At 40.7% G+C, this 72,089-nt stretch overlaps 2 protein-coding genes across 4 annotated transcripts; both read left to right on the top strand.

The window, feature by feature from the left end:
• Positions 1 to 3,725: 3,725 nt before the first annotated feature.
• si:ch73-206p6.1 (phospholipid scramblase 1) lies at positions 3,726 to 11,106 on the top strand. Of its 2 annotated transcripts, none has more exons than XM_053861049.1 (7): positions 3,726 to 4,203; positions 6,750 to 6,838; positions 7,460 to 7,502; positions 7,586 to 7,806; positions 7,918 to 8,079; positions 8,246 to 8,407; positions 9,336 to 11,106. In XM_053861049.1, exons 1-7 carry the CDS (start codon positions 4,119 to 4,121, stop codon positions 9,363 to 9,365), a joined length of 792 nt encoding a protein of 263 aa, XP_053717024.1. In that variant the 5' UTR covers positions 3,726 to 4,118; the 3' UTR covers positions 9,366 to 11,106. The 2 variants fall into 2 exon arrangements, with proteins under 2 accessions (XP_053717024.1, XP_053717025.1); XM_053861050.1 differs by lacking the exon at positions 3,726 to 4,203 and adding an exon at positions 6,146 to 6,222.
• A 10,848-nt stretch (positions 11,107 to 21,954) lies between these two features.
• Positions 21,955 to 51,324, top strand: plod2 (procollagen-lysine, 2-oxoglutarate 5-dioxygenase 2). Of its 2 annotated transcripts, XM_053860547.1 has the most exons (20): positions 21,955 to 22,255; positions 29,201 to 29,292; positions 29,695 to 29,831; positions 32,142 to 32,305; positions 33,805 to 33,917; positions 33,985 to 34,048; positions 34,723 to 34,820; positions 35,607 to 35,708; positions 38,323 to 38,448; positions 38,544 to 38,665; positions 42,023 to 42,127; positions 42,906 to 43,031; positions 44,504 to 44,645; positions 45,783 to 45,845; positions 46,926 to 47,039; positions 47,237 to 47,302; positions 47,416 to 47,520; positions 49,881 to 50,027; positions 50,305 to 50,430; positions 50,499 to 51,324. In XM_053860547.1, exons 1-20 carry the CDS (start codon positions 22,153 to 22,155, stop codon positions 50,652 to 50,654), a joined length of 2,271 nt encoding a protein of 756 aa, XP_053716522.1. In that variant the 5' UTR covers positions 21,955 to 22,152; the 3' UTR covers positions 50,655 to 51,324. The 2 variants fall into 2 exon arrangements, with proteins under 2 accessions (XP_053716522.1, XP_053716523.1); XM_053860548.1 differs by lacking the exon at positions 45,783 to 45,845.
• Positions 51,325 to 72,089: the final 20,765 nt, after the last annotated feature.

A 72,089-nucleotide genomic window follows, 5' to 3' on the forward strand; every position in this document is an offset into this window, starting at 1 on the left:
CATTTTGGCAATCTGAAGATGAAGAGTACGTTGGAGACTGTGGAGCCAAATGATTTTTATAATAGAATAGAATAGAATAGAATAGCCTTTATTATCTTTGTACAGTGTACAACGAGATTTGAGCGCATTTTTGACATCGATACCTCAATAAATTAACATCCAGGCTCTGAAATTCATTTAGTTTTTGAAAGACTGCATGCTGTCATCCTTCCAAATATGACTCAGATTTTTAAAAAAAGTTCTTTAACTGAGTCCAATTTAAGAATGAACGCAGAAATAAAATCATGAGTGAAAAGTATTACAGTTAAAGTTCACCTTGATTTCTTAATTCTTTGTGCCTACAAATGTCCTCCTCATATTTTTAAAGAGTTATATCCAGTAATAGCACGGTGAAACATCAACTTCCTGAAACAACGAAAGGGACCACACAATGTTCCTACATTATGGATTAATTTACTTTTAAATTAAGAATACTTTCTTTCATATTTGTTTGGCTACAGGTTTCCTGAGGTCAGGTCACACCAAGCATGATGGATCATGGGATTGATGATGCATGGGCCACTGGGTAAAAGCTGCAAAGACACAAGTGATGGGAGAGACTTCTGTCTGTTTATACTTCTTTACTTTTCAAGATGGCTGTGGCTGCCAGACTGTGACAAACCACAGTGTGGAGCAAACATTTGACATCGGACAGTTGCCCACCACATGACCCACTGCATTGCAGGCGGCAATGTAGTGGGTCACTTTTTATTAACCTCACTTTTTATCCTTTAATGGAACTTTGATATAATTGTCTGAAACTGTGAATCCACAGTGTCACTGAAGTCAGCACAATGATTTTGCCAAAATTGACATACAAAGCCACTTCATGAGATGCGCGATTCGATTGCAGTTGAAAAACAAACAAAAAAAAGCACAATGGGGTCCTCTTTTAAAAGCAGTATTTTGGGAACTCTCACTCTCCTACAGCATATAAACACACCACTGGGATGCAGGATTGCGCGGCTACACTGTTGTTATTGTTATCTGTATGTAAATAACATAAAATATTAATTTAAAAAATGTTGACAATATTAACTACAATGAAACAAACAAAAGGGGAAATGTTTCTATTGAAAAAAAATATATATACATATATAAAATTTAATGTATTATACATGGATTTTTTTTTCCAAAAAAATAAATGTACTTTTAAATGAGCTCGAATCTCAATGCTCATGGAGTCTGCGCCCCTTTTTGTGTTATTAACAGAAGATCTAGTGCAAAAGGAGTCGCAGCGTTGTGTACGTGAAGGGAGTGATCATGCAAAGCAACATGCTGTGTCCTAAGTGACATGTAAGTTCATGAGCGGCACATGGGGACTGCTGTAATGTATTGTAACCTTATGCTAACCTAATGAACAAGAAGACGAAAGTGGTGTAATGGAGGCGTTTCGACATCCATCTTCAGGCTCCTCATTACACAGGAGCGGCGGCAGCCTCGTTACGAGAGAGAACGAAAGATGACCCGAAGAGCAGCACCTTCACCAAACACGGCCGGGTGCTGTCGGGCAGGTATGGATGGTAGAGAGCGCGCACGTGCACAGAAACCCCAGGGCGGAGTAACTGGGCTCTTAGAGGGAGAAAGACAGTCTGACCCCTGTCGGCCCTGTGTTTATTCAGATGCCACAGAACCACTTCACCTCTCACTTCTGTTCTGATCTCAGTGATGAACATTAGGCCTGGGGGAAAAAAAACACAACACAGGTCAGAACGCTTCTAATTTTGAAAATATGACGTCGAAACAAGCCTCGTCTTTGACTGCCGTTGAGTCATTCCAAGCAATTGTTGCAACATGAATCAATTAAAAGCTGTTTTACTCAGTGGCTCTTGTCGCGTCAGCAGGTTTGTGCGAGTGTAATCGTTTGTTCTCATTAGCGTTTCTTTGGAGGGGAAATAAAATCACATCATTTATATTCGCCACTAGGAATTTCCGACCCAGCCACGTCATGCCATTTGTTACGGGCTAGAGTGTGCAGGGGTGAGTAAAATGCGTGTTTATGATATAGTTACAAAAAAAAAACAACTTCAAATTGGGATCAGTTATGAAAGAGCATCAATGGCTCAACACTGCTATCTAGTGGTGAAAGTCGCAAAACAATGTCCACCAATTATTGTTGACTTAAAATACATTTTGGCAGGATCATGTTTTTTTTTGTAGGGGCTTTATGTTTTTACCATCCACAACCAAAACAATAACAAACATTTACAGCTACAGTTTTTGTTTTATTTTATATTGATTTCTGGAGATTTTAGAAGCTTCCCAACGAAATCTTACTCCCTACAACAAGAGTAAGATTTTACTCTCTTTAATATCTGAATTATGACCCCTCTGTTTGAATGAACAAACTTCCACGCATTTCTCTGTAGAATATGTCTTCATTTCCTCCATGTTTTTTTTTCTATAGAATTATTATTTTTGATCATTTTACTTGGTGCATTTGATTTCAAGAAGACTCAAGCGAAGAGAGAATAATATTTGGTTGGTTGATGCTTAGTCTTTTATGTGAAAACACGCAAACATGTCTTCACATGCCTGTAATATGTAGCTTTTTGATGACAGAATTATGTTTGATTATTAATGGTATAAGTCATCAAAAACATGTAGCCGATGCTTTTCGAATGAATGACCTTTAACCTTCAGTTTTACAGTGCAGGACATTTGGTATTGAGAGGAATTAAACATGAACTATGACAATACATACGATTTCAGTAGATACTGTGGCAATGAATAATGCATACTTTAAATATCTGGAACAATTCCATGTGGCTACAAGTGATAATTCATATTTTACTTCAAGCCTTTCCAGAATTTCCTTCAAAAATCATTACTCAAGAGGCTATGATTGGAACGTGGCCTGAAAAACACACTCTCTCTCTGTTCTTTAAGTAGTTTGCAGGTAAGTGTGTGGGATGGAGATTAGCATGATACACCGAGGACTCTGAAGGCAGCATGCGGATGAAAGGGGTCATGCCTGCACTGAGGAACCATGAAGCCTGATGTGTTGCCAGCTTTGGCCATTTGATACACCCAGCTCAGTTATCAAACGCCTAACACCTCGCCTTGTTCCGCAACACATCAGGCTTGCCAGATATGCAAGCTAAAAGGAGATCGCATCAGGGTAAGTTTAGCTATACTTGACGATAAAAGTACAAAAACGAAACCCACAAAGTTGAGATCTTTGCTTTGTTTTGTCAGAAGAAAACATAGCTGCATTCATGCCTTTATTACCTTTATTCTGCACATCATATAGTGTGATATTGTGGTCCACGTCTACATGAATAATACACATGTGGTGCTGTTTTGGCCAGTAATAATGTACTAGTGTTATTTCTCTTCGCTCTTGTCCAATACAATGCATAATGCCCAAATCATGGCGTCATATATATATATATATATATATATATATAGGACCCTATGGCCCTTGGGTTGTGGATATCTGACATTATGTCAGTGATTGATATTTCTTATTACTTAAAACCATTACAGAGAGAATCAGCCATTATGATTATTGTGTTAACTGAATATATCAAATATTCAAAGTTTTATTTCGATAGAAAGCAACTCTACAAGTGTGCGAGATTCAATAAATGAATTGAAGCCATAGTATAAAATAAACACCACATGAAAAGCAAAGCACTGTGTGAATTCTTTTCAAACATTACTCATCCTTATTTCAAATGCAGTCAGCTTTAAATAACCCAAGGACACAAACGAAGGCTTTTAAACTCTGAAGTCTTAGGTGTCAACTCTGTATCAGTAGAGTGACTTTATTGTAGAAGCATCAAAGAATAAAGTTTGATTATAAACACCCTTAATGCATTCTTCATTGTACAGTGACACAAACATTTTTGATCCATGTTATCAGTTCGTGTTGGTCAACAGAGACTCAGCCAGCATTTGACTTAGAGACCTGATCATATTGACCCCTAGTGGTGCACGAGCATAAGCTCTTTGTTCCTGACTGAAAAAATGCCCCTTTTCATAAAGGTGAAAATTGGCTCTCTCATCAATTCATCAATGTATTTTGTTGTCTGATTTATACGAGTTGTGGTGAGAGTTGTTCCCTGACCTGCACCATGGCCAGTGGCCCCTTCCCGACGAACCGTGCAGAGCAGCGGCCAATGGCCCCGCCAGCCCAGCTCATCGGACAGCCATACCCAGGTAAACACATCATCCCAGTGATTCTATTGTGTAACCCTTCTTACCCTTTTGAAGTGGGAAACTCCTGCGTAATAAAGATAACGGACCAGATCAGAAAACTTCAGCTCGCTATAGCCAGTGGTTCACCTCAATAAAAGACACAACAATGTGTGTCAATCTTTTAGTAAACAATTTGGAAAGAAAACAAAGTTTCACAACGTTTCACAACGTTACAAAGTTTGTAACGTTGGGGCCCGTGTATGTACAAATGCACTTGGTCCTACCCCACCAGTGGGGATGTGGTCTTCTTCGCGAATGAATCTTCTTTTCTTTCTGTCCCTGTGGCTCACCACCCAGTGCACACTGGGAACTCCTCACACAGTGCAGTCCTGACACACTGCTGTCTCCGTAAGACTGACGATGGGATGTGGATCCAACCCAACGTATCAGAAATCCTTTGATCCGAACTGCAAAAAAAACCTGACCTAAGCAGGCCAGAAGACATGCAAAATTTCAATTAACTTGTTACATTCTTCTCAGAGTAAATTCCAAACAAGTCTATTGGTTTCAAACAACTCTCAATGTCAAATAGTTCAGTACAACAAAAGAAAATCCAAAAGTTAATTTACCGTGATGACACCATAAAATAGATTCAAATAGATTTCACACATACATCAAATGACAGAGTAAATCATTCCTTCTAATAACATGATGAAACACACAGTTACAAACAGTCCTCTCACTGCTCCGGATCAGCAAGAGAAACGTCAACAGGTATACTTACTAACAAATACTCATCAGTCATGCACGTCAACATATAACATAAGTTCACCAAACAACATTCGCAGCACTCACTAAATCACTCGGTTCACGCAGCGCACCTGATGGCAGACGATTTCCTCTCAACCAAGTTGTAACTTTGCCGCGATCCTAAGACTGGAGCGTGCTGTGTTGAACCGGAACATGAACCTGCAACCTCGCGATACTCTTATTTAGACGGGGTTGGCTGATCAACCTGTCAATCAAATGACTATCTTTAGTAACCTTTTTTCCTCAAATAAAATAAATGAGAAAAATAGTAAATGAAGAATTTAACAAAAAGCTCTCCAGAGTAGAATAGTAATAAAGAAAAATAAAATAATAAAATAATGACTTCAACTTCCAATAGAAATCATAACAATTCGGTTGTGTAATTGGTGCCGGGGCTACAATTGCATTATGTGTTTTATAACGTAAAATTAGAGAACTTTCTAAAATCCAAACAAACCGACCACAACAGCAACAACAATATTTTTGCGATAGCTGTCCTTCCATCTGGCTTGAGCCCCAGCCTCCCAAAATGTGCACATGCCTGATTGCACAAGAAAGTTGTGTTTACATTGTACAGAATTTAAAAACAGTGCATTCATTTCTTTAAAAAAAGAAAAAAAAATTCTCTTATTGCACATACTGTGTCCGCCTGAATTTAAATAAAAATTCAGCTCGACTTTTGCATGATTTTGTATATGATAAAATTATAATTATACTTTTATTTATATGATATTATATAAATAATAATGACAGTAATAGCAATAATAAGTTGTTATAGTATTATAATTATTATTATAATTTATTTTTCTGTCCTTGTTTCGCATCTGTCACAATTTAACACAATATATTTAATATATATATATATACTCCCTTTATTACTTTTTATTTTTATCTTTGTCACTTCCTTCCTAATATATGAAAATAATAATATTATTATGAATGAATACACACAGTTACAGATAATTCAGTTAATTTTACCTGTAAACACTGCCATCATTATTTGCAATGTTCTTTTCAGTGTAAGAGGCGAGTTCGCTGCGCCAGTGTTCTCTGCGCCTTATCTCTAGACTTTCAGGATCAGCTCTGGTTGTTTAAGCTCTCTACTTCTCCTCGCTCATTGGTCCATTAAAGGGGGAATTGCTGTGACGGTGCCCAATAGGATTATAGTTTCATTGTATGCCTCAGTTCCGGAGTGGCCTGTTATTTTATCAAGAGTCAGGTGGAATATTCGTGAGTATTGATCATTTTCAGCCCTCTCACTCGTGCTCGGTGGCTTTACATTGTAAATGCGTTTAAGAGAGTGGAGATCAGGCCATGAAATCATGTTGTTAGATGTGGTTACGGGGCGAGCGTGAATGTCCCTCACAGATTCACTTCAATTCACACTTTGATAGTATGGAGATCCCACTACGTTGCTGAGCCCCCTCCCCACATAAAAGAGTCTTTCCCGCTGTTTTACATTCCATATTCGGGGCTTTATCGCTGTGGGTTTGGCGACTATGTTGCCATTAATAGTCGCTAACGATGCCAAATAAACAGACTGAAGGGCGGAACGCTGTCCCTTTTACCCCGTATATCCGTGCTTGTAGTAAGTACACACGCAGCGGAAGTGAGCGATGTCTGCATATTGGTCGCATTGAGATCGCTCCTCGCTCACCGACCGTCTGCCCCAGTTTCCACCGTTTTCGTCTGACTGTCAAGCAAACGACCACTAGATGGTGGTGAAGCTCAACATTGGCTGTGTGCTTGATCAACAGGTTCGAAATCAGTTGTCAACATGAACATGTATCAAATGCCCAGTCCCGGCATCCCAGGCTGCCCTCCTGGACTGGAATATCTGACTCAGGTAGGCTCTTAGAATCATTTCCCAGCAAGGTTTTTTCCTTTCTTACCTGAGGGGTGAAGTGTTCCACGTCTGCTCCTGTTCATCCAGATTCACTTTTATGTGTAGTTTTTTTTGTGATTCCTCAGTAAAAAAGCATCTGTAAATAAATTGCTGTGTAAATAATATTAACATTTTTGTATTCCGTGCCTGATCAACAAGGTTATTTATTTCATAAAAGAGGCATATTTCTCTGACTCCTGACCGAATATGACTTTACTGCTCTTGTTCCTTCTGTTTCCTAAACATATACACCAAAAAAAGTAACAGTAGCAGTAGACAGTAACAGAATGCAGTATTTGTTCCTGGGTGCACTGGTTGACACATCTTTGGAGATGGAGCACCGTTTCTCCAAACGCAATCTTAAAATGTCACGCTTGAATTGTCTTCAGCAGAAGGCCAAGCAAGAGTGAAAGCAGGGTGTGAACGCGAGTGTGGTGGCCACCAGATGACTCACAAGGAACTAAAACTGTGGGCTGTCTCCTTCTATCAGAACCACCCTCTTGTTAGATGCTCACAAAGGCGTATGAGAAGTGTGCCGTTTGTAGTTTATATTCACATTGTCTTCACACGTACTTTCTGCAGGTGGATCAGCTGCTTGTCAAGCAGAAAGTCGAACTTGTCGAGGGTAGGTCTGCCATCTTGACATTTTTACTCATGATTCTTGGGCGGTTGTCAGCAATATATTTACAGTCTGCCCCGTCGTTGCAGCTCTCATGGGCTTTGAAAGCAACAACAAGTATGAAGTCCGCAATGTGATGGGCCAGAATGTGTTCTACGCCGTGGAGGAGAACGACTGTCTGAGTCGACAGTGTTGCGGACCCATGCGCTCCTTCATCATCCACGTCCTTGACAATTTTGGACAAGAGATCATCACTATCACCAGGCCGCTCAAGTGCATGTCATGCTTCTTCCCCTGCTGTCTTCAAGAGGTGACTCACTAACTAGCTAGTTGTTTTGACTGAGTTCCATTCTCAGCTCAATGAAGATGTGTGCAGTTTGTAATCCTGCGGAGATGAGTTCTCACAGCTGTTTCTGCCTAGCTTGAGGTGCAAGCCCCACCTGGAAACACCGTCGGTTACGTTCTACAACAGTGGCACCCGTTCTCACCAAAATTCATTGTCACAAATGAAAACAATGAGCCTGTGCTGAAGATCAACGGGCCTTTCTGTGGATGGAGCTGCCTTCCAGATGTGGACTTTGAGGTCTGTTCCACTTCCATGAGATTTTAAGCATCTAAACCTTTGGATGTGTGTGTGCTAAATCGATGTTCCCATCATGACAATGTTGAGACGTTTTCATCTCAAGTCAGTGAAACCAACAACATTCTGATGTTGCATTTGTCCACCGACTACTCAAAACTTTCTCCAGATTCTCTCAATGGATGAAGTCAGCAAAATCGGGAAGATCAGTAAGCAGTGGTCGGGACTTGCCCGAGAGGCGTTTACGGACTCAGACAACTTTGGCATCCAGTTTCCCATGGATTTGGACGTGAGGATGAAGGCTGTGATGATCGGTGCTTGTTTCCTGATTGTAAGTACCTTCCTTTTTGGTCCAAAAATACAGTTATCGGCGAGTCAAGACGAAACATAGCATACAATATTGTTGGTGGAACTAAAAGAAATACAACTTTGTGTTTCATTTTAGGTTTTATTGATTGATTCATTTCATGTTTGGGGACATCAATTGTGAGCTCCTGTGGTTATTATTTAAAATTGTGAAAAAAGTAGTATCAATGTATTTTGATTATTGTAAAGAAAAACAACACAATTTAAACAATTGATGCAACAACATATGGGACTGGAAAGGTTAAATACTAAATGTATTTAAAAGGTGAGCCAGAATGTAGTAAGAAAAAGAAAAAAATACTTAAAATTGCTGAACTGCAAACCTCATCAAAGCCACTCTTTAGATCCATAGAGTGAACATTTGCTTACTCAGTATTATTGCTGTACAGTTAAATTACTATGTGAATAGAAACCTCTTAAATATAATCATTTAATCCATCGAATGCCATGAGCTCAATGGGACACCAGGTGGCAGTGTCTTTCTGCAACTCACTCGCACAAGAAACACTAGTGGCAGTTGCTGTGTGTTGAATCCCTCAAAAAAAAAAGTTATGGATCCAGGTGTTTCTCATTTCATTATTGTCAGCTCCTGAAAAAATGCCTTTCGAATCAAATCATACGTTTTAGAGCTTGTTTGATAAACTGACACCAGCAATCACATGTTCTTCTTGCTGGACTACAGTAGATGAGGGAGGGAAACACAATGTTGCTCAGATCAAACCAAAGTCTCACTACGAGTCCCTATAGAAAGGAATCTAAAAAGAACTCTTAAATCTTTGGATCAAGAGCAAGACAATGAGACAGTTGGGTTCCCCACATGAAGCTGCAGCTCCTCTAAACATATATTTTATTCCAGCCTTTACATCACCCTTGAACCATTTCTGTCTAAACAGGATTTCATGTTCTTCGAGACGACCAACTAGGAGGTCAAGAGAGTATAGTCAAGTTGGAACAAGAGGACAACCAAGCCATGGAGTGTAGAAGGCATTAATCTGCTTGGACTTAATGGCAGCTCAAGTTTTCTGAAGAATTTGTTACTAAAACCACACTCTGGTGGAGATGAAGGACACTCTTGTGTGTCTTTGCCTTCATTGTTCACAAAGGGAAACTGGAGGAAAGGTATTGTGAAAATAGTGGTTTTGTAGCTTTGCTTGTTGCTCTAAGGTCTTCAATGATGCTCTATCCCCAATTGTAGTCAGAACTGAGGCACACAACAAACACAAGCTTTTACATGGTATCGGGTTGAGACAGGCCAAAAATGCTGGAAATGGAAGGGACAGATGTTTTTTTCTGTTTGCAGTCCCTACTATTGGAGTCTAAACCGTCACTGCTCGATGATCCATATTTACTGTTATCCACTGCCCATTTTAATTGTAACAAGAGTATCCATGGGATATTTATATTTGTGATTTCAAGTTTTGTTTTACTTTCTAAAAGTTCTGTTTACGCAAATATTTATTTTACTTTTTTCACTGACTGCCAACAAAGGTGATAAATGAGTCATTCATTTCACTAAACACCAAGTTTTTGTGGCCGTGTGTGTCTCTGTGCAAATCACGTTTTTGTATTTCCGAACTCTTCTGAATCATTTCAAATAAAGAATCAGTACTTGAGGACCTGGAACACGTATTAGTATATCTGTCTTAATGAACAGTAAGATATTATTTTCTATATCTGTAGCGATAAAGTGTGAACACTGACAAACGTTTGTACTGTAGTAGCCTGTATTTAAGACTTTATCTTTGTATTTATAGTCCGATCTATTCGACCACAGGTATGGAGACACTGCTTTGTGTGTGTGCTGCAAGTGAGCTCGTGTTTAAATTTGACAGTCCTATTTATTGGTGCGAATTGTCACATTTTTAATGCCATACTGAATATGCACTCTAACGTAGGCTGTAGTGTGTGACTAGTCCTCAAGAGGGAGCTATTTTTTCAGTTACTAAGCCGGCTCAAGTAGAAAAAGTCACTACCTGCTGATGCCATACACTTGTAATACATGTTTTGAAAATGCTCAGGTTAAATTGCATGCCTCTGTTATCGACGATTGCCATGCTCTTGTTCCAGGGCTTTACACACCTGAAAGTAATATTAAGAGATTTCTACTTTATTTCATGACCAGTACTTTTTTTTTTTTTGTATGACCGTTTCAAGTGTTTAGGCCTGTTTACTCTTGAATGACATGTATTGTAGCAATTTTGGTTGCTGTGAATTTGAAGTGCTTGTGCTTTATCAAGTCTTTTCTGACACAAAAATAAGATTGTTTTAGAATCTGTTTCACACTTTAATATTACTGGTTATTGCAGTATAGTTTGTTACATTGAAAGCGTTCATTTTGTCTTTTTTTTAAGATTAGAATGCACATGCATATTTCTGACTTAAGACACCTGAACATGCTGAAGTTTGTTGTGACATTCTCTCTTTTTTTTTTTTTGCATCTTTGTTGATGTTTCTGTGGCTGTTCTTTCGAAGGCTCTTTAATCGTGTCAGAGCAAAACGCAAACGTGAATGTGACTCCAAAAGGGAGAAAAGCTTTTCCCTCAAAGCAGTATATTTTCAAGAAAGTTATTCTTCTACTTTAACTGTGAACTAATGTGTCATTCAATCAGTGCATTCAAAGCAAACTGACTTTGTGACTTGAGCTTGAATTATTGAAATATTCCATGGCGCTACATTAAAGATATTGTGCTGCATTTGTGTCTCTCATTGATCTCTCTTCTTAATCAGATTGCTGCAAATATTTGCTTCAAATGCTTAAATATTGCACTGCTTTACTTTCTGCCTACTGACTAAAATTCAGACGATTCAGAAATACATGTTCAGGAATATGAGGATATTCCCTAATAAATGTGAGTTGATGAAATTAAATCTTATGTCAAGTTTAGGGTCATGAGGGTGAATTCCAATTCCTTCCTCAAATCCCTCCATAGTCCTTTACACTCAACCTCAGTCCTCAAAACCAAAGGGTTGAGGAAGATTTTGTTCCTTCCTTGTTCCCCGTTGAGAGCAGCATTCAGAAGAAGAATGGGGGGACATTGCACCTGTGCTTATGTCTTGTGTATCTCCATTAACAAAGAAAATACTTTTTATGTCCTGATCATATGCAAAGCATTCTGGGTATTCCTTAATACCGAGGAAGGTCGAGGAAGCTACGTTCCTCAGTCTCAGAACGGCCTGTAGAATCAGAGTGTAAACATTATTATCTTTAATACTGCACCCAGTTAGAGGCTTCCTCTACTGTTTACAGCATCCAATCTCTGAGAATATCTTCCACATTTAAGCCAAATGGGTATAAACTGACTGAAACATCCCAAACCAACTCAAAATAGGATGAAAATAAAATCGCAAATCGAATCCGGCCCACGTGGAAGGAATCAATTTGGAACATCTGAATTGCTATCCAGCTCTAGTGGTAACCGCCTCACCGCATGAGTCCCTGTGACTCCATGAAGGTGTTAGCGGATAAAATTATTGAATCCAGTTTGAAAAAAAAATGTAGTGCATGTAGGAAATGTAATGCAATACACAGTTGAACATTTTATAGAGTTAAATTGAAACAAACTTTTGAACAAATTGTTGAGAAAAAACAGTTTGTCTTTCTTGATCACATGGACACCTGTTCCTACCTGGTGTGTTGCATTTCTCCTTCACATTTTGTCTCGTCTGTTGTCTTTGACTCAACACCACCTCTGGACCATCCCATCCTCACTCACATGGCGCAATACATTGACGTTGGGAAAGTGGATTTGCATCCTAGGGCGGTTTCACACTGCAGGTTCTGTCTTGGATGGCCTGAGTCCGATTCGCTCCCTGCTGTGCAGCCTCGCACCTCTGTGCCTCAAACGATGCCCTTTTTTTCTCCTCAGCTGGCGGCGCTCTGCGCAAATTACAGTGGTGCCTCGGTTCTCGACCACAATCCGTTCCAGACGGCCGTTCAAGAAGCGATTTGTTCGAAATCTGAATCGATTTTTCCCATTACAATTAAAGGAAAAAGAAATAATGCGTTCCAAGCCTTAAAATAGTCTTTTGTAGGAGTGAATGTAGAGTGTCTGCTGCAGGTGCGCTGTTCGTCTATGTGTGTGGCCGCTGCATGTGGGAGGGGTTGCAGAGTGAGTGACGTCTCTCCAGAAGTGAAGAGGTGCCCGGTGCGTGTCCAGCTCTGAATGTGCGCTTCTGTGCAGTTTGGCTGTGACAAAGTCATAAACCAAGTAACGCTCCGTCCCAGACTCGCCTCATCCCTGTCCCAGCTCCGACAACAGGACATCAAACCCTGGAGTGAGCGCTCCAGCCTCGGAGGTGTGGAGAGCAAGCACCTCCCCTGTGACACTCGACCACGGTCCAGTGCGGAGACAGGAAAGGTTTTACACCTCAATATGAAGAAAAAACAGTCAGTAAATGCAGCTAACGGGACATCTCACGTCACAGAGGCTGCGTTATAACACGATAACAAAGCGTGTCGTGGGTCAGCTGATCGCGTTATGTTTTTTCACGCTTTTTTCGGGTGCGTTCGAGTCCTGGATTTTCGTTCTAAATCCAAGCAAAAAAATCTTATCATTTTTGTTCGAACTCTGATTTGTTCGAAGTCCAGGATGTTCGAAAACCGAGGTACCACTGTAGCTGGTTTGTGACCCACGACGAAGCACGTCTAAAGAAAGTCATCATAAGCCACGTGACAACCTATTTACCACCACTGGCTTGACCTCCTTATTTCTCTGTCACTTCTTAGCACTAAGAGTCATCCTCACCTTGGATATTAACTGATGACGGACCTCCGCCAGGGCTGTAACAGAATGTGACATTTCACAGCCAAAACTAAACATGAAAGAGGAGCTGCGTAATATGGAGCGTCTTGATTTATCCACTATACTGACACTACATCCACTGTACTATACTGACAACAAAGGCAGCCTTCAGCGTTGCATACTGACACAAAAAAAAAGTTTTCAGGCAGGTCGTGTGAAATAGAAAACCTAGTGTGTCAACATGCAACGCTAAAGGCTGCCTTTGTCGTCAGTGTAGGACATTAAAGTCAACTGTCCCAACATCAATATACAGTACTATGTCATGGTAGTGAGGATGTGTTGTCTGGACTCAAGCAACTTCAGACTCCACAGATAGCCGAGAACACCTCCCCCCAACTGGCTCATCCTCGGATCTTCATTGAGGAAGCACCTGTATTCACACCTCACAACAGCTAGGTAACAGCAGCTGTAGTCTACAGCGCCTGCACTGAAACTTCCAGGTCCAAGTTGGTGATCAGTGTGTCAAAGTTATAATGAAAGATGAGGAAAACCATAAAAAAGACCAAGAGCCTTAAAGAGGAGACAGTCAATTGATGACGTTGTCCTGAAAAAATATTAATGGAAGAAAGGGGCCTTTATATATCATACTTCTATAAGTTGGACACGTCAGAACAACCAGTTTTTTTTTTCCCTTCTAAGCTCAACTGGCATGTTCCTACATGAAGGTCTTTTCACTTGGATGGTTGAGTGTTCCATTCCGCTGCCCAAGAGACCCGAGGTCCTGCCCTTGAACAGGCGGCACCGTATGAGCCCTGAGATATTGGATGTTTGTAGCCCGGGTTAAAGGTGCCATTTGACATAGTGTTCACCAGCTCAGAAAATGTCTTTTTTTTCTCTCCAAGTTCCTTCACGTTTTTGTCTCTGACTGCCCTTGACTTTTGGATCTTCAACTACCAAGACCACCTGTCTAAAGCTAAAGCCATATTCCTGTGCTTGTGCAAACAAATTTGATAATGGCAGCAGAGGTGTTGATCCACGGCCGGGCACCTTGTCACGCCGAAGCTCATCTGGCGAGGTCAAATTCAAATTAAAAGGCAGCAGGAAGGAATTTTATGTTCAACATCAATAAAACATCCCGACCGCAGACAATTCTGTCACTGGTGTCATTACATCAGCGTGTGCCCAGTGACACGTCTTTGAAAAGGAAACCGCAACGAAAAACAGATGTTTTCCCTCGAACACAGTTGGCCTCATGCAAGAAATGCAGGATTACACTTCTCAAGAAGCTGTAAAGCAAAGGGAGGACAATAATGACCCTGGAGCAGAGAACTATAGAAAAATGCTTGAAGAGAAAAACGCTTGAATTCAACTCATAATTGCCCAGAGCAGAGTTTAATGTAATGTGTGGGCTACTTTCCAGGCATGTGATTCACGGCCGGTCCACGAACACTCAGGCAGTTGTTTCTGCTTCATTTAACAGCACTGCACAAACATAGCATGCACACCTTCTGGTAATTATCCAGGAACACATAATGACTTTAAATTGAATGTTTAAAACTGGGGTCTCTCACTCACAGGAATGTACAAATGAAACCACTGTCTCGCTGCAAAGTGATGCACTTTACTTCTGCTGCGTGCATAAAACTTTCAAGAAGAAAATCTTATTCCTGGGAAGGATTACATCTGCAACTGGTGGGAAGCAGACACTCTGGAATTCATTTGGACTTGTTTGTATATAGACAAACTGTGATAAACAAATGGTTTAAACTCCACCTGTTTAAATGAGCCCTCACTCACCAAATACACACAGCTGAAGGGGGTGAAAAGGACAGTAGAAGTGTTAGAAATGGGGGATGTTTATCCCGACATGGGCTTATATTCCTTTAAGCTGGTGGCCGAGGATGCACCATTTCAAATGAATGTAAGTTCAGGATCACACCATATTTACATTTTAAGCACATCACACTGGACTTAAAAAGGCAGAAGCAACAAATTAATATCTAAACTGGCGTAACACAGTTCACATTGAAGACATGGCATTTATTTCTTAGATTCCTTAACCATTATAGTAGGCCTGCTCTGTTTTTTGTGTATTTCTTTGGAACTTTATTATGAAGTTGGCCTCTTTTATAAATAAGCCAAACTTGTAGAGATTGGCATCCTATAGTTGAGATTTACTGTGCTCATGCTTTAAAAGGACCAGTTAAAAAGAGTCAAATTGTATGTTAACTTAACATGTTTAATTTATGTTGTTTACATTTGACTTTCGAGCAGAAACATTGGCCAGACGATCAGGTGAAGGCTGTCATTTTTCTTTCAGCATTTCCCATCAGTAGTTGATAGAAGTCAGACTACAACACCTTCAGTCTTTATCCTCTTCATGTTTTCATTTACTTCATCCATGATCTTCTCCGATAACCTGATACCTCTGTCTCAAGCAGTCTCAGTCCCTCTCCATGTGTCTAAACCGTCTGAGTCATCTCTCCTTTACTTTGTCTCCAGACATCTCCAGATGAGCTCTCTCTGATAGCTCTCACTGGATATATTCGGCCAAGTACTGCAAAAAAAGTGATATTCGTGTTATGAATCAAGACGCGGAGCGGGACCCAAGTGCAAGTGGTGAAAGAGTCACAGGAGCCAGGAGCAAGTCAATACAATAATTTAATGACAAGATACAAAATATATAACGAAAGGCGTCACCGAACCGGGAGTAGAAAACAGAAAACAAATCCAGAGCGTCACCTAAACCGGGAAGAGTCCACAACGGTATGAGTCCAAACGAAAAGCGTCACCGAACCGAAGAGTCTATAACAGAAGAGCAAACACACAATGAGCAATAAAACACAAAGTAAACTATTGAGGTAAACCAAGAAGCCACGCGGAGCAGGGAGAACATAGGGAGTCAAAATGCAAAAAAAACTCAGAACACCAGGGTATAGAAATAGCTAAACAGAAGGTAATTTAAACAATGGATAAATGTATGCGGGTAGTCGGCTGGTGACCTAGCAGTACCGGGTCAGCACGAGTCAATATTAGTCTATTATTACTATTATTAATATTAATCCACAGGTCACGTTTCCTCTCTATTGCATTTGTCTGTTGTCTATGGTGTCAAGTATCAAGTGTACCGACATCATGGCGACTCCTCAGTGCAAAGTGTGATCTGAACCCTGCTTATGTGCAATGCTGCCCCCACAGTCTGAGGACGTACCTGCATGTTAAGTCGCACATAGCCCATGACTCTTGGTTTTGAGGGCTAAAGTTCAGTGTTAAGATTAAGGATTGACTTTGAGGGTTAAGGATAAAGGATGAAGGGAGGAATCGGAATTCACCCCAAGAAGGCTATTAAAACCCATCAGTTTCTTAAAGTGTTCAGGCTGTGCTATAATGTATAATGTATTTATACTACCATTCAATTCATAAGCATCTCTCACAGATTTGTCTTTCTTACAGAAAGAACTATGTACCTCTATCTATGTCAATGGGAACATCTGCCTTCATGAAGGTCTGAGGTCAAAACAAAAATAACAAATGAAAGAAAAAAACAACAGAGGTTGCTGTTTAGAGAAACATTTATTTTAGTCCATTATGAATCACAAGTTGGTAAGTCATGATAAGCTTTTCCTGTTATTCAAGAGCTCTAATCGGCAATGGTTTTATGTGACATCATCACGGTCAACCAACATTGACATTAGCACCTCACTTTACTAAGGGCTCAGTCGCGCCTCCTTTTACCACCATGAAGAGCCGATTTTGAGCACGTCAACAAACCCCCCTCCATCTCCCACTGTGCATCCAGCCACATTGTGCTGCTCTGGTGTTTCGCCTCAGCCCAGGTTTCATTAAAGTTGATGAAAGTGCCTTAATCCACTTTTCCTTTTGGTGTCTACTGTCTGTGCTTGTTAAAGTTCTTTGATCTAAGATTAAATGCGGTGCAGGCCTAACTCTTCTGCCTCATTTTGGCAAAGGGTGAGACCACACCCTGAGCCACGGCACGTTCACGGTCTCAACCAGTGGAGACAGAGCTGGAGTGATGTAGACAAATTGAATTCTCAGGAAGGAAACTGCCCTGTATTCAGTTCTGGGCTGGTATTTAACTTTTTTTGGCGGAGTCGGGACAGAGTAAGGGATAAAAATACAAGGCTTTTTAAACAATCTAGCAGCAGTTGTGGGTTTCCCGACAGGCATTAGGGGACAAGGTGTCTAGGATATGCGACTCCCCCGGGGCACTCGGAAAGCTATTCAGCGACACCACCAAAAGATTCAAATTACTGGGGAGGAAGAAACTACTTAAGGTGTGCTGAACCACAGACAGCTACGTCACTACACCAAACAGGTCATTACCATAAATGAAAGGCACGTCTCAATTGTTCATGCTTTTTTTTTCCACTAATGATGAAATAAAATACAGATAATTTTACATCCAAGGATGTCTTATTCCCACCAAGTGTCCGCCTGTTTGAGTCATCTCCGTTCTCTTTGCGGTTATTTTTACCAAACCAGTTCAAGTTAACCTACTTTCTCTACAAGAGCTGTGGAAAAAGATGGTTGTCAGGGAACACCAAGACTGTTTAGTCTTCCAGTCAAACTGGGGGATGTGGATAGAGGTTTTGGCAATGAAAATGAAAAATAAAAGTTCACCAAAGAAAGAACACTTAAATAAATTAAAATTCCTCATTGTTTGAACTGGTTTCTGCTTAACTAACAATTGTGTTTTTCCATTCGACAAAACATGCGACAGCAGAGTTGACTGGTGAACTGTGGCTGTGTTTGTTGCTCTGGGAGTACGAGTGGTGGGATAGGTACATTCATGAAGCAAATAATACATTATACATTTGACACATTACTGTGTCCCATTAAAAATTGCGTTATTTCGTGTTAGCACCAACTGTTTACACAGAGCCAACTCCAACTGGATCCGACCCCTTTCGTTGTGGATGCAGTACATCGCAATCGAGTGGAACTCGGTGAAACAGGCCTCCAGAGTGAAAAGGTTTGGAGCCGACTCCGGCATTGTGTAAACACTGCTGCAGGCATTGTCGTCGGCTCCTATGAGTTTGTGCATGTCAACTAGAGAGAAACCCTGCTGTCCACGCATCAGATTCATCACAGCAACAAAGGTGCTAACATCACTCTACTATCGATCTGGAGCAGTTCCATTTCACTCCACCGCCATGTCGTGTCAGGTTTAACCTAACCTTTAACCTTACTGCCTCACATCAATAGAAATAAGATAATCTATTGTTTCTAATTCTGCACCTTATAATTCTTAATGTTCTAATTTGCCATAACTGAACATTCATTACATCTTCTATGAAGCCTTATACTGTAAGTGCCTTATGAATGCTGTAATAATGCATCATAGATCAGTCCTCAGTGATCTCTTCGTGCCCCAACACCCAGAGTACAAAACTCATTTACATCCACAATCTGAATCAGGTCACCCCATCCTCAAGTGGTGACCATTGATGAACGTAGTGTTTTGCCCTCTGGCTAGGCCCTTGACAAAACACAGTGTCCTCATGACTGACAGACTCTGCATCAATGCATCTGCCAATCTTTTCAACAAATCAGAATATACCTCACCAAGATTCTCTCCAGTGGTGAGGTCAACAGAACCACATCGAATACAAAGAGCCAAGGTCAGATCCTGAGGCCTGAGTCTGCCAAAAAAAAGGTCCTGGTGCAACAAGATGGAATCGCACAAGCGAAATTTAAAAAGACAATACAGAAAGAAATGAATAATATACATTTCTACATAACTTTTTTTTGTCTTTTTGTCTCCGACTTACAAGTGTCAAGGGTTTAATACCAAGTTACAGCACAACAAATCAGGTGCTTATAAAGTAGCTGGATTTTAGGTCATTTTACACCATGAGTGCCATGAAACTGCTGTCGCTTTATGGCCTACAAATATGTGATTTAGTGGTCACATGTGTGGCACTCAATCTTTGGGAGGTATTAGAGTGAAGTCAAGCATCCTGAAATACCCAAACAAATCTCTGGTGGCTAATTACATGCAGCTGTTCTGTCCTTCTTTCTGGAAAGCTACTGTCTCCGCCAGCCAGTTTTCCAAGCTTCGGTCTGCCATTGTTATGCTCATAAAATGACAGCAGCACCTCATGTTTAGCCAGCACAGCCTCAGTCACACCCCGTGTTTTCACTCCAAGGTAAAACACAACATCTGTACTTGTGACCCTCCAAGGCCTCGCTGCCGCTTACAATACATAGCGCAGACTCTGGTGGGGGTATCAAGTTACTCTCATTCTTCTCTGTATCAGGAGAAAACAATTCCAAAAGACTGCTCGCAAATGTTTCCATTGGTTTTGTGGGATATTTTAAAAATAAAGCAGAAGCAGTTTTTCTTCTCACATGGTGCCAAAATTCAGCATGAAGTTCTCTGGTGCAAGCTGTCGAAGTTTTCAGCTGAAGACCTTCTCCAAAAGAGCCCATGGGGTGAGGAAAATCTATTTATGCTGCGTCTCTCAACCGTTAAATTGCATCACTGTACAATCTGTTTGTAATAATGAGGGCATACTACAGTAGTACTGAGATTTTACTAAATACAGCCTGTGATTAGTTCCTCCAGTTCAACACTGTATGATAGTGTCTTGGCCTCAAACACTGTCTGAGCGTACTTGATGCATGTTGGATTCCTGGCATGCGTCTGCATTCTTCTATCAGGTCCCACTGGAAAGAAGTAGCTCATCTTATTATGAAGAAGCTCAGACTCCAGATCGCACAGGCACCAACGCTCAGTAATGCTGTACAGTATAACACATACAGTATCAGAAAACTATTCACCAGATGGAAATGGTCACCGCCCGGGGCAACTAAACATCTCCTGAGAAGCAATTTGAGACACCAAGGAACAAAAACAGAGTCAGTTCCGTGGTTGCTGGACACTGATAAAACCTGACAGTAATTCAAGATGTATTTATTGGCTGTCTTAAGTTTCCCTTCTTTCTTTAAACTTGGCAAGCATCTTAAATACACGTTAATCTCCATCAAATGTGACGAATGCCAACGTATTGTTCTGCGAGAGACAATACAATGGAAAAAGGGAATATAGAAACAGATGGGGAAACAACTCTTAGCCCATTTATAATGACTTAAAAGTTGAATATTTCCTGAAACCACATCACTAAAAACTGCTCATGGGTGGAGCATTCCGACATCAGTCACCTCTGTCTCTGACTTAGGTACTGTAGTTTCTTCAGACAATGTTATCATAGATCATAGTTATGACTTCTGTGCCGACAAAATACGATGCAAAAACACTGCAGCACAGCCTTGACATTGAGGTGCAGCACCCAAGACAGAAACACAGATCACATCTAACTTTGGGGAGTGCTATGTTCTTGCGTCCCACCTCTTCACTCTCTGTAGGTGTTAGTGGCTGTCTGCATATGTGCGCCCTGAGGACAGGTCTGTGTCTTGTATCTACACATGGAAAATTGCTGACATGCATTATTGCTGACTGAGACTTTCAGTTGTTGGATACCTGTCTCCAGCTTAGAGGGACAGAGTTTGAGCTTTATCAAATAGTCTCGGCCCCGAGTCACACCTGCATGGTGCATGCAAGAAATCAATATAACAGTCACATCCTCAGACTAAAGTTCAGCCACAACAGTCAGCTTTGAAGAGCCACACAGTGCACTCAAATGTGTGCCAGTTGGTTGTCTTCAGGGAGAGGATGCCGTGGGCCGCTGCATTACGACGATGGAGACCAGAGACATATCAACACGGCCACTCACACACAAATCAGGTCCAATTGTGTGTCAGAGAATTACATGAAGACAGAGAGGACGAGGTAAACTGTGTCTTGAGCGAGAGTGTCATGAACAGTTAGGGCCAGAGGAGAACTATGATCACCCCAAACCAGCCACACACTCACAAATATAATGTGATCTCACTGGGTGTTTCAACTGTGCCCTGAATTTTCCAAGCTGTTTTCCCAAGTTTGAGCTGTAAAGACTGAGTGTAGTCAGGGATTCCAACTTTGCAACTGGGGTGAAATCAGGAGCCAGCGTTGAGGTTGAGCAATGGCCGCCAACAATTTTAATATCAGACGCTCTGTGCAAATAAAGGAGCCATAGTTACACAGTCTCAGCACAGTGTATACACCCAGCAGGACTTTAGAGGAGGGGGAGGCTGTGGAGATAGGAAGATAGAGAGTATGAAAAGGAGCAACAGTGTGTATCTGTCTCTGACCTGCCGTGTTGCATCTGCAGCATACATTTATTTCAGAGGAATAGGGAAATATATGCCCATTTCCCTGAACAAACTCCTCTAATTAACCAGCACTAACACACTCTCTGAGCAAATCAAATATAAATAGCAAGTATGAACAGAAAACATTATGTTCTGAGAGGTCGCAAGGTCACTAGCAGGAGTGTTGCTGCTGTCCATGTGGTCAGTGTGGCAAGTGAAGGTCTCTGAGCGACTCCCCGCTGTGAGGGGTCAGCAACGCTGATTTATGACTCTCAGCAGGTGAGAGTCACACTTCACAGGCTTTTAAAACGATGGTTGGAGATCAGGCTGCAAATATAAGTGCAGCTCATTCACCTCCTCGACAGTTTTCTTGCTCCAATGATCCGAAATCAAGCATCAGCGAGCAGAAGGGGAAGAGAGTCTGTCTGACAGAAGCTGCGGGTGCCGAGGGGGAGGCGACGAGGGGTGGGGTGTTTTACAGCCTTCAGAGGGGGGGAGCAGGGGGTGGTCAAATACAGCTGTGCTTATGTCATCCTTTCACTTCGGACGTCCCATGTCGAGCACCGCTATCTTTCTCTCCCCTCTTCAGCCTTGCAGCTTCCCAAGAAGCGGCACTCGCAGCCGTCCTCCCCAATTCTGCACCTCATTTCAGAGTCCGCTCAGCTGCTTCTGAAATATATCAGACTTTTTTTTTATGCACTATCGCGAGACTGCACAATAAGAGTCACCGGACCAGTGGGACCCCCGCACCACAATGGAGTATCTCCACTTTTTGTTCCTATTTTCATGCTGGATGACGTCCGTCCTCTCAGTCTTCCCCGCTGCCTCCCCCCAGGCTCCGGCGCCTCTCCCTGAAGGTAAACAACCCATTCAAACTTTCTCCTCATGCTGCGCGTTGTGCGTCGCCCCCGAACTTCAGGACCCTCTGCATGTCGCTGCTTGGGTTCGTCTCCCATCACTGAGCGGACGGGACTGAACTCGCGTGTGAGTTGGAGAGCTGTCATGTGTGAAGGTGATACATAGCCGAAGCCTGAATTCGTGCTGGTCAGCATATGCAATTACATGCTGCTGCTGCTGCTGCTGGACACGAAGGAGGCTGCGGTTTGTCACAACCCAACTTTTAGTCCGCTTTCTTGTGCGCAACTTGCCAGGCTGTAAAATGGCAGGGGCGAGCAGCGGCCGCTCAGTCTTCACTCGAAAGGTGCCTTGTATAAAAGCAATTGGACTACTGCAAGTAGCTTCAAATACAGGGTCAAATCTCGATTCTACCATTTGCAACTGATGAAATAGATTTGTACTACTGTACTACTTGGTTATCAGCGTAATATTTAAATGCATGTTATGAATGCAATGCATGAATGAATCAGCCACATTCACTAAATTAATGTGGCATTATTGTGTTTAAAACACTATCGTCATCCATTTATCATGTAATTTGTAATGTAATAAATGCATGTCATGGTGGAGACCCTGTGTTTTTGGTTGATCTACAGTTTCAACTCTGATAGCCAGGTTGCCTTTTCACTTGTGTGGCCTGCTTTTCCCTAAACCCCTCACATTGTCAGAGGTCAATACATTTGTTTTTTATCCTTGTCATTCACAGCAATTTGTGTTCAAATATGAACCTACTCAGTAGAAGGTGAAATCAAACCAATGGGAACGGGGTGAGCCCATCTTCGCCTTTCTCGTGATGTGCTGTGTTTGAACAGGCCAGTGTTAGGAAAGTTACGATCATGGTGGCACTGCAACTTTCCCGTTTCAAGAATTTTTGAAAAGTCCCTGAAAAAGGGGGAGTGTGAACTTAAAGTAAATATCCAGAACTTCCTGGAGAGTCTCCCAGATCTGATCTGGGAATGCCTCGGTATTCCCCCACTAATGCTGGTGCAGGTTTCTGGGTCTCTCTACTTTGACTAGTGCCCTGCAACTTTGCGCGTTCATCACTGTTTTTAAAAAGAAACAAACGTTCATCGCATAATGAAGAATTTCTGCAGAAATCTTTCGCACCAACAGCATTGAGGAATCATCTCCAATGGATTCATTAATGCAAAACATGTTTCAAAAATGAAATCTGGTGAAGCGGAGAATCACTTTGGTTTTCAATTCAACCGAATGAAATGAGACGCTCTCCCTCAAACCAGTGCCAGCTCTGAATGAATGAGCCACAGATGTTATCCGACCGCTTGGCCCCATTTTTACTTCTCTCCGGCGATATTAAACCAAAGGTCCTTCAAGTTAAATCGCCAAGCCATTGTTCAATTGGTAAGTTCAGGTTTTCATGTGATGTGTGCATGAAATGATACCAAGGAGAAAAAAAATGAACCTGAGAATACTTTTGATTTTATTTTAATTCTTTAACTAATTTTTCTGTGTAAAACTTATTACACAGTAGCAAAATCAACACATTACCAAGTCCTTGACGGAGCATTGTGGAGGTCATAACACACAAGTGTCTAGGCGGAGAGCCAAAATGATACCTTAGCAATGCTGAAGGAGCACAATTACAGATGCATATTATGCAAAGCCCCAGGCTTTATTGACTTTTGGGCATGATTGACGGTCTAAGTGCCTATAATCGCCCTCAAATCGCGGCCGTTACGTCAGTTTTGAGTCGCATTGGCGACTGCAGAATAGCAGTTTGTCTGACGCTTTGGATTTGGATTTACCATCTTGCTTGAACCTTTGGGTTAACTTTGAACATCTAAAACATCATGTCAAGCATCGTGAATAAATGAAATCATTTCCAAAACCCAAGGATCATAATGACAACTGCCATTTGAAATGATCACTAATGTCTTCAACGCAGCACTTGAAATTGTATGTGCTTGTCTGGCACCGCAACAATCAATGTAATTTTGGAGACGTGCTGCGGACCACCCAGTCGCTCACACTTCACTTGTTTGCCCTTCTTGGTAAACGAACAGAAATGGCCCAGTGAGGAGACTCCCACCGTCTGGCAGCCTGAAAGGAACCTTTCACAGAGCCGCGTTGAGCTCTGCGAATTCCGGCTCCTGCCACGTCATATCGGGCTGCAAACACCTTTGGATTAAATGGATGTAAATCTCTTGATGCCTGTTAAACTCTGCACAATAATGAGCACTTTCAAATGGAGAATATACTTAACAAAAAAGACATACATTTACTGAGTTAAATCTACAAGGCGACTGCCATTGGTGACCATCTGATCCTTGCTATGTCTGTGAGCTAACAATACTTGTGATTGTTGAGTGTGGAGTTTGGTACCCACCGAGAAGCATCAGGGATTTATTATCCTTACAGCAAATATATAGCCGCAGAGTCTGTTGACAGTGTTACCATAGAAACACTCAAATTCCAGTGTCTTAGAAATGTATACCAGTGATTTCAGGTGTTTGGTTTATAACTCATCAAATGAACAGTGTCTTTTAGTTTGCTATATTTCCCAGAAATCAGAGATTTGCCCCAAGGCCATGTTTTCTGGAAGAGAAAAGGAAACTCCATCTAAGGTTGACTTGTGATATAACAATATCTGTCGCCAGTTATTCCTGTCTGACGGACTGACAAAGTCTTTTGGCAGTGCAGACCTACAATCATGTCACAGATCATGTCACTGTCACACAAAGTGCCAATATGAAAAGAATAGTGTTTACCAAAATCAGTTTCGTGCCAACAACCAAACACTCAAGAATAGTAGAATAATACAAGGCCGGTTGGTATGTAGCCTCAGACACAATTTTTCATGAGTTCATCCTATTTGAATTTGAATATTAATAGCTATTAAACTGCTGTTTGTTGGATTTTTCTAATGGAAGAATAAATTCTGTTCACAAACAGAAGGACATGGCAGCTACTTTTATTTACTGTGATAAGAGAAAGCCAACAGATTCACTGTCTGAGAGCTTTAGCTCAGGACTAAACTAATTGATTCAAGCAAAGCACTGACTGTCCATCTTTGCCACAGTCATGACACAAACCAGATGTGAGAAGTTGTTGTTTCATTACTGTTTCTTTTGCACTCGTATTAAAGGAGCTAATCCAAACGATCAGACCTCCAAATTGTTTCCTGGCCCTGTGCTCATGACATCATGCCTCATTCGGACGTTAAAGTCCCTGTGGATCAACATTACAGAGGCCTTTGTTGGCAGCTGCTCCTCATTGCTGCTGTGTTTTGGAACAACCCTGTTTCCTTTAGTCATTGCTTTTTCACCTACTGTAGTTTACTCAAGAATTTACGAATTTGAAATCGGATGGTCGAAATAAGCATGTGTTGGCACAAATCTGAGGCCCTTCAGTAAATCTGGTTGAATTATCTTTGCTCTGTCTAGACTTTGTCAGTTATTCAGATAACTCATGTAAACACAACTTTATATCAAACAAACAATAATCTGCAATTCCTCATTCAGTTGCACTCCATCACATCACATCGGGCAGGAAAAGCTAGGCCTTTTGAGGGATCTTCAGAAGCTTAAAATAACAAACCAAATTTTTCACATCATTAACTTTGAGGTGCCGGCTTTTATACTGCAGGTTTTAGTTTCTCTTCTATGCTTGGTTTCTTCCACTGCCCCACAATTCAAGTCGCCTGATCAAAGATGCTCAGATTTCAGTTAGCTCAGAGATTGTGTTCTGCGGGGATAGTGAGGAGTTCCCGCGACTTGACCGAGAATGTCTCTCACCGGCATCCTGTAGGTGAGCCCCAGGGACGCCTCCAAGTATGACATGCCTGGAACATGCACTTCACCCAGGAGGCGTGCCCTGAAGCCCAAGCTACCCCAACTAACATCCCCCAGTGTCACAGGGTACTTGCCTCTCTCTATGGGAGATTTCAGTGGCAGAAACCTATTTTGGAGTTTTGAATCTCATTCTTTTAACCACTACCAAAGCATGACCCCAAGGAACTTAGGTCAGCCAGGAGTTGAGATTTGCCCTCTGGCTAAGTTCTCTTTGTTTCACTACAGATCAGTCCATCTCACATGAATACTCAGGCAGCCTGGGTGTCCAGTTCTCACTGTAAATTGGTCTGATTTATGATCATAGGACTCAAACCTTGAGATTCCACTTCAAGGTCTTGTTGGCGTCTTCAGAATAGAATAGAAGAACAGTGTTATTTATCGATGAAAAAAGGAGCGGTCTGGCTGGTTATAACACAACATTTTGCCATTGAATCTTATTCATTTCAATATTCATTGAAAAGGGATTTTCTTTATCCATACACTTGGCGTTTTGTATTATTTGCTATTTGTATTGCTTTAAAAGTTGCAGTGTTTTCAGTACACGGTTGTTCACTTGTTATTTAGTAGGTTCATCTAATTAATAAAAAAAAAATACAAAAAAAGAAACATGAATTGTGTCTGTGATTTAGTTAAGGAAAAACAATCGGCAAAAATCAGTATCGACCTGTTAGTCAACCTTTCAAAGCCACTTAAAAAAACATGTTGATCAGTGGAACCCTTTTTATGTAGCATTGACACAACAAGCCTGTTGAACTCCTGACTCATCATATACAAACATGCTCATGTTTACATGGATGTAAAGTTAATGTTCTGCATGTACAGACATCCACCAGATTTTTCAGGATCTGTTTTAAAAACAGAGGAACACCCAGCATGTGTTGAAGTGACTTAAAATCCACATTTTATAAGAGGGTGAGTCTCCAGGCTCATAAATCGTATCTTAGATTTCACTTCAGAGAGAGTGTTTAGTATCAATGTGCAATCTACGCATGTTAGTCTGAATCCTGCCTGGCTCTCAAAGTCCCTCTTCATTACTTGTTTTCAGTGAGAAAAGTTGTCTAAATGCTGTTCGATAGTTAATATCTTCATAGAGGAAGAGGGATATTTTGCATCCATGGATTCAAAGTGGAAAAATCCTGCTGTCCTCTTGCTGAAGGGAAACACGAATCCCATGATTCCTCTGTTAGTCCCCCAAAATACTTGTGTTTATCCGCAACTACTGAGTCAGAACATTTGAGCATCAAACTGTGAAAGTTTGAGCCAACAACCAAGCTGCATGAGGTGCAGGCAAACAGGGAGAGGTGGACTTGAAGTTGAAGCTTCTGTTGGAGAAGAGTTACAAGAGAAGAAGTATGGGTTGCATACATCACTGAAGTCACTTTCTGCCTCAAAAATCATTTGGTTGGACACTGTTAGGAAAACATTAAACATCTTCTTGATTCACTGCACATTTGCTGTTTAACGCCGCCAACAGATGTGCATGGAAAAGCCATTTCCACACATTAGAGCCAGCAACAAGAACATGGCCACACCTGTGGTTCAGACTAGCCAATACTTCAGGTTAGGTTTCCTATAATGTAAACACCATATTTTATGATTAAAACATTAATGAAAGGAAAAAATGGCTTGGAGTGTTATCTCTCTCTGAAATTGCAAGTCTTGAGGATTTCAAGTTAAAGGACAAAGGCGAGACAATAGGCGAAACAGTGTTTTGTTCGGCCCGTAAAAATTCATGCCGTACAACAGGCTAACTTTTTTATGGGTCCATGGTGGCCGGTAAAATTAAGCGCATTGAATGTGGAGCAAAAGTCTGAAGTGGTGTCCAGTGCAGGTCCGGAGCCAAGAGAAAATAGTCACAGTCGCACATCTGTGATGGCCATTATATTGGGACAAGTTTTCTCTGGGATTTCCAGTCTTATATGAGTACTTGTGATGGACAGCAACTGAAGATGTCTTACTCTCTATGCACTATATATGCAGCATGGTAACATTAACAAGTTAGTCAATTCAAGAGTCAAACTTTCCTGTGTGTTTTGTATTTAATCATTTCGCTATTTTACACTGCAGGCTCTGTCAACAGTGGTTCAGACAAGTCATTCTCACATTTTCAAAGAATGAAAACAGATGCTGGGTAACCCATCGCTGTGCATGCTGTGCTCGAGCAAGGCCTGACTGCAGACAGTGATGCAAGCCATAACCCTCCATATTTATGCGCCTGGTTTCCGTGGTGCATTTCAGTGAAAGCACAAACTTTTGGAAACTATCGCTTTTCTCACTGACCACGTTCTTTTAATCATGAGTGCTGGTGAAAGCATGAACAAAATGAAGCTCTTGGCTCCCTTTTTTCATGGACATTGAAAGAAATTTCCAGCAACTTGTGTGTTTTATCAGTCATAAGAAATAAGACTTTTTAAAGCTTATAACATGCTCTGTTTCTCTTTTGATTGAGTTTGATGTTGTTGCTCTTGTCAATCATTTGCATTTTTTTCTGTTGCCACCATCTAAAAAAAGTTGGTTTTCGTTCTGAATACACAGCAGAAGTGCCATTCACGAAAGGTCATTCCAATTGCTTTCCATTTAAGCATTCTCACTATTTATTTTGCAGTGTGAAGTTCCTAAACTTCCTTTAAAATAATGTGCTCAAATGTATTTAGAATTCTGAAAGCCAGACCAACACTAAGGGTGTGGTACACCAATTACAATTTGAGGTCACTGGTGTTAATATATATTCGCCCTATATCATCCTTCACCACAGCGGCCAAGTAACCACTGGAAATGTCCCGGAAGTTTGCGGGATTTCTTCTAACCAACGCAGGTTAAAAGCCATGCCAAAAATACACATCTGGATCCAGGCAAAGTGAAGTAGATGTTACTAATTCTAGAAGTAGCTATAAAATAGTTACCAGATTGTTGACCTGCGTCTGTGGTGTGCAAAAAGCTCAGAAAGAATTTTAACTGTTCCGCTCCACATACATTAAGCCTTCGAGCCTCGATTGGAATGTGCCAAATACGACAGTAAAATATCCCAACGTGCAGTTTTTAACCTCCAGACCTGTGTGCGATGACTTCATGTGAGCACGTTTTCTTTTTCAGAAAAACTGCTTGTTCTAACAGTTGCAACGGAGGAAACAGATGGCTTCCGCCGCTTCATGCAGTCTGCAAGTTATTTCAACTACACTGTCAAGGTAAGATTTAGGTGGCTCTTCTCCTAAATGATGTTTTCACATGTGAGATTGGCCCTAGTTAGCACGGCTGCTCAAATGCGACGGTCCAGCTTCCTCTGAGTGATTACAGCTGGGAAGGAAAACATCTATGCTGGGACACTCCTCTGTCTGGATTTTGTGGTTAAAGCCACTTGTTAAAAAAACATTGTTCATTTCCTCTGATTTGCTTTGGTTCATGTGCCCTGAGCGTGACCTTCCTGTTTGAATGCTGTTTGAGATATACACAAGATACAAGATAAGAAGCTCGAGTGAAGGTCAAGGTTACTGTCATTGTCACGTCTATGCCTGTTATTGGCAGTTAATATGACCCATGACGCTGTAAATGAATGGAAGTGCAACATTGATGCTTTGTTTTTGTGGCAGGTGCTGGGAATGGGAGAAGCTTGGAAGGGAGGAGATGTGGGTCACTCGATTGGAGGAGGGCAAAAAGTCAGGCTACTAAAGGAGGCTATGGAGGGTCTTGCAGACCAGGAGGATCTTATCGTCCTCTCTGTGGACAGGTAGGTTCGATGCATTGAGCTTATGTGAGTAATACAGTTTTCATTTTTTTGTCAAAGCCTGTTTCAGAATGACAGATATGCTTGATGGACCTGCAGATGTTAGTTCATAGACTTTTTGCAAGGGTTGTTTTGTCCCTACCACACACAAATCCAGTGAGCCATCGTAGCCCCAGCTATTTTCAGTAGTATAGAAAGTTATAATATGTGGAGAGCGGCAAAAAAGTAATTCTCAGTTATGACGTATTTGTGGGATAGAATAAATAATTTCAGAAGTACAAAAAAAGTTATATATCAGTTAAAAAATGCAATAATAATAATAATAATAACCATCTTTTAGTCATGATTGTTCATGATGTTGCAATGCTCAAGCACCAGTGCTTTTCCCTGCATGATAAATGTGACCCTCCAAGCCCCTTTTTCTTCATTCTGAAGTTCTTGAGAAAAAAGGACGATGCCATCAATTGTGCCCAAATGTATTTTGGTATCCGTGGTGCTCACTAGCTGTCGCTGTAGCCCCTCCCACTCCTCCTCATGACATGCAGAGCAGCGGTCCGGTGGGACTTGCGACCCACGGTTGCTGTGTGATCACCCTTCAGCCAGGGTATTGATGGATTTTGTTGGGACCTTTTTAATAATTTCATTATTGGGTCATCAGAAGACACAGAGTGGCCTTATTTAGTTCGACATTTCCAATGAGCTCACAGTTACTGGAGGAGACCCTTCAACTTTAGGTTCCTCGTGCATGTACTCTGACCACTATTCCACTGTGATATTGTTGTGTCACAATAGACACATTAAATATGATTATTTCACTAGTTCTATTGCATTTTGTGTTTCATAAAAATTTCTTATAAATCCGAATGAACTGAACTGAATACTGTACTGAATACTTCTATTTTTTTTAACCTCAATGAGTCGCCATCTTTTTGATTTGAGACCCAGGCCCCGAAAATGTCTGTGCATGTGGCTGTCTAGTGATGAGAAGCCAAACAAGCGAATCAAAAATAATAATATTAATAATAACTTTAAAACCTAAACTCAGATGGAACTCTACAAACGCCACCAACCGAATTCTATGAAACCTGAAAATCTATTCATAACTTTTTGAGTCATGCTGTTGACAACTAACATTAAAGAACCAACAGGGATAAAACTGGCGTCCATACGTTAAATGTTTCGATGGCACACATGGAGAACACAGCAATGTGCTATGAATCCGTTGTGAGGTGAGCAACCCTGAATGTATAGCCTTTTCCCCCAGTTACCTCAGCAGCCACCGCCATGAACTTGCATGTTAATCATTTAAAGTGACATCAAGGCGCCACTCGAGACATATATTAACTATGATTTGATCCACTCCTTGACAGTGCCAAAGAGTGCGTTATGGCTTGCAGCACATTTCTACTCCATCAGCTTGACATGTACGGGGGGACAGAGGATACTTGTGTGAACATGCGTCGACCAAATGTGGTTACAGTTGAGCAAACAGTCTTCCTCACCTCCATTACATTTCCCCTTAAATACCTCAATGCAGTTGTTCATGTAGGCTGAAGAGGAGGTGAGCGTTTTACATTTCCTGCCATGTCAAATACACTGATGTATATATATATATATAAACCGTACCCATTTTACTGGGGTTGGTCAATATTTTACTACACACATATGTCTAATGCTAAAACAGGTACTGTATGTGGAGAAATTATGCCGTTTTTTAAAAACTCTGTTCACACCTTCCGGCACACCTTGTAAAATCATCATTAAGTTCTTCCTTGCTTATCTTTGTAGATGATTTTTTTATATTGTTCTTTCATGAAACCAAGGGAAAGGAGCTCCTTCAAATTTCTTAAACATTGCGACTTCACTGATAGATTGCTATTATCCTTTCAAGCGATGTAACGGAGCATTGAGGTTTGCATTTGTCCAGGGAAAAGTGTCTTGCCATATATATATATATATATATATATATATATATATATATATATAGAGAGAGAGAGAGAGAGAGAGAGAGAGAGAGAGAGAGAGAGAGAGAGAGAGATAAAGATACCAGAGTGGTTTTTGTTTTGAGCTGTCAGAACTGCATTACTGGTGACATTTTGAACACATTTCAGGGGCTTCCAAATGCATGTATGTATGCAATGTAAATGTATGTATGTCTCCCTCATGCAAGGGTCCAAATGCTAATGGACCTTTAGGGGTCAGCGTGTTCGGGCGTGGTGTGATAGGGCAGCAATTGTTTCACGTTGCTGAAAAGATCATCCAACTGATTGAAAACAAAGAATCTGATTTCTCCTTTTCACCCTGTCCTCCCAGCTATGATCTTATCTTCGCTGGTGGGCCAGAGGAGCTGCTGAGGAAATTCCAGCAGGCCAACCATAAGGTGCTTTTTGCAGCTGAGGCACTGATATGGCCTGACAAGAGACTGGCTGAGAAGTACCCCTCAGTCCGCAGTGGAAAACGCTACCTAAACTCTGGAGGTGAGTTCCTCAACCTGTGATGAGTAAAAAAAAAAAAGTGCCTTACTCTGATAGGAGTAGGAGTTTAATTTTTTATTTTTTTACAAAAGTACAAAGTTCCTGATGCCATATCGGCATAAATAACTCACAGAAATGGTTGCTGCTTGACACAGTTCACCTGTACATACTAGTAACACAAAAAAAATGTTTGAGATTAAACTAGCTTTATGAGAATATACATATTTCTGCTGAAGTGTACAATATTATGATAATACGACAATGAAATAACAGTGAAATAAATCAACAGATCAGGGGTAGGCACATGGTTGTGATGTTAAACAGATCAACAGAACTCATAACAGCTAGATAGTAGCTCCAGCAATTCAGGAATTCAGGGAGCCAGTGCTGCATACCGTCTTTCAGTGGAGTGTTAGTAATGGAAGATGAAGCCGCAAGAATTATATTATTATCCGTCGCTGTAAATGGCTGTATATTTTCATGATAAACTTCCTCCGCCTGGTATTTCCTGCGTGGTGAGGCGACACAGATCCTTTTTCTGAAGCGTCCTGCATGAAGACCCTTTGGCCTCAAGTTTTTCTAAAAGTACAGTAGTTTTCATGCCTCTCTCCGGTATGTCACGGAAAGCTTCGATGTGATGGATGTTCAGTACACGGAATTACTGCTTTCCTTGCGGTCGTCCCTGCGGTTTGACCTCCCGTGTCGGATTCTAGCCACCTCAGTCTGATCAGAGAACGATTTTAGCTTCCACTGTCGTCGACATGCCTTGCGGATTTGTCCAGGGCCTCTCAAATGTGCTACAGTTTGTCTAAAATTGCTGGGTTTGTTTGTGTTGAAGGGTACCGCCCAAGTGGCCATTTGGAATCTTTTTTTTTTAATTTTTTTTTTTTATATAGCATCTGGACACTGGGGGAGAGCCACAGAGAGGGCAATGCGCGCTGGACACAGTAGTTTGGTGTGTGGACTGAAACCACTGATGGATTATAGCAGTCCAAAGCCCCTGGTAGTTGATCAAAGATTGAACATTTAAAGGATCTGTTCCCTTTTTTTTCCCTCTTCTTTTACTTAAATTATATCACACAGATCCGATGACCTGTTTACTGTTTCTGAGGCTTTTCTTCTGGACAGGACGCCAAGTGGCACACTTTAACAACACAGTGAAACCCTGCAATCTGCGCTTGTGGTCAGTGTCCTTGAGCAATGCGAGGAGACAGCGGAAAAGTTAAAGAGTGAGAATCTGCTTTTAGAAGGGACATGAGTGAAATGCAGACAGTCACAGTAGCCAGTTTGCGGTGAATTGTTTAGATAGCAACGCTTTTATTGACCATTGGAGGAGTTGAGTCCAATCTACGCGTCGGAAAAGTGGCTGAATTTACACGTTGTGTAAAGACGAAGATTACACCGTAAACAGTCATAATTAACGCCAACCGGCTGGCACTATCGAGCCTCGTAACTTTCTCTTGCCTTTCTGCTGTAATTTTCACAGTCTTTATTGCTTGCAGGTGTCATGGGTTATGCTCCCAACATACACAGAATCGTTTCCCAATGGAACCTCCATGACAACGACGACGACCAATTGTTCTACACCAAAATCTTCCTGGATCCCTTACAGCGAGTATGTGCCACAGACAGCTACCTTCAGATGGATGAGTGTCTCATGCTGAAAACGTCTTTTCTCGCAGGAATCTCTGAACATGACTTTGGACCATAGGTGCCAGATATTTCAGAGCCTGAACGGAGCAGTCGGTGAGAAACCCATTTGCCACTACTTTTTTCTCAACCCTGCAGTTAATACAATGATATGGCTAATATATGGATTTTTACAGGCGTCATGCAGCCAAAATATTGAGCCTTGCCACATTAAACTGAAATGACCTTAAAGCACTCAAAATGCGCTGTTTTCACCCGCAAGTATCTGCATTTTTAACCCGGATGCATCACTGACATTTCTACGGTGTAGACAACACCACTGCACCCGCGGTTTATAGACCGGTGCGCCTTGTAGAAAAGAAGGCAAAAACATATGAATTCAAGTATTTGGGGTCAGTGATTCAGAGTAATTGACAGTGATAAAAAAGTTTCCCAGTGGTGAGTGGTGTCCAGGCAGCTTGAGGGAAAGGGAAGCTCTATACAACTCTTGTGACATGTTGGATGAAGAATACTTTAAATTGAGGTTCTGGGCAAAAGGAGAAGATGAATACAACCATTGAAGTCTGTGATAGTGGTAGTGGATTTGGTGTGGCAAGGGAGGGACTTTCAGTGGCAGGTACTGATGCCTTGTCAATTCAGTTTTGACCCATATTCAAGAACACTGCAGTAGATTATGGATATGTTTTTTCTTGAAAAGCATAGCTCGCTTTTTTGTAAAGGAAGTTCTGTGAGTGTTTGAAGCTGTGATGTAATTCCTCTTTTTTTGGCAGATGAAGTTCTTCTTAAATTTGGAACAGACAGAGTACGAGTCAGAAACACAGTGTACGACTCCCTCCCGGTTGTCGTCCACGGCAACGGGAACACTAAAGTAAGTACCCACTCAGCCTTAGTGATCTTAGATTATTCATGATCTATCTTCAAATTCTGTTCAATTTTTAAGTCCACTTTTCTGTTCTCTTAAATTAGTTTGGACCTGTGATTTTGGGCCAAATCATGCTCACCACAGAAGGCGCTTTGAACATCGTGTTTCCCTCTACTCTTAATAAATGTACTCACTGCTGCTTGATACTTGCCAGTTGCTCTGACTCTAAAAGCCAGCTCATTATTCATTCAGAGTCCCGAGTTCTGGCCAGCGCCACTTCATAATTTCTGCAGACGTGTCCTCCATTTTATGTGGGCTATCGCTCCGTACTTTAGGAAGAGGAGGGCAAAACAAAATTCAAGAGATTATCATCATTTCGCGCTCTTGGTCATTTTTTTCTTCTTTCTGGACCCTCCAACATTGTTCCACAACCAGATGTCTGCTGCTGGTCTGGTTACAAGCCAACTGATGTTTTGCCATTTCAACCAGAGTCTCGATGATGAAAGCTTGAAAATGGAATTGTGCCTGCTCAAGTGTTTGGACACATAATTTGAATCAGCTTTCTCTCAAGCAGAAACAAACTACTGTCGATGCCACTTGGTCAGTTAGCCTCGCTCCACCATTCAATGGGCATCTCAACAACAGCTACACTTATGATTTATGGATAACTTCAAATTGGATTTTATTTGTAACTTTTACAAACTAAACACCAATTAAATAGTTCTAATCTAATTCTGCTCTCAAATAATGGAATTATTTTTCACAAGGACTTTGCTTACTTTTATACCACAGATGTACCTGAACTATCTGGCAAACTATGTTCCAAATGTATGGAACTATGAAAAAGGCTGCAGCACCTGTGACAATGACCTTTTGGACTTGTCTGAACTACAAGTAAGTATTTTGATTTTATTGTCTATATTTGTTGTATGTTGCCATATGTCATTGGGTTAGTCGGATGTATGCTCCAAATTAATAATCTAACTCAGTCACAAAGGAGGTCAACAATTATTTTAACAATTTCAGCTTAATTTTCAACTGTGAGTAGAGTTTGGTACCTCAGGTGATTGAAGTGCTTTCAACCAATTGTTCATCATTAACTGAGAAGAGGGAGCAGGTGAGAGTCACTGCACATTTGAGCATTTGAATGAGGCACAGAACGTGTGCTCGTTCTAAAGATTTCTTTGTGTGAGAAAATGTATGATTGAATTGGTTTCTTTCTCCACATGGTCATGAAGTAATCTCTTGAATTGTTGAGATGCTTATAAATGATAATAGCGGTGTTCATTTTTAGTTTTTTTCTTTCCATACAGATTATGCAAATTTAGCTGCTTCATAATAGAAAAGTTTGTCAAATTCACCAGCTGAATTTTCGTTTTTTCTCGAGTTTATAATGAGGCACCACGAAGGAAAGAAGCCTTCTGTTTTCGTACCCACCAGGTCTGATTCATCCACCGGAAATGAACTGGATGAGTCATTTCACCACGACTCAAATCAACAGTAGACAGATGGAAGAACAGCAGCTGTGACTGCCATTTGATGCAGAGACCCAGATGACTGTACATTAGCTTCCCTAGTCCAGTGTCTCATGTCACTGGCATCTGAAGGTTGAGAAGGTAGAAAAGATCAAGATAGAAAATGGTCACTGACTTGCCAAAATGTTGCCTTTAGAGAGAGAGTAAATCCTCACTAGGACTGGGTGAAACCTGCACCGCTGGAATGTTGCATCTATATTGAGAATTATTCCCTTTGGAAGATTCTTCTGTTAATTTACCTTCAAGAAACTAATTATTCATGTGAAACGTGACCGGACTCCAAGAAAACAGTCCACGTGCAAATGAACTCGACTTCAGAAGAGGAAGTGCTGGGCTGCTGTGGTGCAGGATATGGTTTCCAGGGTTTTCTGGAGGTCTTATTTAAAGGGGAGTCACTGTTGCCCAGCCTGTCTTTAGTGGAATTCCCAGTGTGGGTTTGTGTCCGCATTGGTGAGTTCTGGTGGCTACACTGAGAATTTGTTGAAGGACTCAGCTCAGGCTGGAGCCTTGAAGGAAAAACAATAATCACAAACGCAAGGTGACATCTTTATGATGCCGTCGCTTAATGGTATACACAAAACCGCACCAAAACCACCACCACAAGAATTTTTTATGTCAATGGGCCAAAGTTATATGCTTCCTTAAAGGAATATTCAAAGCAACATAAATTATATTTGATTTGCTGTCAGAAAATGGCCCCAGGAAAACAGTGTTTCTGAATAACTGCTAACAATTCACTGCTACGCTTTTAGCTCAAAAGCCATCTCAGGGAAGATGGCTGACCTCGTATAACCAAGACAGAAATATGTATTGTCAGTAACTTGTATTTTTAACTGAGTTCATTCTATTGTTGGGTGCACTGGGTTATGTGGCAACACAGAAGAGTCTGATGGATATGAACTCTATAACCTTCAGGCCCATTTGTTGTTTGCTGTTTCTTAAAAGGGTTGTTTTCTTGCAGTGTGCATCTTCAAGCACCACACCTCAATATAAACTGTATTCTTTTTTGACAATCTTTGGGGCCCCCCTTTTGTTGAAATGATTAGTTATGTTACCAGTGAGTTACTATTGGATTGATGAGAGTTGCCATTTGAGACAGTTGTTGTTCTAAATGGTCACCACATTGTAGAGCTAAGAAATGAGGACAAGGATTGTGACTCTCCAGGGGTTCACCCACCTGCAACTTGGTTAAGAAAAGGGCTCAACTGAACTGCAAAGTGACCAGTTTTCACTCATTTATCTTGTGGACGACTGTGACTGAATTGGCCAAATCACTCGATTTGGTGTCTTGTGAAGCAAAGTCTGATTCACTATCTATAACAGTCTGTATAGAACCGTCTAGCAACTGGTATGTGTGAAAGGCTGGCTGTTTTTCTAACAGGCCGAAGAGAGCACACACAGAGCCAGATCACAACTCCACTCTGCCATGGACTGAGAATCTCCAAGATTACTGAAGTGGCTGGGTGAATCCAACCAAAATCTCCAATGTGAGGAGAAAAACAAAAAAAAAGGGCGACCTTCTCACGGCTGGCAGGGTTTTTAGTGTGTTGCTGTGACAGTATGAGCTCACCCTGGCATCATTCCTCTTGTGGTTCCAGAAAGTCAGACATTGCGGAACTAGAAAATTAGACGCTTATGCTCGGTTCCCTTTTCATCCCTGGCCCAGTCATTCATTGTGAGCGGGTCATGGAGATCACCAGCCCAATGTGAGCAGTGTAGGCAGGAGGAATAGCATGGGAAAATGTACTCTCCCTTTTAGTGTCTGACTTTAACTTTTAAAAGTCCCTGCAACTTTTCATTCACCCGGAAATTTAAATGCTGTCTGGTGACGCAGATGTCTCTGTGAGGGTCCTCTCTGCCTTGATTTCTTTGTTTATTCATTCCTCTGAAATGTTTGAATGGTCCATGATTAATGTCAAACAGTGTGAAATGTTTAAACCTTCTTTTCTTTACGTCTTCTGTGATGTAAACAGGAACACCCGCGTGTGTGGGTGGGAGTGTTCATCGAGCAGCCGACCCCCTTTCTTCCTGAATTCTTTCAGCGGCTGCTGAATTTAGATTACCCCAAAGATAAGCTCAACATTTTTGTCCACAACAATGTGAGTAGGTGCAGCTGCAGCTGTCATGAGACATTCTTTTTCAATATACATTACATCAGCTATTTCTCAATCTAACCCACTATTTTTCCCTTCAGGAGGTGTATCATGAGAAGCACATCCAGAGCTTTTGGGAAGCGAACAGAAACATGTTCCACAGTTTCAAAGTTGTGGGGCCGGAGGAAAGTCTGAGTCAAGGCGAGGCCAGAAACATGGGCATGTATGTGATCACTGACAACCAAACATGCTTTCACAGTGCTTGTAATAGCATTTTTTCTCAGCTAGAGTACATGCACAGCATAGCCCGACTAAGGCAATAGCACGATTAAGCCGCAGAGACCATCCCAGTTAACATGCAGTGGCGAGTGAGTTGAATTGCTATGTAATGCACCTCCATGACAAGGATTGGCAGCCGGGGCTTTTCAGTCTGTCCAGTTCTGCTGTCAGTAGAAGAACAACAGGAAAAACTTACAGGTTGTGTGGAGCCGTTTCAGATGGTTATATTGTAGGCCGTGCACAGCGATCGTGCTGCTTGATCAACTAGTTGAACTTAACAGTCAGAATCAATGCCCCTATCATGGAGCCATCGTTGTCTGCAATATGCTTCCTTTGGCAGATCTGCAGATTAAACTAAAGTTAAAGCAAGTTTCTGAATAAAATTGAAGACTCTGTTGTCTTTGTATTACAAGAATGATTGTTGTCAAGCCACTAAAGACAAAGTTGCACCTTGGATCACCAGCATGAGCCCTGACTCACGAAGCAACCATATTATCATTGTTGCGAGCAGGCTTTTAGCTAGGAGGGCGTCTGGGCATCTGCAAAACATGAAAAAAATGGACGCCAGATGCCGCCATATACCAGTGTAATCTGGCGGCCAAGCTACGGTCGAGAATCAGGCTTCCAATTTTTTCATGTTTTGCAGACGTCCAGACGCCCTCCTAGCTGAAAGCCTGGTTGCGAGTCACAAAACAAAGCTGATATCGGCTAAGACCGTTGTACACACACCCTGCATTAGGTTACCCAACGACTTCTCCATTGTGTGTAAGCTTATTAGACATCATTGGACCGTGATCAGTCGAGGAGTTTATTTCAGCAGCCGCACATCACCCAGTCCGATCATCGTCGAGCTACTCGGCTACATGCTAGCTTAGTCGAGCTATTAACCGCATTATCCATGTTGTATAGTCCGACGAAGAGAAATTCAAATTTCTCTCCAGTAGTCTGACTAGTATGTTTACATCCATTCTAAAAGTCTGAACTTAACTGGACTAGCGCAATAATTCCGTCTTCTGAGCTTGCGTGTAAATGTGCTCAATTATTTTAGTTTTCTGCAAATGTTTACTTGAATTGAAACTTCTCTAGACATGTGCTCACCAATTAGTCAAATTGGTGAGTTTAGTCAAATTCATGAGCTGCTGTAGAAATAAGGAACTTTCAGGTACGTTATGTGTATGGAGCTAACAAAGAAATAGCTCTCCCAGTTCTCATTCGCTTTGATGATTTATTCCTCTTGCCTTTACCATGCTGGGACTGTGTATGTAAAAAAAACCCAAAAAACCCTGTTTTTTTGAAGGGCACCTTTGATGTCTTGCTGTTCCTTGTCTTTTTTTCCTGGTGTCTTTGAAGGGTTTACTCTGGGTCTGATGCTGAAAGCTTCTGACCACTCCACATTTGTGTTCCAGTGGGTGGTGTGAGTCAAACAGGAGGTGCTGGTCAGTGTGATGCGATTTCCTCTGCACTTCGGTGCGACTCCTGTCTGGTTCAGTTCACACTCAACTGGCTTCCTTCCACAGCTTCTCGGGTGAACTCCATGTTTCTGTCGACTGAGAGATTATGTGTTATAGGTTCCACTTCTTGCCTTTTGATATGAATGAAAATCTGATCTATATATCAGAAGGTACAATGAGGATTCTATAGTTGTGGCCTCCTCCAGTCTTTGCCAAGTGTTTGCAGATGTGTTCTAGCCATGAGGGATATTCTCCTTTTAACTGTGAGAGTCCACCATGCGTTTTTCTGGAGTGCTGTCCAGGCCGTCCTTTCCTTCCTAATTAGATTAGCAGGACATTTCTTTAGCCGTATCTAATGTAATCTTCTTCACGATTGCTTCACAATGCAGTATCAGCAGCAGTAACAGGTTCACCAAGTGGTATGTGCTATGGTGTTAAATGTCAAGTTTCTCGCCCAACTACTCTGTTCATGATGTGGATATGATCAGGTGTGAAGGGCCTTTGACAGGACACCTGTGTTGTGAGAAATTCACTTTGTTTGATGAAGATATTTATATTTCCGTGATTTCTGATGTTTTTCCAGCAGTTTCTTGAATACTATCCTTGAGTGAGTCAGTGATGAAAACCTCAAACAGACACTGCTCTGCTCCTCCAAACAGCGACCCCGCCCAGCAAATGCTTCAGATATGCAGCATTACTCCCGAGTCAGAGACCCTCAAAGGGCCAGGGTGGTTCGGGTTTTTGATGCAACCAGTCAAGCACATGTAGTTTAGCCACTCAGCTGTCAGCTGGAACAAGCAGCACCAAACTGACCAGATCAGAAACCTGTACCACCACTGCCCTTTGAGGACCATCTTGAAGACCTCTGGTTTAAATCAACAGGCAAGAAGTGGAACTCTTTTCACAGCACATTAACTCAGTCGACAGAAAGTTCACACGAGAAGGCATGGAAAAGTAGTAGGTAGTGAGGGTTGAACTGGTAACGTGTACAGAAAACCCTCTCAAACTGAGCAGTACCTCCTCCTCACTGGAACACAAACATGGCGTCATCCAAAGGTTGCTGCACTATTCCTGAGAATACCCACCAAAGTCACTGGGGAATAGAGAATAGAGAAGATGCCTTGAAAAATGCGGATCTCCCAACCAGATCTTTATCGAAATATCTAAGGGAACAAAAGTGGTCGCATGAATGTCCAGTAATATTCATTCCGCATGTGGTGAGAAACTCTGGAGAATTCATAGGAAACATGAACTGTCCATCAATTGGACAAAACATTGCGCTTCGTTGTCCACCACACTGGAACAGTGTGTTCATTACGTGGGAATACATTGCTCTGTTCAGCTGGATGAATATCAGCTGAAACTGAAAAGCGAAGTTCACGAGAGCTGATGACAGTTTGTAAAGAGAAGGTGAAGCGTCTGGTCTAGGAGCCATACTCAAACCTTTTTTTGAGCGCTCACATGTGAATGATACTCACACCCCAGATGGCTGTAAAAAAAAAAACCAAAACTAAATATTATACTGTAGTACTGAGTACACAGCACTCAGGAATGTGTGATTGTTGAGGTTCACTTCTCAAAGGTAATGGATTTGTTGCTACCCTTTGGATGCTCTGGTGGTAATCCATTTTGGAAGGCTGCGTTATAATTCAATGTAAATATAAGTGGAAACATAAGGGCATATAATGGAAGAGATTCTCCAGGATCATTAGTGTTGGCAGCACTGCACTCAGAAATGATGTGGACTGACAGTATCAGCTCATGAATTTTAATTTCTTACATTAACTGGTTCACTTGTGGCAGATTTAAATACTCACAGCCCTTTCTCTGTGCTTCATTTGTCCCAACAGGGATCTTTGCCGCACAGACACTTCATGCGACTACTACTTCAGCATCGACGCAGATGTGATGCTGACCAACAGACAAACACTGAAGCTTCTCATCGAGCAGAACAGGTAAATATTTTCGTAAAAAACAAGTAGCCTTCCTGGAATCTATTGTGAGCTCCGGCTCCTGTCCAGAGCCAAAGCCTCAAAAAAACATGACATCATGCAGGTCTAAATAAAAGTGACCATAGTTCTCCGTTTGTGACTCGGTGCATGAAAACGGCGAAACCATCATGTCACTTTGCATTATTCACAAGGGAAGCATGCACTCATTTTATATTTCTACCAGTTCATGACTGTCCAGAAATGTTACCACAAACTCTGCTCTTGTGCCCATGATATAATGATCTGCAAAACGCATGCAATGATTTTCCAGGCTATTTTAAGCTATTATGGGAATTCTCTCCTTGCACTGAGGTCATGTGAGGAACAATTCCAATCCTCTAAACATTTATAACCATTTCCATGAGTTTGATGGATCAATTCCTATTATCTTTTCTATTCTATCTTTTTGTGATTTTTATTTATGATTCAATTCCATCAAACATCTTCTGAATATGCAAAAACAAAATGCTTCCGGACTCCGGTTTCCGAATCCCAGTCTCAGCAGTAAAACAAAGTTGTGTGTCTCTGGTTTGGATTAGAGATGTCTACATTTCTATGGATGTTTTTGGGGACTTGGCAGTGATCACAGCTCTCCGTCTGGAGCTTGATCCCGTTTGATGCTGCACATGGTTCGTATCATGTGAAGAGCAAAAGCGGTTGTCAGGTCTTTTGAGGTGTTGGTGGCTTTTATCTTCTCTGAGGGAATTATCATTTTCTCACTTTGTGCCTCACTTTCCTGCAGGAAGATAATTGGCCCCCTGGTCACTCGCCACAGCAAATTGTGGTCCAATTTCTGGGGAGCCTTAAGCTTGGATGGGTATTACGCCCGCTCTGAAGATTATGTCGACATTGTGCAGAGAAAACGAGTGTAAGTGTCAAGTCTCTTAACAGCTCAACGGGTTTCCATTTGGAACCAACTCATCCTGTCATTTGACACACATATTTGGCAGTCTAGAATGATTCTTAAAGAAGACGAGGCAAGGCTTTAAATCCATATTTTTTTCAATAGTATTCGATGCAGATGCAAGATGCAAGAGCAGGAGGAAAGCAACTGTCCACACATTTTTAAGAAGACCATGAGCGCCGATTTGGGGAAGAGAAAAACACTGTAAAAAGTAAAAAAAAAAAAAACACTAGAAGAAAAAAGAAATTGTAATGTAATTTAAGCAGAAGCACTCACGGTAGGCACAACATCTCAAATATATATAAAAAAGTAACATGATGAAGACATTTTGTCTAGGGCACATGATACAGTAGTTTAAGGCACGTGTTAAACTCGAGGCCCAGGGGCCTAAGTCAGTCTGCCCAGTCATTTTTGGTGGTCTGAGGGAGCTGGAAATTCAGTGTCATCACACTTTAAATAATGCCATGACACGCTGTTGATCTGAGATTATAGTTGTCAACAATTATCCAGAAACTCCTCAAAAAAGCAGAAAGACAAGAATTTGAAAGATTCATTTTCCTTTTAAAGGAGTGCCAAATAAAATACTGGTTTTATTCAGCATGAAAGTGCATTTCGTGTGACATGAGGTACGATACATTCAATAGACAGACAGACTAACTGAGGCTTCTGTCACAATGTACCAGTGCATTGCTTTTGTCTACTTTATTTCCACGCCACTTTAAGAACCAAACAAACAATAACTGTATATTACAAAAGAAGAATTTAGAATTTAGTAAACCTTGCTCTGGCAATTCATAAATGTTCATTGACACCCTTCAAATATGTATTTTGGGCGATTGTCTTATGATAACTAAAATAGAAGCAGAACCAAACCAAATTGAAGACACAAACACACTCCAATTTAAAGTGCTGTTGTGGACTTGTATTCATTAAAGGTTTACGCTCGAATGCACCATTTAAGATATTGCAAAGGACAGGATTAAAGGAGTTCTCCTCTGAGTCTTTTGAGTATTTAAGGCAGGGTTCTCGAACTGATCCGTAAAAGGGCTGTTTTTTTCCCCAACCGATCTAGGGCACCTTTTCACTTGTCAGGTGACTTTAGAGTGTAAACAGTTGATTGTCAGTCTGGAGCTGTTTGTTTCAGCTGACACCAGCTTGTTTAATCTGTGTGCGCTAGCTGGGTCGGAACAAAAACCCGCACCCACCGCGGACTTTTGAGGACCAAATAAAGATTATCTCTGTTCATAAAAGGTGTTCCAGAATTGACCACTTATATGAAATGTAGTGTACAGTTCCCCCCTAAAAACTGCCTCATACCAAGGCCAATTCCTCTGTTGAACCATTATGATCCACACGCACGAACCACAAAGGCTTATTGAGGGCCTCGATTCTATCATCAAAATGAGCTTCTCATGTCAATGTCTTGTTGTTTCTAGGGGTGTGTGGAACATTCCTTACATGGCGCACGTTTACCTTGTCAAGGGCACTACCTTGAGGAATGAGCTGAAAGAAAGGAACTACTTTGTTCTGGAGAAACTTGACCCAGATATGGCTTTGTGTAGAAATGCCAGAGAACTGGTAAGACCCCAAATCTTATGACAGTGATCGGATGTCTGTTCACATGGTATACCAAGGGTTTACACTGAATAAATAAATAAATAAAAGACAGACAGATAGATAGATACTTAGAAGTTTTTAAAGAACTTACATCATGAATTTATAGAAAACGTGATGGTCTTAAGCATGACTGAAATACAAGCTGTCAGGCTCACATCTTAGTTGCTATATATTGCTATTGCTCACAAAACTACAAGTGCTAAACAAACGAAATTATTATTCAGCACCAACATTCTCTCCTTCAGCTTTTCTAATTTTATTCAAATAAATCATATTTCATACTGAAATTCTCATAAGAAAAACGATATAGACCAGCCGTGTAAATCATAGGATAACAAAAGGACATTTCTATGGGATTTTTAATATCACAACAGAATAATTTGACTCAGTAATTTCTGTTAGTAAATATGGCAGAGCTTCTGATAAAATACTCGGGTTTAAATATAATAGCAAGTGATTATTTGATTGATTATTCTTGATACATTTGTTGCAATTACACTGAAGTTCAGGCCGTAATGATCGTGTCATTGATAATGTATCTTCTTTTACCATTAAGTAGCTGCATAAATGTAGCAACTAGCCAGGTGAACTTCATTTTGGCTCGACAGCAAGTGAAATGTGATGCACATTTAAGGGCCAAAATATTAAAATGTTAATGGCTTGATTTATATCGAGAGTGTTGATGTATAGAATGTTGGTATTGTGTGACGTCTGTCCATCGATGGCATGATTGTTCTGTTTGCCGCCATGTTCTTTGTCACACTTGTGTATGCCACTTTACCTACACATTGTCCTGCTTGTTCAATTGTTTTCATCCTTCAGTCCAATTTCTCCTATTTCCTCTACTGTGATTGGGTCTACCCCTGGCATAATAACTCGGCCCCCCTATCTTCCCCCTTGCATGAGTTCTTTCCCTGTGTACCAACAAGATACAACACAAACATCAGCTTGAGCGGGAATCTTGCTTCTATTTCATGCAGGTGCACTTCCTCTCCTCTCGAGTTGCTCTGTGTTTGACATCTGAACCGACTCTCTCTCTCTCTCTTATTGTGAAACCAAAATTGATGATTTTCACATAATGCTTCTCCTTTATTTTAGACGAGTCACAGAGAAAAAGACTCACCCTCTCCGGAATCATTCCATATGCTCAGGCCCCCAAAGGTTTACACCCATCTTTGACTACTGTGTTTCTTTGAAATGCATTTTGAATGGGTTAGCACTCCTTGGCTAATTTAAGTTTCAGCGATAATTTAAAGAAAGCTAAACTACGCACCCATTTTTGGAATTGCTAAGGTAAAGAATATGTATCAGGAAGCAGGAAACTTAAGTTGCAGAAGAGTTGAAATAGGGCTGCAACATGCAGAAAATGGGGTTGTCACATAAGTAAGGCATATTTCACGAGTGATGTAAATAGGGAAGATCGACTTGGAAGCTGAACACTTGGACATGTGCTCGCATATGCGGTTTCTCCACAGTTTCCTGGAATACATTGGACCCTGAGCTTGAGCGAGATCAGTGCCAGTGGTTGTGATGCGATCTTTTTGAGTTCATATGTGAGCGTAGACCGAAACTCAAATGTACACCAGGTTTACAGTATCATCAAGGAGGAGAACAGAAAGCGTTCACATGCAAGTCCCCAATCCTGATGAACAAAACAGCTGCTCCCTATAAGTCTCCTGACTGATCTCAGACTAGGCTCCATCAATATAACATTCTTTGCCTTGTTGAATATTTTCACGGGACAATCAAGTTCCCAATTGGATCCAATATGGTTCGCTATTCTTTTGCAATCCTTTGTCTTGACAAAGCCTAGTCTGATGGAGTCCAGATCCCCTCCTCACTCCCTGTGCTTCACCGTAGTTAAAGAGCAGTTCTTGAGTTGCTTTGTCTCCCCCTGCCTCCCCCCTTCCCCCAGCTCACCTCACTGCTCCGTCCTGTTCTGTTCCCGACCAACCACCAACACTCCTGCAGCCCCCCTACTCCACCACCATAAATAATCCTAGATTATTTATATCGCATCTGTTTCCATTCTGATTCTGTCCAAGTAAAACAAAAAAATGATTTCAGTGTGTAAAAAACACTCAAATCACAAGTATCCTCTTTTTTAATGCCGATTTTGACAGACTATAGGTGAGTGCTACCCACATGTGACTTTTCCTTTGTTTAATAAATCAAAGTGCTGAAGTAGATTTTCATTTTCTTTTTGGCCTGAAACTGACTGAACTTTCCTATTTGCAACAGGGAGTCTTCATGTATTTAACAAACCGTCACGAGTTTGGAAGGCTGATCTCCACAGCCAACTATAACACGTCACATTATAACAGTGACTTGTGGCAGATATTTGAAAACCCTGTGGTAAGTGTTCACTTTTTTTTAAGCAAGATGAGCCAAGAGCAGCTGCTAAAACAGTGTGATAAGACTTGACTGACAGAGATATTTACTGCCTCATAATGTCCGGGACCTGACCTGTGGGAGAGCAGATTATTTCTGTTAGGTATGCTGTGTTGGAAATGGTCCAGCATTGTCTACAGTCTGCTACTTTTTCTTTGTAGGACTGGAAAGAAAAATACATTCACCCAAACTACAGTAAAATCTTCACTGAGAACTACATGGAGGAGGTTTGTGTGTGTTTGAGTAAAAACCATGATATCTGCTACTTTCATTTCAGCATTTGCAAGTGTTACTCAAGTCTTCTCTCAATAGTCTCATTCTCGGCTCTTGTGTATTACAGCCTTGTCCAGATGTGTTCTGGTTCCCGGTCTTCTCAGTGAAGGCCTGTGATGAAATAGTGGAGGAGATGGAGCATTATGGGTCATGGTCTGGAGGGAAACACGAGGTCAGTCCTGTTAGTTCAGGCCCACTGCAACACAGACGCACACACCCACCAGTGATTTCACTTCTCACCGTCACACAAAGCCACCCGTGTGTGAGGGACCGTCGCTTTTTATAAACAGCGACTTGTCCGGCAAATAAACTTCTTAATATGCACGCAAAGGGAAAAAGAAACCGTGATGGTGAACCCTTGCCAAAAGTAGCACTTCAAGTTCAATGTTATGTTGTGTTCCTTCTGCCCCTGAATGCTCTTAGGTGTCATTGCTGAACACATACTATCATGTATATGTTATTTCTACTCTGCACTGACTGAATGTAGGTGCCAGCCGCACTCCCCTCAGAACACACATATTTTGTGTTCTTTCATCTTACTGACTGAGACTCTATTGATGGATTGTATGGCGAATATTCTTTTCTTGAAACATTTTACTGTAATCCAGTGAGAATCATTGTGCTTAGAACTTTCTCAAGGATTGCTGTATATGTGGCTGCGAAATGCTTTGCTGTATTTTCCAAAGAATGATGAAGGTAAGTGTCCAGGACACTCAAATGTTCTCACTTTCTTCATTCAATAGCTGCTTGCATGATGTTGAATATACTGTATAGTAGCTTAAGGCTTAATGCTGGAAGTTGGACACTGATCTCAGATCAAACTTCAGCGTTTCTGTTCGCATGGAGGTCGCTTCATGCCTAATGTGCTCACATGAGGCTGAAAAAGTTATCATACTTTATTCAAATTTCTGACTCTGAACATGCTTAATCACAAACACACATTGTATTTAAAGCTGGTATGAGAACTGTTGCAGTGCAGTAGGAGACTAATAAAGTAATGGTGGTGAGAATGTGTTTCAGGCATCAATAATGTTGGTCAGTGGGCTTCAAGTTTGACGTGCCTAGTCTACAGACAGTGCTTTGGAAAGACATGGTATGGAAGAAGTATGAAGAAAATGAAAGATGAACGATCATAGATACGCCTCAATATTTGTCGCTGTCTGTTCACATAAAAGCAGTTCACTTCAGAGCATTCCAGTCAAGGAATTCACTCCATCAACAGTGTTGGGGGCAGGCTACACGCGCACAGCACGAATGTTAAAAATGACACTACAGAAACATATCTATATGTCGAACAGTACCATGCATTCGACCGATTTAGAGAAAAAAAATGTTAAAAGACAAACGTGCTCTACTCATTGTTTACACTCCAAGCAGCCATCTTGGAGTGTGGTGAGCATTCTCTCACCTTCTGACTGGGAAATCTGATGACGTCATGGAGTTAGGAATTTTCTGAACAGTTCTGAGGAATACTGTTTATAGTCACAAGATCTGTCCATCCAACTACTGTGTCTTCCACTTACCTCAGGTTGGGTTTTGGGGTCAGCAGCTGGAGTAAAATGGCTGTGACTTTCCTATTCTCCAGCTCATCTTGGGGAATGTGGCGGCGTTCTCAGGTTAGATGTCCAAGGTCCCCTCCTTATTATGTTGGATGGTCCACAGTAAAGGAATAAATGAAATGTAAATACATTCATGTTATTTATGTACCTATATTTAGTGGATGTAGAGTACTACAAGAAAAAACAGCACAGCTCAAAAAGATGCTTGTATTTACGAGTGTAGAACCTCTGCATCTACACTATCAAACTCTGTGTTGTAGCTGCGCAGCTGTGAGAGAGTGTGTTGTTAACCAATTAGATCCATGTGTTGTTAGTGAATCGCAGCAGACGCCAATCTATTTCTCATGTCTCCTTGTAAACTTCGTGGCAGCAGCCGGGGCTTTGTTGTGTCTGAGGTCTGCTGCTTTCATGCTACCATTTACAAAGTGTTTTGGGAAATAGTGCAACGTCTGCCAGATGCCCAATTAGTTTTCAGAGGGCCGTTTCCCGTGACAGGGGGTTGATGCCACTCAGTTTATGCATGTTCTTAAGAGAGGTGGATGTCAGTGTGTGGCATGATTGAAAAGTGTCTAAACAGTTTAGATTATTGCCGCGGCAGAGGAGGGTATGTTTTCGACAGCTGCGGTTCACAATAACTTGAAAAGTTGTGCATGGATTTGAATGAAATGGGACAAGCAAAGCCTGATTCAGTCTTGGGAGTGGCCGGATCACAGTCTAATACATTTGTTTTTAAGGATTCTTGAACATTGGGAGATGGTGTTGGGGTGGACTGAAGCTGTTTGGTGTAGCATGCTCTTTAGTTTGACCTGGTTGGTTTGGATTAGGCTGAGCTGGAAGGTACGTTGAGTTTAAACAAACCCAAAGTGAGATGTGTGCGCTGTCATGTCCTCCTCTCTCACATCAAATGTCCATATGGTCATTATTTCCATCACTCATGTCGGATTAATTCTTTTTCTCTTTGCTCCTCTCGCAGGACAAACGGATCGCCGGTGGGTATGAGACCGTGCCAACTGATGACATTCACATGAAGCAAATCGGCTTTGACAAAGAGTGGCTGCATTTCATCCGGGAGTTCATATCACCTGTTACGTTAAAAGTTTTTTCTGGATACTACACGAAGGTAGGCAACAAGAAGAGGGCTTTGAACAATGGATTTTTAGTTATTGGTCATTTAAATTATGATTTTAGGAGGCATCTGATCCAGGCATGCTTGATCCTGGCTTGTGTTCAAAGTAATAAACAAAGGGTCTATTAAATCTAGAATTATGCATGTTTATTATATATTATTATACATGTTTATTTTTATTTTTTTTTTTTAGTCTTTGACTTCAGAGATAAATGAGCATCTGATGTCTGACAATTCCAGTGACGCACCACTTGATATATTATTGTTGTAGGGCTATGCAGTTATGAACTTTGTGGTAAAATACACACCTGGGAGACAGTCATTCTTGAGACCCCATCACGACTCCTCAACCTTCACCATCAACATTGCCCTCAACAACAAAGACACTGACTTCGAGGTAAGAACTTCCCTTCGATGCAAGATTGCACTCGACTGAAGATCTTACTGATGCTTTTCGCCTTTCAGGGTGGTGGTTGTCGCTTCCACCGCTACAATTGTTCCATTGAATCACCCAGGAAAGGATGGACCTTTATGCACCCAGGTCGTTTAACACACCTCCACGAAGGACTACCGACCACCAATGGCACACGCTACATCGCTGTGTCCTTCATCGACCCCTAAATTGACTTCACTGTACTGGAAATTAGTCGTTAAACGAAGCAAAGGCTTTTTTTAGTGGTGGTGTTATATATTTTTTTGTTTGTTTTTCTTTTCTTGTGTCCCAAAAGTGTGTCTGTTAAGTCAACTTCTTTAAAAGAATGAGAAATAAAATGAATCTCTGTCAAACAGAGTGAGCCAGGAGAGAAAACGAAATACTGTTGTCTGGATTTTAAAATACTAATAAAACCTCCTACGTACCTTGCTGGGAGAGACAAATGCTTTTTTTAAAAAAAAAAAAAGATGCACAAACACCAGTCTTTTTTTTGGCTTTGGAAACGCTCAGTTTACATCAAAAAGTCATGGACTGTAAATGTGATGCTGAGATTGCTGCCACTGAAGCAAATATAATTTTCATTTCTCTCAATTGTAAACAATGTCCGACCTAGCTGTGCAGTTTGTCCATTTGTAGTTGTGTTTTTGCACACCGTGGAAGAGCATTGAGCTCACAGATCTCAGTGTTGAATCGTTTTGTTTCACTGAAGTACAGTAGGTATTCGTGTTTTACTTGAACTGCTTTGCCTCAAATCAGTTTGGTCATTTGTAATAATCAGAAATGTTTCCAGTAGACATTGCCACCATTTTGTTGTGAGATGTGTAAATGGATTTTGTGCCTTGCAGCTTATTATTTATTGTTAAAATTAATAAAAGTGATGAAAGTTATGCTTGTGTTATTAGCCTTTTATTATTCATTGAAATGTAAATCCACGTGTTTTAATGATTTCAGAGGGCTTCCTGGTGTTTTCCCAACTTTCACACACATACAATAACATCTTTTAAGTTTCATGTTTTCCCGCATAGGTTGTATGACCCCACGCTTTACGCAATCTTGAGGCAGACAAAATTCTGGAGGTAACACTTACAAAGATCATAGGTCAGATAAAAAACAAAAAAAGATGAAATGCAGGATAAGGATGTTAACTTCCCACCTCTTCACTTATTATCATTATCAATATTATTGTGCTCATATTAATGTCTGTTTTTTATTACAGAGTTCCGTCGTACAGCATATTCATAAAGCCCACATGGACGTATGACCTTTCAACAGCAGCAGTGCTCTTCTGTGGTCAAAGAACCCTGTTTACCCATGTTTTAGTGCAACTTTATTAATCGCACATTTCCACTTTTGCCAGGTAATTATTTAGTCATGCAACATTTTTCTTGAACATTAAAGTGCACATCTAAATATCCACAAAAGACTGGCACCTTTAAGGTGTTGAAAATCCTCGTGAGGTCTGAACGTCTGAGACGTTCTTCTGAGTCAAACGAGACCGCGCGGGGTTCAGGAGGAGATTAAGGTCAGAGTGGGGGGAAGGCACTTTGCTGAAAGAGCTCTTTGTGGCCATCACTTCTGCCGGTCTGCCCTGCCTCTTGATCATCTGAAAGGTAACATTGAACCCAGCCGGCTGGAAAATAAGTCCTGCATTCCTCTTGAACTTGCGAGAACAATTTGGCAAGAGGGAGGACTTGCTTGACGCTCATGCTACTGTATCTGCGGGAGGAGAAACAACCAAGACTGAGGCAGGTGTAGCTCTCACATTACTTTCTATGTGGCAATACTGTATATTCACAGCCGTAATGAGTTGAATGTCGCGAGTAAAAATATCTTTCTTGCATAACTAAAGATACTGTATACTGTTTTTTTTGTTATTTATGATTATTATTTTTTGATTTTATAAATGACACTACTCAGAGTCTCATTTTAAACAAAATTTCGTAGTGTGTAACTGAATTGTCTTGACAGATGCAAATCGGTGATATTCACCAACTATGGAGAAGTTCTTGAAAAGAAAAAATTAACAAGAAAGTGATTTGATTTGAATTGTTTGAGTGAATTAATTTTATGATTTTAGACATGGTTTTATTATTATTTATTTATTTATAATTTTTCCCAATTTTCTCAAGTTTTTTTTTTTTTTAGTAAATTTGATGAGCATGTCTCGCACCTGGTTCTGCTGGACTTTTCAATGACAAATTAATCTATGATCACATGGTTCCATGTCATTTCACAAGGTTTTGGTTTGTTTACGTGTAAGTCGATTAAATATGGTTATTGATTTCAAATGAGATCAAGAGTGTTGAATCAGTTCTATTGAATGGGTCCCAGGCCCATTTGTTCTGGGAAAGGTGGGCTCCAAGATCAAATAGGTTAAGAAACCCTGCTCTACATCAGGTTCCATATTGGCAGATTGGCTCCTTTAAATGCAGTGATGCTCACAAATTTGAGACGATGGGACTGAAAGTGTTAATGTATACTATGGAAGAGCAATGATTTCCAAGTTATTAAGCTTTAAAAAAAAAGACAGCCCAATACGTTGTGTTTGCAGAGGTGCCCAGGACTTCTGAGTCCTTGTCAGAATCTGTGAATCCATCATCATCTGCCCTCACTGCTGTAGATGCATGCTTTTGCCATGTACTAAAGCAACTAACTGAACTCCGCTTGGATGGATTAAACTGTGAAATGTATGGTTTTCATGACAAGAATGAACGTAAACATGAACCGAGGGAGGATGAGACAACACATAACCAGTGACAGCGCTCCACAAACTGGCCTCTCAGTGATGACGTGGTTTCGACAGTTGTCTAATTTAATGTATTGCTGACGCAAGAGTCAGTTCTGTCTTTGTCAACAAATACACTACTTTCAAGTTCCATTTAAAATCATTACATGTTTCACTGTAAATTGGTGAGCGAGGCGGCTATTATGTAAAGCAACTCTGTTAGGATGCAAGAAATGAGGACTGCAAAACATAAATTGCATAATAGGGACCCTTTAAAAGACTAACACTGAAAAAAGCGAACCTTCATGCTGCCTTTTCAATGCGACTTAAATAATAAATAAATAATAATTAATAAAGTTGACAATCCCCTCCTAAAATGTTTCAAGACTACTAAGCACATCTTAAGGTCATGCATGAAAGAATTGAATTCAGAGTGACGTTGCATATAAGCATTACAAAAATGCAGAAAACTAAACCCGCCCAAGTGCATTCCAATAAGGTGCTGGAACAAATGAACTCAAGTATAAACGGTTTTGGATCGAGAGGAATTGAATTTGTTCCCAACCCCCTCTTTAGCTGTGACATACAACCCAGTTCCTATGAAACCCACCGTGACTGTAGATTTCCAGAAAATGTTTGTAAAGCGGGTGTGGGGGCGGGGATCATGGGGGATAGGTGGGGGGGCAGCTGGGGTCAGCTACAGTGCAACTATGACTCAGACAAGTGGAAAAGTACTGGATTAACAAGCAAGGCGGGAGGAAACAGTCAATGTAGTTTTGGTCAAATACATTTGAAGAAGTGTGGATACATGTGTCAAGCAGATGTTTCTACTGCAAAATATGGATGCACTACCACCTCTCATCATATGTTGGCAGTACCGGATGGATTGCCTTTCCCTGGCACCACACAGGCTTGGCTTCACTTGCGTCAGGCCAACAGTTGGGTCTTGGGTTTGGTGAGGGCTGGATGATGAGGGCATATTCACAGCTAGAACACTGGAGAGTGCAGAAGTCGGACCCCACTGTTCAGACTACACATCTCACCACACCAAAAATCTTTCAACCAGTTAAGCACATATAGGTTAACCAGTCAGGTTTCATTGACGGTATGCTGCTGCTTGTTTCAGCCGATACACGGCGCACCTTTACGTGCTTGATGGGTTGAGAAAAATAAACAACAACAACAACCTGCACCTCTCCAGCTTTGAGGACCTTGTACAAGACTCCAGCTTGTGGTGGCCACACTTCCTTGAGGGGGTCAGTCCCCTCTTCTGCTCACCATGTTGGTTAAGATCTTTTTCCCAAGCAGTTAAACTGGGTTTAGCTCTTTAGCTAGGAGGGCGTCCGGGCGTCTGCAAAACATGAAAAAATGGACGCCCGATTCACGACCATAGCTGGGCCACCAGATGCTGCCATATACCATCGTAATCTAGCGGCAAAGCTGTGGTCGAGAATCGGGTGTCCATTTTCTTCATGTATTGCAGACGCTGTGTGTGTGTGTGTGTGTGTGTGTGTGTGTGTGTGTGTGTGTGTCGCCTTGGCTTCTTGGTCCGTCTTTTTGGTCCCTTTCTCCTCCTGACAAATGGGCCACATTAGTGGCTGTATCTTGGATGATGATTCAAAACACCCACATAGAAGCAGATCCAGGTGATGAACGGGTGAAGGCCATCTAATCCATGCAATTTCACCCAAAATACTTTTTTTTTTTATTTCAAGCCTACAATCACAAGTATCTCCTTAACAAGTAATCAAACGTATCCACAGTCCACAACACCAATTACAGCTGATTGTATGCTTTGAAACTATCTGCACACTCCCTTTTCTCCAGCCAGACTGTTTACCACCTCGCAGTCAACTGGCTCTGAGCACTGTTTAGCTAAATTACACGGCACAGCACTGTAAAAGCAATCAGCTGCCCCGCACTCCTGACAGTTATTGATTCACGAGGAACACAGAGGCATTAAAGGGGAAGGGAAGAACATTGACGGTTGACAAAAGCCACAAAACCTACATTTATGAAATCAGAGTTAAATGATCTGACGCTCACGCCACTGTACATTTAGTCTGGTTTTGGTCATTACGCCCCACGGAAGTGTTCATGCTACTGACCTCTGACCTCACACAACCTCCAGAATGTGCTCAACCTTGTGCTTTGTATTCAATCCCAGACTGGTGGATTTCTTTTGCACCAAGTCAGAAGACACAGAGACTATAACTAATGACTCCTTGGCTCACAACTGTTTGTGCGTGGTTGGATTTCTATTTGTAATGGCATTTTATAATATTATTTCTTTTTCATTTTATTGTGATATGGTGTGTAGCGAGCGTCCCTTGGGATTAATAAAGTTTTTCTGATTCTGATTTCTGATTCTTCTGAATAGGGCTTCAAGTTCAGGGTTCCCCCCACCTCAAGTACCTGGGATAGGCACCAGCTACCGGCGACCCCATTGAGGGATCAGGTGGAAGGCAAAGAAGGAGAAGGAGGAGAATGAAGAAGAGAGTTTAATGGCTCAGACATGAGCACTTTCGGTATATTCTATAGTTACTTGAGCATAAGCAGTGCAACCTGTATGAAAACACACTGTCACTGACCTGACTGGTCAGCTGTTGTGCTGCTATTGACGGCTTCCATGTTTCTGTTTTAGTTCTGATTCATAAGGTTGGTACTGATGTTTAGAAACTGGAATAATGGCGCCTCATATTTGAGTGTCAAAAGGAATGCATGAGATGAGGCTACAATGACTCAAATTTAAAGTGAAATCAAAGGTGAGAGAACCCAAAAAAAACAAAAGCCAATTTAATAATTACAATAAATGAATACATAAATAAATACAAAATAAATATGTACATAAATAAATAAGACCAATCATCGTTCAGAGCAATCTTACAGTAGGTGGACCTTTTGAAGATGTAACCATTACCACTTGGTCATTCTGGGACTTGACAAGAACCAGAAAAAAAACGATTTCAAAAGCAAAACTATACAAAGCAGACAAGAAACAAACAAAACAAAACAAAAAAATAAGACGAGCAACAAAATCTCACCAAAAGCATTTGCATCTGAGCGTAAGGTGGTGAGGATGAGGAATAGTACATTTCTGGGGTAACATGCAATATATTCTATAGGCAAAACATGCAGACTTGGTTGATAAAAAATTTAATCTTTTGTTCTCCATATTTTGTAGCAACATGTCAGAGGTCCCACAGTAGTTCATGACCTCATATCTTCAAATGCTTTCTCACAGACTCTGTTTATACATTGTTGGGCATAATTGTACGTTTCAGTAGCGCGGCCTGCGTTGGATTTGCACTTACCACTTGCTTTCGATCATAAAAAGGGTGAAGAAGAATGCCACGGGACGGGTGTGTTTTGTTCTGTGACATTGATGTGAACCTCTGCTGCCCTCTGAGGAGTGCCGGTCGACCACAACACATGAAACCAACAGAGATCCACGCCGGACGTCTCATTTACTCTCTTTGAACACAACTGGAACGTCAAGTGCTTGGAGTCCTCAGATGCAAACACAAAGAAGACACTGGTCAAGACTGTCTCGCTCAATTATAGGCATCGAGACGCAGAGCACAGAAAAGAGAAGCTCCAAAAATGTTCACGATTATTTTGATGGAAAATATTTCTAACAAGGATACAGATAGTTAAATCGTGCAGCACTACATTACATTACGGTGTTCACAAGGATTGGTCTCCAACGTACCTTTTGCTCTATTGTATAAATTATTTGCAGAGTGACCCTTTGAGTTCTTGCGTGACAGAAGCCGCATATTTTCAGAGGAACATTCACTGTTTAAATATAGAAAGGTAGGACTAATTCCACGCGGCAGTACTGCACAGACTGTGCTTTCAGAACAGGTTCACTCATGACAAGAAGTGGTGTCCAGCTATTGACACTCCAACAGCTTATCATGGCAGCAGATCATCTATGAAGCAACACCAGTGGAATACTGCATATGTGAGCGCATGGAAAATGAAACAGGCAGGGGAGTAAGGATCATCAATTCTGACCAAAGAAAAGCATTTCCTTCCAATATATGTCGACTATTTTCTATCCAGAGTCAACGTAATGTTATGTTCCATGAATACAAGGGTTGTTCCCACTATGAAAACTGCAAATACAAAATTTCAAATACAACACACAATCTGCTTTGCTGAAACCGGTAGCTTCCATCATGCCCACCGACTCAATCCTCCAGTCACAGCACCTGACAGCTGTGATATCCACGTGTGCTTTCAACGTGGGGCCCATTTTAAAAACCCCACTCTATATCCGAAGTTCATCCGGCTATTAAATACACGTTTGGTCTGATGCAATTACAGAGTCAACCTGAACTCAGCTGTAGGTCCAGACCAGTCTCTCGGTGCTGAAGGTCAGGAGCACACAACATACTGCCAGTCAAACACCACTAATGATGGAGCACCTTTCTGTGCACACATACTCAGAGGGACCAAGCAAAGAGGCTGGAAACCCTCACAGCGGCGGTGAAAGCTCCAAGTCCCTCGGCTCTGTCCAGCATGACCTCTGATGCATTCAAAGTCATGCAGGCAGCCAGCCTTCTGGCTCACCCTCCCTTGAAGCGATGCTCACCACAAGGCACTGTTGAAAGAGTTTCCACAACACATGATTGAAATGAATTGCTCTGCACACCCATGCTATAGTCACTAAAGACTGTGATTATGTGAAACAACATGCTGACAGCGTGTATACAGCCTGTTGCAGGGCCAGACCTTCAGTGAACCCACGATCTTGGACCACAATCTATGTGGCGAACATCTTTCAATAAACAGCAGCCTGCAGAAACCACAGGTACGAGCTTTATGTCGCTGTTGTGAACAATATAGTCAAGCTCACAAAACTGTCATTTAAATGAATAAGCATTAATGGTGTCATCATTCTTTTACTGTAAAACAATCTTCACTCATCATCACTGCAACAGCATCACAGGTGGGAGAGAAAATGTAAAATGTATGAGCTATTTAAAGTGGAACAGCATTAATAGTTATTGATTTACTCATTTAAAAAAAGGAATACATAAGTAGAGAAGTAGAGAATTGCAAAGAAAACAGCATTTATCTGGCAACCATATTAATGTAGCAAGTTATTCATGTTCTGATAGCCATTATTTGATGCAGATATTCCAAATTCAAGTGTTTCTGCATCGCCAGCCAGAGAACAATTGCTGCCTTTAAATGGACATCTACTTTGTGCAGCAGCATATCAGGCTGTTTCTTATGGTCATTATTTTAACCTAGCTGACAAAAATGACCACTTAAAGACCACGCAAGGCAAATACCCAGAGAATTTGAGAGGAAATTAAATCCACATTAGTGGTAATGGTCTTGGATTACCCTCAAGCGAGTCATGGAAATAACAAAAAAAAAAAAAAAAAACTCACTTGCAGCACTGCCTTCCTGTGTATGTCAAAAGTACAGACATTTTTGGTTCACCTCTTTGTGCATGACCACAGAACTCGTGAGAAGTATGTTATGTTGTTATGTTCAACCTTTTTAAGACAAACAAATAAGTGTACACATTTTCTGGTTTATATATTAAGTAAAAAATAAAATAAAAATTAATAAATGTCATGTTGCATCTTTTACATATAACACTGTTATGAAATCCTCATTTGTCTATCCATAACTACGAGCCTTTTTTTTTTTTTTTTAACTCCCAGGTTAACCCCAGCTGTCAGTAAATTCATGAACACGTGTGCACCACAGTATGAACTGACAATGACGATGTTCCAGGTTAATGCAGCTTGGATAATACTCCAGACTTCAGAATCAACAGAGCCTGAAGATAAAATTATAAAACACACACAAGCCTGTCAGTAGCTGTTAGTTTCACCACTCCTGCACGGTCCAAAGCACTCCAGAGATCAGCACACAGTGTTGAAGGTTTGGATTCTCTTGGTGTAGTCAAACTTCTTGAATTACATAGATTCTAAAAGCTGTGCAGCTTCTGCTTTGCAATGTTCTCTGAGATCCTTTACAATCTGATCTAGCTTTGAAATATTCTTCTTCTCCACCATTTTATGTCACTTCCTGTCCACACCGGAAGCAGAACATATAGTTTAAATATTTCAAAATATATGTAGTTTCAATGTATGCAAAATATATGTATCCAGCATCCTTAGTAGGACGGGAGGATTCCTAAAGGAGCTTACTGCCAACCCAAGTGGACCTTTGTTACATTAAACAGGAAGCAGTGCATTTAATCTCTGCTTGAATCCACTTTTTGAAGTTTGTTCTGAGTAGAAAAATAAGTGAAATTCTTGCCCACAAGACCTTAAGTTCACTGTCATAGCACTCTACCATTTTTTATTAAATAGTGCAAGGTTTTTTTGTTCCTTTTTTGAGGGGGAAGAGATTAAATATTCACTTCAAGTATGGAATGCGTCCTTGCCTCAAGTGGACATCTCAGCTTCACTTCACTCTGAACATGACTGATCAAACATTGCATTGCATTTAATAAGTTGTTAGCAAAAACAAATTTGTTTTGAGCTGCCTTTGTATGATTTATTTTAAAGCAGATGTGAGATGAGCTTGTTCACTTCAAAATACAGTTTTTCGCAACAGCACAGCCGAGTCACACATTCTGTGTTCTGGCATCCCATTCTTCTTGTTGCAAGTCAGCCAATCACGTCTCAAAGAACACACCCCAGGTGATGCTGAAAGCGTTCTATTTGTCTGAGGTTGGGACTGCTATCATGCTCAAACCACCCCACCACTGAGCTCAGGAGCTGCCCTCTTCAACATTAGCCGGGATGATCAAGTCAGGGTGAGGCTGAGCTGATATGGCATCCCCACTGGTTTCACACTCTCACAGGATGCAAGGAGTGTGAGCAAGTGCGTTCACGTGACTGACTGCTGGCTAAAGGACACAAAAATAGATTTCATTTTAGGGACAATCTGACCACAGTTACGTGCAGAGGAGTCCGGTTGCAGCCGGTTCCCCCAGTTCACATGCAGTGGAGAGATAACTGAACTATGATGTAATGTCACCTCAGTGGCATTGGATGGCGCCATGAGCTCCTGTAACCTTCCAGTTCAACTGTCCATAGAGTCAGAGCAAAGAGGTAGCAAGGAGACATTTTCAGGTCAACTAGTTTAACTAAAGCGGTCGAGAATCAGTGCATGGTTCAAGACTAGTCAGTGGAGGAGAGCTTCCCTCAATGGATCCCTGGATTAAAAGTGGACTGACAAATTTCTGTGTAAAATAAATTAAGATGAAAAAGGCTGAGATGAAGTGGTTATCCCTTTTTCTCTCTGTATTCTTTGTAAGGCAGGAATGATAGAGTGTATTTGCTGCAGACCTAGTGAGCTAATGTTGTCGGCCTCAGGTTGAACCATGTTTGATGCACAGCGACTGAGAGACCATCAAACAGAGCAAGAACCTGAACCACAGCCCAGTTATATATCACAGTTTAAGGATTCACACAGCAGAGTGGTGATTTCAGTCAGTGTGTACGTGAGCCCTGAGGTCTACTATGTTATTACACCATCACTTCCACCTGAGGAGCGGACACTTCAGACACTGCACTTAACCACATCAGCCAGGTGATGCAGCCCGACAAAGAGAAATTCAGATTTCACTCCCATCTTCGGCCTAAACTATTTATATGCCTTTCAAAAGTCCGACGTGAGCCGGACTAATGCAACAATTATGTGTATGTTGTGCCGGCAAGTTATGGTCTGCCATTTGTCGACCCATTGAGCTCATTGCTGTCAGTAATATTTCAAATGCATAAAAAGGTAAATTATAAAGAAAAAAATAATAGGTCAATAATATTGGCTGGAAAAAAATGTCCCATTATCTGTCTGACTACTGTGCTGCCATAATACTTTGTTCTCAGCTCTGTTCTCCAAAAACCTGAAAATGTTGGAGAATAATCTGATCCAGACAACAGATTAGAGAGGCAGTCAAAAACCATCACTCAACCTGGCTGCATGGTTTTGGATTTTGCAGTCAATTCTGAATCATGTTTTGAAGTCTTGTCCGATTGTTGCCATCAGCGTGTCTGGTTTACACTTAAGCTAAATTGGCTGCTCTCCACCTCCTCCAGACTTGACTGACCAGATGTCTGTCCCACGCCTCCAGAGTGTTTCCAGTCTTGCTGTCCGACATCCAACGCAGATGACTTTTTTTTTTTTCTACACAGAGCGTTAGATTCCAGTCTGCATCAGCAATGAATCAGCATCATTGTGCTGGAACCTGGTGGATTCTGTGACAGGCATTTCTCCCCAATAAAACCATGTCGCTCAAGGCATTCTCCCGCTCTTCCAGGAGCTCGACAGTGTTTCACCGCTGTAACACCACTCATTTTAGCATTTAACTAAATGTTCCCTCCGTGCGCGGACGTAATGGAGGGAAAGCTGTGTTAATGGATATTTTTGTGCCGCAACCCTGCAATTTGACAAGGCTGGATTTTGACTCATCTCTCTAAATAACTATTTAGCAAGCTCCTTTCATCACATTTCTGAAACAAAATTTCTCTTTTCAATTCTGAATCTTTCATTTTTTTTCACGTTCAATCTCCCTTCAAGGTCTCTGTGTTTGTTTAGTTTGACCTTCTCCTCCAGAGACTTGTTTCACAGCTTTGTCCATTTTAGACGTCAGTAGTCTGAGCAGGAGAATGAATAAGCAAGAGCGGGTCACATTCCAGACCCACTGAGGCGGAGAGGAACTGATGTCAGACTTGACTAGACATTGGTGACTCATTTGGTTTAGGAGGAGCGTTAATTCTGCCCTATTTCAGACTGCTAAAGCCTGACACACTCTACTTCCTCCCAACACGCAGTTGGCATCATATCGTTTCATCCTTGTCTAGAGAAGTATTTTGCTGCCCACTGTTCTGTGGGAACTTTTGATTTGGAACAAATGTGCTTGAATATTAATATAATATCCAACACCATTCATCCCTTCGTCATTCTACCATGTAACAGTTGCAGGTAGCCAAGGTTTGACCGCATGTACGTATGTAAGCACTGAGGGCTCCTCCTACTGGTTCATGAGGGTACTTTGTTGACACGTATTCACAATAAATAAATAGGTTTTCAGAAAAACAAAACAAAACAAAACAAAAAAAAAAAAACTCAACCCGCCTGCTAAACCTGTTTTACTGTTTTCAAATAATTCATTTATTTATTTTTTATTTTTTTTAAGAAGTTGTTGTTGTTACTGTTGTTATTGGCCTAATGTCATTGCTAGTTAAAACATTTTGTTGGAGTAGAAAGGGAGGAAGTACATGGATCTTTATACAGTATTGAGAACGTATGATGACTCATAACCTTGGTCGTTTCTTGGAATATATATATATATATATATATATATATATATATATATATATATATATATATATATATATATATATATATATATATATATATATATATATATATATATATATATAAAATCACATTTTAATGGTATCAGAATATTTGCCACAAGAAGCCACATTTTTCACTTTGAATGAACTTGTTACTGAATCTAATGATGAACCCATACATACATTTAAACAACAAAACATTGTTTATTTTTGCATCAGTTTGACAATGGCACAAAAAATCACAATGGTGGCTATATTCAAGTTTTTATGTCACCTTACATAAACTAAAGCTCTTTTAATGTCTTGAAAATATTTGTATAACAATTTCAATTTCAAAAGAATTTCAAGCACATTCAGAGTAGTGGAAACCCTGGACATTGTGTAGTGAAAAACATCCCTGAACAAATGCTTTTGTTCAGGTGTTCCTCCATGTTTGTTGTTGTCGTCATCATCCAAGCTGCGTGTCAATGTTAATGAACAAAATGACACTGTTTTTCTCCCGTCTCATGCCACACATAACTAGTCTAACAAACGCCTGAGGTCACATTTCGGATCTAAAAGCTTATTAATATTTGCTCAGTCAGACACGCCCAGCGACCACCAATTGGCGTTATCAAAAGACGACAGAAGTTGTTGTCAACATCATTAACAACAAAGCAGAATTTCAAATGAAGATGAACTATTTGATGACTGAGATGAGAAGGCGAGCGGCAGCTTCTGCTGCACAAGAGCCCAGAGATTGAGCGCTGTCTCAGGCATCAACATCTCTGAAGCAGGATCTTGTTATGAATATGGAAACCGGATAAATAATGATGTTAAATGTATGAATTGCATTTTTTTTTTTTTTGGAAAACAGGTGGAGTCTCAGGTTATACCACAAGGCGGCGTCAGTGAGCTTCAAATGATCGCCTCCGCCGCATCCCCAACTCCTGTCAAACTCCCGAACACCAACTGCTCGCGCTTGATGTGAGCTCCTCATTGACGACGTGGGCTTTGCATTTCTGCTCTGCTCATCGGGAGCAAACTGGGTCATAATTTGCAAACATCATTTAATAATGCCAATTCATTAGCGCGAGACCCGAGCAACCGCTTTCATCAGCTGAATAGAAGAAGGCCACTGGGGCTGGAAAGCAGGTCGGCGTGGGGAGGGAGCGCAGGAAGCTCGGGCGTAAACAACGCGCGAGTGTGGGAAAGTGTCTGCACCGTCTGAGCATCCGTCATCCGAACTCTGCGTCAGAGGGTCCAAGTTTTCCTGTCGCTATATATATATATATATATATATATATACAAAAAAATCATCAACTGAAGAGATAACACAATATCAATTATAGGGTGAAATAAAGAAAATTCTAGTGAATTGAATTTAGAGTGAGTGGAGTGGATCGAACAAGATTTAAAATAAATAAATAGATGGAATCTGAATCTAAAAAGTGGATTTAATGAATTTCTTTTTGGATAACATTTACGCAGCTATATAAAACATAAAACAGGGAAGCTTTCGGAGGAGACAAAAAAGAAAAAAAAAGTAGGAAATGAGGAAGAACAATGGAAGCACCAATAGCACGGCACTGTGAAACACTGGTGGAGTCTGCATTTCCACACTCACAACTGGTCCAACTGATAATCATGTGATATTATATGCATTTATTTTAAAATCAGACAGTACTAGTGTTGACCAAAAGACCATCTCATGTTGATTCAGAACAAAAGCAACTTGTTTTTTCCACCCTTTGCTCCCGCAATACATTGCATATTTCTTTTTGGTTTAGTAGCTTAGAACGTTTGATCATATTGCTGTATCAAATCTTAAAGTTTACATTTTTTTGGGGTTGTACATTGAATATTTTCTCCCATGAAATAGCAATGTAAATAAAAGTAAAACATTTGAGAGCAAGAGAAGAAGAAGTTGTCAGTTCAGCACCTGAAGAAGAGCTGTTTTCACTCAGCCAGTTTTATTGCACTGCCTGTGTGTACTTCAGCTTGCATGGTTTATTTTAGACAAGCATATGCTTCTGAAAGGCTCAACCGCCCTGTTTGTCAAACCCCTGTTGTTTCTGAGTCACGAGGACAGGTGGGGGTGCAGCCCAGAGAGAGGGGATGTAAGTTAAAGCACGAGTAACCTGTATGTGAGCACGTCTTTTCCGCCGGACCCCGGTTCCTTTAATAAGCGAAGATGGAAGAGAGTGAACTCTTTCAATTGTGGCACGGTTGGGTCGGCCTCGCTGTGTGTTGACAGGTGCAAAAGTTGTGCAGCTGTAGTACAGTGTGCCCTGGCAAGCTTACATTGAGCAGTCTTTGGGGTTTTTCTGTATTGCTAAACGGCAGCTCACAACGCTGTTAAATTTCCACAAGGATCCCTATCCTTGAGAGGTGAGAAGCTGATGCTTTGATGCTTAAAAAGACATATTGAGTGCACTTTCAATCTAGTATACAGTGAATATATTCAGTAGGATACCTGTTAAGTCAACTTATTCATTATCGGCCTGGATTTGTTATGTTGGGTTGCTTGAATGTTGTTATTAGTTGTAGTTGTTCATGAGGATGTTTGTTCATATTTCATTGTTTTGTGTTGAATTCATCTATTATTGAACATGTGTCTTCATAACTAGATCCACAATGTCGTGACTCTTAGTAGGGCAGGTTTTTTTTTGTATTGGGCTGAAACACCAGCTCTGAGGGCTTCAACTATTGCAGATCTTAGATGGCGAGCTGAGGCCTGGTGGATGGAACTGACCTGGATTTCATTGTGTGGCCTCATACCTCACACACTGGGTTCATTCGAATATGCTTATTTTTTGGTATTGTTGCTATTAATTATTTGTTTATTTGTGTTAGTTTTGTAGCAACACTTATGCGCAATATACTTCAGGTAAATCAAACCTTACTGGTCTGTCCCTCATTCACACCTTAGGCTCTCACAAAAAATGATTCTTCTGATGCCACTAATGTGGCCGCAGTCATCTGCCTAGTTGAGAAATACATCAATGTTATACAGGGAATACATAAAAGGAACCTTCTGAGATATTTTCCCCAAAGAAATATAATTCCATATTGTTTAAAAGGCGCCATTCGCACCCAATTAATGGAGTTCTCTAACACACACACACGCAAAAACATTTCATTTCCCCGTGGAAGGCGCAATACAGTAAAAACCTTGTCCAATCATTTTAACCAAGCCTTTCCAGATGAATGGTTGGTGATTTGTCTATCAAAGCCTTCTGGCAATCGTCCCACCCTTCGCCCGTCCTCTCTCTCGCTGCAGTCAGCACTGAGAAAAAGTTAACCGATCAATGCTGCAGCTCTGCAGGCGTGGCTTCAGGGTGTATTTTGAAGAAAGTGGGTTGGACTTTTAATTCAAAACGCAGGCCAGATCACCCACTGAAATGTGCTTCAATAGCAGAGAAACAAATTTACTGGCTTAAACACAGACTCATGCTGAAAATAAATTTTCTCTAAATTTTTTCACTATTAAAGAAATTGACTGCATATCAGAATGTAAGAGTCCTTCAATTCAATACGTATCATATAGTACTGATCTAACATGGATTGTGTTTTCCAACAGTCAGTGTAAAAAAAAAGTGAAGTCACATCTAGAAAAGCTTTCCATCTTTACAGTTTATTTTTTTTGGGAAAGCTACACCTGAGGTGTGCAATATTGGAGTTCACAAAAAGTCACTCAAAATAATGCTGAATAATATAAATAAAGTTCCACCTTCTAAAAATAAATCTTGCGAAAAAAATGTGATGCAGAACAAAAAGGGTCGATTCCCAGAGGAATGCAAAACAGTCTTTTGATAGAGAGAGAAGATTCTTGTTTTTCAGCTCTGCCATAAAATCATCAATCCTGGGTGTTATCTACATGGAAGCTGAGCAGAATGTTTGCGACTCTTCTGAAAGTGTATCACATGAAGATAAGGACACTTAGCCTCCAAAATTGCAGTCCTGAGAGACGGCCTCAGGTGGCAAACAGATGGAATTGGCTGTCGTCCTGCTCCTTGTGTTTGACAAATGACACCAGAGAGCCGACAAACTGAAAACACTTGAATAAACATGAGCGATGGAAATATAAAAACTCATGATTACAATTTTAGTGAACGTAAGATTTTAACGTACGTAAGATGATAAGATTTTAAGACTAATATCAAGGATAAAAGTACTTGATTTTAGTGAAATTATCTGTCCATGCATTGAGATATTTTTTTGTTGACGCATCTTCTTGAAACAAACTAGCACAGGACTAGAAATAAAAATGATATGTTGAAAGTGTGCAACCTAGAAATAAGCACCATATACAAGATTTTACACAATAAATCTTGAAATTAGCCTCAAAATGAGCTCTTAAAACTAGACTCAAATACAGATTACTGTATCAAGTATGTAGATGGAATACCAAAATCAAACAAGCCATACAATTTTATAAATTCTCAATTTTACCTTAGTCTAAGAAGATTAATGAGAAATGTAAGGGGAAATATAGTATTGCTTTAGGTAAAATAAAGTGAATTTGAAGCAAGCCTCCTTATCGTGAAATGAGTATTCTTCAAAAAACACCCAACACAAAATGCAGGAAAGGACATTTAAAAACAAGAGACTCTTGAAATCATATTGGCATAGCCACCTAGTTTTCAGGAATTTGCATATGGAAACAGAATACAATTCCTCTCCACACATATACTACAAACTTAAGGTGCTACATGTATTTGTGAGAAAGGGAAACATTAACACTTTAGACAAACATCCCAAATCAGAACAAGACAGATATTTGACATAATCACACAACAACAATCCGATTTTTACACCTCAACCCTACAAGCATAATCCTTTGCTCCGGAGGCAGCCTGGAACACAACAAAGTACTAAAATTAAAATAAAATAAAATAAAATAAAATGGCAGACAACATTATTTGATAGTTATGATAAGTATCTTGGAATAAGAGCAATAATAAACACTTGATTTAGGCAACAAGATTTATTCTGATGACATAAAAGACAAGGTTATTTCAGTGAAAAGTCGAACATCAGAAATAAGAAATTCATGCATAAAGCAAGATGCATCACAACACTTAAAATCTAAGGTTCTTTTATCTTGTTAACCACATAATTTGAACCATATGATTGGTGAACTTGTATTTAAAGCACTCTGTTAAACTGCACTTTTCATTCTTACACTAAACCATGAACAACATATTGCTTACTGGATACAGTGCATATGTACTCTCAGTGTCTGTTTGGAACCTTCTTCCATTAATGAGTACACAGTGGCAGGACTGCTGAACATCAACTGGATGATGCGATTTTACACATTGTTTTACACATGTTTGGGATCAGTTTTGAACACATTCTTTATTGTCTTTAAAACGGACAATGTTGAGAACTGACATTGAAACTGTCAATAATTTGTTTCAGTTATTTTTTTCTTGTAAATAATAGATCAAAAAGCTATCATTTATACTTATTTCTCCAACCACTTTTGAAACACATTTTTTTTTCTCAAAGATTGTTCATGATAATATTTGAGATTGTGTCTTTTTTTGTTTCCACCACTGTATTAAAATGTGTGTAGTGAATAGAGACAGGTAGACTGGGACAAGCCAGAGTAAAATTAACAATATTTATTTCCAATGAATACTAACAATGAAACAAAGCTGGATGAGAAGAAGGAAACAAGGGCATCAACAAACTGGGAGAGACGCACGAACAGACAACCATGGAGAATGGTAGAAATAACAAACAATGGCAAACTGAGGTTAATGTGGTGGTGACAGTGGAAAAACTTGACACTTACAGTCGGAATCAGAGAATAAGGAGATGTCAAAACACACTCACGGCAGAAATACTTACAAAGATTAAGCACCTGGAAACTGGGACCAAAAAGAAGTCGCTAAATTTCTTGCTAGTCGCTTTTGAAAGTAGAAGTCACCAAGAAGGTTCAGCAATGGGTTCAGCATCCAAGTCACCAAGTGAGCAACACTGGACTGGTTCCTGCTGGGTGTCATTACCTGTCAAGCAAAACCAACAACATACAAACAGGCAATACAGCAACAAAATAGAAGCACACACAAATAGAACATGACACAAAAACAATGTGACGTAAAGTAAGGAGAACATTCAGGAAGTTAGCTACTTTGAGGTTCTTTTGAACTCTAGTAACTGGTGTCTGATGGAGGTTACAGTCAATATAATGCATATAGTAGCACTTTTTTTTTTTTTTTTCGAACAAACAGAGTTTACATGCACCAGTGTAGTTTCCTGATCTACTTGGAACTATGATCCTGAAAACATGCATCAATGAATGGCACCTGACAAATCTGAACATGGTGCATCCGGATCATCATTTGACTAATATGTAGAAACAGAGCAAGGTTGTCAGGAATGTGCTGGTCTTGATGTAGCTTTTAATATCTATGTGTGTGGGTGTATCCAGCAAGCATTTCTTTCTCATTGGAAACCATCATTTGAGACAGAGTCATGACCAAACTGTATTTTCGGAAGCATGAACTCAGTGTAGCTTGCAGTTATAGAATGAAATGAAATGCCCTCACTGGTTCACTGCAGAAGTTTACTTAGATGAGTGGCTCAGAGACAACAGGTGCCATATGTGAAATGGATTTATGAAAATTCCACAAGACCGTGAGATCTCCATCCCTAGCGTGATATCAGACATAGCGTACTTATGTTCTGCCGAAAGCTTTTCCTGCGGTAAATCAAAACAAAGTCGTAAATAAAAGGACAGAGTGAGAATAAAGAAGCGTGGCGCAGGCAAAGCACATCGGCAGTCCTGCTGCCATAAACGCTGCTGTCAGTGCTGTGTGCAGGAGTAATTCATCTCAGCAGGAGGAGGCGAAAGAGAGAGACGTACCAGTACAAAAGCGATCAAGATGAAAAAAGTTCGCAACACAATGTGGTATTTTCCAGCAGTTTTAAAGCTGTGAATGCCCCAATAAACACGCTAGGTTGGATGGAATTGTCATAGTCCTTAAAACAGAACTAAATAAAGTTACAGTTTTGTTTTCTTTGCCGCTCGGTTCTTTGAACACAGTGGTAGGTTCAGACGCCTCAGTGCAGGAATGAGGGGCCTCATTCCTTTTGAAGCTGAAAAAGTTGAATTAATTTCCATTTCTTGTCTGAGTGGTTGTTTTTCTTTGGTTTGATGAACTTGCCCAGCAGCACTGACACAGCCATGTTGCTATCAACTACTCATATGCAATTTAAATACTGCGAGGATTAATATAATATATATAATATATAAATGTCATCAAGACACATTCAGAATCATGTAAAACCAGATAGATTCTCCGCTCTTCCTTTGACATTTATTTCCATTGACATTTGCATTACTTGCATTCCTTTTGTTACTATACATATATCAAAAGTATCATCTTGTTATACATTATACAGAGACTGAAATGAAGCTTCTTTTCATTCCAGCCCCTTATTCCCTCTATTTCTTATTTTCCCAAACAGTTATTTGTCACTGAGTGTAGAGCTTTTTGTTTGTTTTGTTTTCTTCAGTGTTGCCTAGATGTCTGCGCTTTTGATTTCCTCTAGTGCCTGTGTCACATTATTTATGTTATGTTGTGTGTAATGTTCAGTCGCTGCTGATCTTTGAAGTCTCTTCCTCAGAGGAATGGAGAAGTTTCTGTTCGACACATCTGTTGAATTTCCTCCCATTGTTTTGCCTCTTCGTTGCCTTTGTAAATGAATTCTATATGTTTACTCAGATTATTGTGAGCATTTGTCTCAGTGTGGTTCTAACATATCACCCGTGGAAGTTCTTCTTCAATGTTCCTCTTCATCAGGAGTTAGATGTTGCGGTAGCAGTCCATGTCTAGGACTTATCATGACCACCAGTGTTTGCTAGCTAGTCACTAGCTAGACAGTTCATTCATGTGTGAGCTATAATGTGCAAGTCCTTATCTGTAGTACAAGCAGTTGCTCCACAATCCTACACTGCTGAGCAAGTGTGGTAGCGTAGCAGAGCATAGCATAGCATAGCATAGCATAGCATAGTGGTGTTCTAAATGCTCTCTTTAAAAATGTATTTGCATTTCCTCCTTTAATCCATAATGTGAGTTTAAAGAAAAATGCACAATATTAAATAAAAACAGTATTAATTAAAAACAGTACTATATATATATATAATTTTAATATTTCAATCCCACCCCATTTTACAGTATTTTAATAACGCATTTTGTTATAAATTTTTTATTTCTTCTCCTCATTTTTTTCTGCTTAAGTGAAAAAACATTTTGTTTCATTAAGAATATGCACTTATCTTGGCCCTATATTTTAAGATTAAAAAAAAATATATATAGTCATAGTGTGAGAATAATAATAAGAATAATGTTGGGCTGTAAAAATACTGTATTGACCAGCCAAGAGTTTCCTGCGACCCAAAACAGTAATATAAATCAACACAGCCCACCGCAAGCTTTATAGCGTACTTTGATCAGGTAGGTAGTCTTTCAAACCAGGTAGACTTTCCCCTTTATTACGGAGTGATATGTTTGCTTGCTATCTTTTTTATGTCCTGCTTTCAGAGTTTTTTTTTTTTGTCAAGGACACATGTATATGCGCCGCTAGGAGTGATGAAAAACTAAAAGCTTCCATTTTGATTTAGTCACTTTTACGAGGAAAAGTAAAATGACCTCAGCAACATTTTTGTTTCACCGCAGATGTACGATTTGATTTAAGTCCGTCAGGCAGAAAGCATCAAAGCACTCAGGAATCCATCAAGTCCAGACACTGAAAATTCAATGACAGTGTAGTTCCACGACTAGAGATGTTCAATACATATATTTTCTCATGTATGTTTTTGACTTACTGGATCATGGACTTATTGATCAGCTTATGGAGCTTCAAAAAATGCCATGAGAGGCACAAGGGTTCAATAGGTGCATGAATCCTTTCCACATCACAAGATACTTCAAACACCAGTTAATGTAAAAAGCAATCGCTGACTTATTCACAAGTTTGTGTCGATGTCAGACTCATTTTCCAGTATGTCTGGTGACTGCTTTATGAAGTTTCATTTTCACATGGCGCGTGACTCCGCTTGCTCTCCTGGCTAAGCACAGATGACCATGAATTTTCTATGCACTGTCTAATGGTTTTCTGGAATTAACAGTTATTCATCAGTGCAAACCTTCAACAGGTTCTGATTGAATTATCAGTCAATTTTCTCGTCCCACTCCCATTTAACAAATGCTGAGCTGCCTGTTGCACACACGCCTTCATCATTCATTTATGGTTTGTCAAACGTTGCACACTATAATTAAAATGTAATTGATGACGAGAAATGGTAATTATCTGCGGGTGAGCAAGGTCGATGCGGATAACTGAGTCTTCTTTGACTCACTGCAGGTGTCTGAGACATGTTCCTTTTGAGAAGTCTGGATTATTCAACAAGGCCAGGATCAGTTGAATGGATTTTTCAGATAATTAGCTGAATTCAAGCTGCAGCTCTCTTCCGCCGAGATGCTGAATTTTACTGGGAATCGACTGGAGAAAAGATGCTTTCTACGTTTTGTGCTGCAAAAATGGACACACATTGACAT

The sequence above is a fragment of the Synchiropus splendidus genome, chromosome 3, assembly GCF_027744825.2.
Source record: "Synchiropus splendidus isolate RoL2022-P1 chromosome 3, RoL_Sspl_1.0, whole genome shotgun sequence".
Classification (NCBI taxonomy): domain Eukaryota; kingdom Metazoa; phylum Chordata; class Actinopteri; order Syngnathiformes; family Callionymidae; genus Synchiropus; species Synchiropus splendidus.

Bases quoted from the DNA above. Each gene is read 5' to 3' on its own strand.
- si:ch73-206p6.1 (XM_053861049.1), top strand. From the start codon at position 4,119: ATGGCCAGTGGCCCCTTCCCGACGAACCGTGCAGAGCAGCGGCCAATG. The intron at 6,839-7,459 runs GTAGGCTCTTAG...TACTTTCTGCAG, and splicing joins GACTGGAATATCTGACTCAG to GTGGATCAGCTGCTTGTCAA. The intron at 7,503-7,585 runs GTAGGTCTGCCA...CCGTCGTTGCAG, and splicing joins GAAAGTCGAACTTGTCGAGG to CTCTCATGGGCTTTGAAAGC.
- plod2 (XM_053860547.1), top strand. From the start codon at position 22,153: ATGGAGTATCTCCACTTTTTGTTCCTATTTTCATGCTGGATGACGTCC. The intron at 32,306-33,804 runs GTGAGTTCCTCA...TATTGCTTGCAG, and splicing joins ACGCTACCTAAACTCTGGAG to GTGTCATGGGTTATGCTCCC. The intron at 42,128-42,905 runs GTAAATATTTTC...ACTTTCCTGCAG, and splicing joins CTTCTCATCGAGCAGAACAG to GAAGATAATTGGCCCCCTGG.